This window comes from Brassica napus, chromosome C5 (genome assembly GCF_020379485.1).
Source record: "Brassica napus cultivar Da-Ae chromosome C5, Da-Ae, whole genome shotgun sequence".
Classification (NCBI taxonomy): Eukaryota; Viridiplantae; Streptophyta; class Magnoliopsida; order Brassicales; family Brassicaceae; genus Brassica; species Brassica napus.
In genome coordinates, this window is record NC_063448.1 from 19,150,576 (window position 1) to 19,211,523 (window position 60,948).

The window sequence follows — 60,948 nt, forward strand, 5'->3', positions numbered from 1 at the left end:
GATTGTAATGTTTTCTGCTTGACATATATATACGGACACATTTGATCAAAAAAAAAAAAATAGGACACCATGTCTTAAAGTACAGAAATGAATTGCGGGAAGGATTAATTTGTAATGCGCTGCAGGATTGTATCAGAACCGTCCAAGACTGATGCTTGGAGAGTTTAATGACATCAAGGATAACAAGGAAAAGGATGGGGGTGTCCAAAGGTCAGAGGTATCTTTTTCTCTTTTTAGAACAATGATCTCGGTAATAGGGGTTCATGACTTAAAATCCATAGGGGGCTTTTATACTTGGAATGGGAATAGGCCCAAATACAATATTAGAACAAGAATTGATAGGGCTATGGCAAATTGCGAGTGGTTAGACCTATATCCTACTGCACATGTTAAATTGCTCCCTTGGATAGGCTCAGATCATAAGCCACTGCTTATAGATACTGAAAGTATCAAGTGTAACAGAAAGAAGCAGTTTAGATATGATAATAGGTGGAGGTTTGAACCTGAGGTTAGGAGGATAATACAGGAAGTGTGGCAAAACGACTGTGCTAATTTACCTCCGCATCTTTTTTACAGAGTCTTAGAAAATTGTAGAAAAGCCCTTTCTAGATGGAGAAGTCAGAACCCAAGAAACACGGAAAAGAAAATCAATCAGTTGAAAGAACAAATTGAACAAGCTTACAAGTCTTTAGATATTGACTATGCTTATATTAATATGCTGAAGACTGAGTTGAGTTTGCAGTATCGACTTACAGAAGAATTTTGGAGAACAAAAAGTAGAATTCAGTGGCCTCAAGCAGGAGATCGAAATACCAGATTCTTTCACTCAAAGGCCAAGCAGAGAAGAAGTCATAACAGGATCATTCACATCTCGGATGAAGGAGGTAAAATACATACAGAGATTAAAGATATTCAATCTCAAATTTACCGATACTTTCAGGATCTATATAGAAGTGAAGGAACCGAGATTATTCAGCACATACTAAAAGGAATCCCAACCACTACTACAGCTGAGATCAACAATATGCTAACCCAAGAAGTTACAGAAAAGGAGATAGAGGATGCTGCTCACGCCATTAACCCTGACAAATCGCCAGGCTTGGATGGAATGAATGCAGGATTCTTCGGGCATCACTGGGCAACCATCAAACAAGGTGTGATCTCTCATGTCAAAAAAAAACAATACAATCTACAAAAAGGAGAAATAACGCATTTAAGAAAAGGAAAAGACACATGCTATGAGAGTTGACCTTATTTGGTGGACGTGGGTTGCAACCTTCGTTGCCGCTTCCCGCTTTGGAACCGGAATCGGAATCGGAACCTTGTGGAAGCTTACGGAATCTCGCTTCCAAAACGCGTCCAAAATGTTTTCTTGAATAACACGTTGGAAGCTTATGATTCCGTTTTGGAATCACGCTTCCGTTCTTTAAAAAAATACAATGTCGTATATTAATAAAAATATAATCATAGTTTTTAATTTATATAAAATCTAAATTTTAATAGTAATAAATAGAGAAAATATAAATATTAAAACCAATACTATAAATTATCTTTATGTATTGAGGTTTTATTAAAAATATATCATATATTCAAATATATTGTGTCAATTACTTATGAAATATTAAAAATAATTAATATAATAATTTTTAAACTTAATTTATGTGTATTCTCACAGTTTTAATATGAAATCATTTCAAAATTATTATAAATGAATAATTACTTTATTTTAAATTATATCATATAATTTTTATTCCTAATTTTTTTTTTTTAAAAATCTTATATTTTAATATATATAATATATATATTGATATACGCTTCCAACACGTACCTGCTTCCTAATATTTTAAAAAATTTCGTTTCCGCGCTTCAATACATTTCCGCTTCCACGTACCCGCTTCCGTTTCCATGTAACATAGGTGCAAGTTGCAACTACTACAATCAAAGATGTCGTTCCTTGAATAGAAAGTTAATGCCCTGAATCAGAGGAGACGAACAAACGATACACAAAGTCAGCAGGTCCACATTGATTATGTAAGGAATCATTTATGGTATAGTTGCCCACACCTCATTAATGTTATCTCTTCGGATACTCCCTCTCTACTGTATTGGATTTAAAATTTTTGCACACCGATTAAAAAATATTTAATCTTTCTAAGAACAACAATAACTATAAATAATTCAACCATTAAAAAATCATACTCAAGAATACAAACGGTCAAAAACATCATTTAAAAAAAGTAAATAGATTAAAATCAACCCGTTAAACGGAAATTTTGAAAATAGTTACAAGGCCGACTTGAAGAAAATCTCCCGAGTCAATGTATTACGAGAATAGTTTCGCCCATCCACTAAATCTGGCACGTTCCATTACTTGATTTTAAAATCCTAAGGAACCAATTCATGTTCTCAACCCTCGGCGATGACCATAAAAGGGTGAAGTTCTCCTCGTCGCCTCAGATGTCGGGACTATCAATGTCGCCTTAAGAGTAGCTAGGTTTCAGTGATTACCTCGAAAATCATAACTGCATCAATCAATTATGCACCAAGTACTAAGGGAGAAGGTTATAAAACAAAAACATCAAGTTATATTTACTTTTACATAGAAACTTGAAATATCATTTAAAATGAAACAAAATAATTCTTAAAACACCACTTATAGTGATACGAAGGGAGTAGTACTCTAAATCACAATAGAGGCCAATTGTTTTTTTTTCTCTCACTCATGTCACTTTTTCTATGATTTTGATTTCCGATATTTTCTCCGATAGGTGGTTATTTTCACTTTCTTCGTGAAAGAAGGCGCCATTCTTTCATATTTAATCACACATTCGCTTTGCTACTTGTCCATTTGTAGAGGTTCGATGGTTTGTCAATTTCATGTGAGGCAATAGATGCATGAGACTTCTGGTGGTTACCTCAGGGTTTGATGTTTGGATTCAAGCTCCTCTCTTAGGCTATGTATCTACCTCTTCTGCCCTTCCGCTTACCTTAGGACGGTGAGTGAGGGTTAGTTCTAGTATGTCTTGGTCTTCACAGTGGCGGCTTTCAGATCTTTTTTGTTCTACTTGTTTCAGCTCTGTAGCACCACAAATCTTTTTTTATTGCGGGTTACTATGGGTTTTGCTAAGGTTCTGAGCTCTCTGTTTAGCTTGATTGTTTTTTGTTGCGGCGGCTGCTCCTCCATTCTCCTTCCACATCGATGTCTTTGGTTAATGATATTTTCCTATGGTTTATGTCATGTGCTTAGTGTTGTTTCCTCCCGAACCTCTTCTCGCTTGTTCATAACAAAGTAAAGTCATACAAGATTACAACCACACAAAATTTTAGACAATATACAACGATAAGATCTAGTATCACCTAAGATCACTTAGTTAGATCCTATGCTACTTAGTCAAACCATATGTTTTCCACCATAATGAAAAGAATTCATCGGTCTCACGACCCAAGATGAACCATCTCTTGACCCATAAAATTAGACCACGAGATACAAAGATAGTAATTGACAATCGGTTTTATTTATGCTCAAACATCAATTTGTGTACATTGTCACCACCACTATCATGTTCCTAAGCCTGAAACCTAACACAAATCCCCGGAATAAAATAAGATCCTTGACGATTGCAGCAGGGACTTGTGCACCAAATCACGGTTTCATGAGGTGTGAAGTTTCTACCACCGGAACGAACACGGGATTGTCACTAGCGCTGGGAAGTATATCTCGGCTACACATCACCAGCATAGACCTTTTCTCCAGTTGACTACTCTGTTGTCGAGCTCCTTGCAGCGCTTCGTCTTCAAGAAGGCTGCCGCTCGTCGCATCACTCCTACAATTGTCTCACCACTGCAACGAATGTTGATTAGGGGTAGAGGAGACGTCTTACCAAGCCACATGCAGTCGCTGTGAAGATTTCACCGGAGATCACTAAAAGAGAAAACCAGATCTGACAAAATATTCAGCCCTAAAAGCTGACTCTCGGTTCCGCCAATCTGTGTTCAGTCTTTCTGTCTCTTCATAAAAAGTCGAGAACCAGCTCCATTAAACGCAAAGGGTCTCTGGGAGAGGTCTCGACAGCACAGAGAGGCACGCAAATCAATCTAGAAGATAAAATAGCGACCAAAGAATGAAGAGGAACAATGCATTCCTTAATATTTTTAAGAATTGTATCATTTATATTTAAAAAATAGTTTTTTCTTTCCATTCCTTTTTATTTTTTTTACCGTAGAGAAATATAGAAAAAAAAATTTCACTCACTAAATTTGATAAGAAATAATCATTCCTCGTCATTTCCATCCGTTATTTTCCTATTCATTCTTAGTGTACATGTGATGGTTACCATTTAGACCCATAGAAAAGAAGATCAAAGGAAAATAGAAACCATTTAGACCCATAGAGAAGAAAATCAAAGGAAAATAGAGATAAAGGAAGGTCGACGGGAGCTAGGAGCTAGGGTTTTCTTTGACGGTGTCTACTCCAAACTCAAAGAAAGAGAAAAAAATCATGGGCATGGGAATCACTCACCATTTGTCACTTTATTATCAGGTCTTTTTAATTTACAGTTTTAAAATAAATAAATAACAAAACTGTGAAAAATATATTATTATTGTATTTCTGAGAAACTATTAGAGTTTCTCAACCGATGCTGCTGCTCTAGAATATCCGCGGCCAAAACCGTATCCTTCTATAATACCTCGGGTACTCTGCCATATAATATAGGACCAAGACACAAAAGATGCCCACAACAACAGCAACACATGTCACGACCCTGACTATAAAAACCCTCACCATCCTTAAATGCATCTCATTCCTCATGGAATTTATCAATTCACCAACTTTCAATTTGTTTGATTCGGCACAAAACCGACAAATCAACAAACCAGGTATTCTCAAGTCCAGGTTCGGTCCAACCGGTTTTCACTCTCCATATACCTTTTCAGCTCCTTCTACATCGTCTAGCTTCAACAAAGAAGCAATAACAGTTTTATACCAATAATCCTCCAACTTCTCATTCATCATACACTCGTTCCAAAGACTTAACCAACCATCCTCCAACTTCTCCTTCTCCTTCTTCTTACACTCGTTCCAAAGACGGTACACTTCTCTTTTACTCCCTTCCACGCCACCATACATCTCTATAGCTTTTTCTATTGATCCTGCTTTAGAGTAAGCCTTTGCCACTGCAGCCATGGTCTCTCTTTCTAGTTTGATCCCTTCTTCTCCACTCCACTTTTTCATAAACGTTTCCATAGCTTCTACGTTAGAATCAGCCGCATATATTCTCAAGACTTTGTTCACCATGAGTCTATCGGGAGCCACGTTGTTCTCTTCCATCTCACGAAGAAACTCCTCAACCATATTTCTTTGACTGTGGAAAGAGAACATTGAGTTGAACGGTGAAGGTTTCATGAGGAGACCTAGCTCTCTCATCTTCTCAAACGTTGCCTTGGCCTTACCCAAATGTTTGTCAGATTTTGTGTAAGAGCTTAGGAGAGTTGCGTAGACAGTGTAATCCTTCATGTTCTCAGGGATGTTTTTAAAGAACTTCTCTGCTTCTTCCAGACCCAATACAACTTCAACCATATGAAGCCGAACTGCATAATCCTCAGCATAAATATTACAAGCCCCTTTTTCATCCATCCACTCTGAAACCTAACAATTGAAAGATATATTAGAACATTAAATCTCTAGATGAGTCTTTCGCCAACAAAAAATAATATAAAAAATGAAAAGAGAAAAGAGAAAGTGTGAAAGTTTTTTATATGAGATATTATACTATTTTAGAGTCTTTTGTCACATGTGTCTATGGTTAGTATTTTATTTGATTACTAAAAATCTGTATGAAGATAAAATTTCTCAAGGCCTATAGTCATTTTAACAAGTATTATGAAAGAAAGCACAGGTTCAAAAAAAAAGAGGTTACATGTAGAAGGGTGAATCTGTAATCAACAAACCTGAAGTGCTTTAGAAAACTGATTAGAATCATGAAGATTCTTGATGAGGCATTTGAGTTCAGAGATTCTCATTCTACTCCCCCATTGGTCCAAAAGCGGATTAATCGGTCTCTTCATTCTTATGTTCTTTATTAAACTTTTCATAAGTTTCTCAGCTTCATCAACCATTCCTCTCTCTCGATAACCAGAGGCCAACGCTGTTGGGATCCCGATATCAAACTCAAGAGGCAAAGATTCCCACACTTTGTAAATCTCTTCCGCCTCAGCGATAGCGTCTAGCTTTAAGAGTGAACGAACCACAGTTAGATAGTCATTGTTATCACAGTACGGTTCTGTGTTCTCATTGCAAAGGTTCCATATACGCAGCACCTCTTCTTTCTTTTCAGCTTCACCATACAGCTTCGTGAGAAGCTTGTTTAAACGACTTGGGGTCAACCAGTAATTTCTCGGTTAAAGTGAGCAATTTTATCGCTTCTTCTTGTGAGCCATCTTTGAGACAGGCCTTTGCCATGTCAAGAGTAATGAGCCACTCAAGAGTGCGCCAGTTCCCACAATTTTCTTCCCACGCAGTTAAGATCTTCTCCATCGGCGTCACGTCAGGCACAGCGGCGTATAGCTTTGACACGTGGTCCAGAGTGACGCTGTCGGGCGCCACGTTATTACCTTGCATCTCACGGAAAAGCTCATCGGCTTTATCTCGATTATTTAGAGCACCGTAAAGAGACATCATTGCATTGTAAGGAGAAGGACTCGTGAGAAGACCTAAGTCCCTCATTTTCTTGAACGTGGCTTCGGCTTTACACAGAGTCTTGTCCGATCGTGTGTACAAGGTTAGCAGACTAGTGTAGAAAGAACCGTCTCTCGCGCTATGTGGTATACTTTCGAAGCACTTCTCTGCTTCTTCTAACCCAACAACATTATCTAACATCCACTCTGATACCTAACGACATTATCACCATAATAAGACGTCATCAATGTTTCAACTTAAAGTTGAGCAGAGTATATATAAAGAATGAAACCTGGAGGGCTTGGAGAGATTGGTCGGAATCACGAAGCTTTTTGATGATGACTCTCACGTGAGAAGGGTCGCTTTGATTACCCTGTTGCCGCCACTGTTGTAGCACCGGAATGATTTGTGCATTCTGATCAAGAGCCTCTTTTAGACGATTCTGGAAAGTTTGATTCGCCCACGACGATAGGGTTCGGAAGGTGGGAATCCTGTGAAGCTTCGCATGTTGTACAAGAATTCTCATCATGGTTAAGCTGGAAGGCGATATTTCTTGGAGATCACTTGCCAGGGTTTATGTATGTGAGGGGGTTTTGTGCCCCTCTCGTTTTTATAGGACATTAATTTATTAATTAATTAATGGGTTAATTTGGTATATAGCCAAATTTTGAATGAAAATTAAGAATATATCAATGATGTTGACATAGTTAAATTGCTAACATTTAATATATGTTTTCAGTTAAAAAAGAAAACATTTAATATCTGTTTCAGCGGTTCTAGGGATAATTTGTTGGACGGTAGATGTAGAAATGTATCTGTAAGATTGAAGCTGTAGTTTCTATTGTTGTAGCTTTATGTTTTTTTTTTATGTAGATAAAATACTACACAATTCCTAAAACACTTTAATAATTGCTTTAGGAAAAAAAAAGTAAAACATGAACAAACAAACAAAACAAGGCTGTAGATGATGTAGCAAGGCTTTAACTTTTAAAAATAAAGGTACATCATGATTAGTTAGGATTAGTGTTTTAAAAATAAATAAAGTTAAAATCCTAAGTTAAAACTTAAAAGTAGTGGATGAAAGAGGAAGAGAATGGATAACATCATCTAGATATGGACAAAAATAAAACACAACTATTTGCTATCACCTCACATAATACTAGACACGTCATATACTTATTTACTGCATAAGAATGTCATGAATTCGTGCTCTTTGAGGTCATTTAAACTGATTGTGTCTCAAATAAACTGAAATGCAAAAGCGCATGGTTTGAAAGTTTTTGAGTGTTCAATTCCATACCATCGAAATAGTATGTGATTTAAACTCTATCCACAACCCCTAAATACTAAACAATACCTTAACTCCAATCTATAACTACTAAATCCTAAACCTTAAACTCTAACATATATGATATTTTGTAATGTTTGGTTTTTATGTATAAAACATACTACATACCTTTTATAAACAATATAGAAAATATAGTCTATTCAATTTACATTAGACTTTGAGCTCCAATGTAAAGACTTTGAGCTCCAATGTAAAATAGTATGAGAAAAAAAAAAGAATCTTTATTGATGAAAAAAATGTCCATGAACTAGACTCCTAACATTTGTCCATCATTCGAACAAAATAAATTTCATATCACAACCAATTATACAAAATAGCAGAGAAAAAAATTATCAAATTAGAAGACAAGGCACATTGTTCCATTTTTATAAAATAGAACACTATATCCGAAAGATTATAGTGACCTTACATAAATAGTTGCACTAAATAACACATACTAAACTATAATTTCATGTCACCGAATATTGTATCGTAGCGAGTTCACCTTCTTCACCTCCTTCTCTTTTTCAGACATGACGATACACACATTCTAGTTTTAAAATATATAAGAGACAGCAAAAACAAATGGAGGCGAAACCAACCATCAATGGTGATAATCAATCGGAAAATCTTATTGCTAGTATCAGTGACCATATAGCAAAGAAAATCAACGATGAGATAGGAGAGCGTAACATCAGCAATGGAGATTAAGAAGAAGTCGCATTTCAATTTCCGTTTTATTCGACCCTAGATGTGAAGAAATTTATCAAGAATCTTATTGATTAAGAGATTTTTATGAGATGAACAAAAAAAAAAATAGGTCCACTTTATTTTTAATTAGTTAATTGGTTGATTATTAATTGTTTGAACGTCGTAGAATACAATTTTCCTTAATTGTATGAGATATGATGCAATATCGTACAAGTCACTTTAACCTGCTGCAGTAGACAACTCCTGAACAAGCGCGGGGTCGTAGATGTGTCTAATATACTTGTGCTACTTAACAATCATGTGTATATTTCCATAATCCAATGAAAATAACACTTAAAATTAAGATTATTGGCGTATAAAGAAGAGATGATGAGCATTGTTCCAAATCCGAACACACTTACCCATTAGATTTAGGTTTCCACTGCTTATTCAGAGAAAATCCTGCGTAAATAAAAGTTTAGAAATCCATGAAAATCTATACTATAAATGGAGAGAATGGTCTATATCTTCTGGAACAACTTTTATATTGCAAACGTCACCAAAGATCCAGATGCATATGAATTTTTCTAAACGTTTTCATAAGGTTTCCACCAAAACTCACACGCATAACTTCAAGTCTGATAGCTCTAAAAGCCGATGATGTAGAGCCATGAGACGGTGCATGTAAGGGACCTGCAGAAGACGAATATACATATAAAAAAAAGCTTAATTGATGGCACAATACCATCATGAGCTGTCTGCCTTCCCTTACAGAGTTATTTTCTTGTAGGACGACGCAGAGGAACATTCCACCTCACCTTGGACCTCCTATGAGCTCCACCCTGATCACCATATGTCTGATGATCTACAAAAACACCTGATGAGCTGCCAAGCAATAGAACAACATTAATAATCAATAAAAAAAATAATGAGAAATCCATAAGAGAAAAAAAAAATATAGAGAGAGCACTGGAAATTAGATGCTTAGACACATTTTTTACTTAAAGAATGTGTCAAAATGAACTGTGATCAATGATATTCGCCAAATATCAATTGTGATTTTCCAATGCAAACCACTTTCAGGTAACCGCTACTCTTAACTTCTCTGAAACTTTATTTTCGACCACTTTTCTCTAAAAGCTATTATGATAAACTTGCAGAACTCATGAAATAATTAGAAAGCGATATACATTTTTACCTATTGAAAAACAGTGGATGTTCAGGAAAATCTTAAACTGGATGAGCTTTGATTGAAATAATATAAAAAAAATTAGTTCCCAAACTTGACGTTCGCCTTTTCAGAAACTTTGTTGGAGCATACAAACTGTAAAATAATTAATGTGTATTAATATGATTTGAAACTATTCAAACTGGAGCTGTATGATTTAGTAAAAGAGAGAAACCAACTTAGACAATTAAGCGTTTAGTGTGCAAATAACATACGGCCTTTCATCCATCCAAGTTATTAGATGTATAAGAAAATGATTATAAGAAAAAGATCATAAAGAAATTAACAAAGCACTAACTTACATAGTAGTTAACGTTTTACTTGGATACTACTATCTTTTGTGATGATCATCTCTTCCACATCAATACTCTTCTTTCCCACTTCTTTCTCCTGCTCCTCTTCGTGATCTTCTTTTTCATCCTCTTCATGATCTCCATTGTCAATCTGCTCATCTCCCATAATCTTCTGATAGACCCTGAACTCCTTAAATTTCCTCTGAGTTCTACCACTTTTCCTCCGTGGTCTCATCTCATGGTACATGTATGTCCTATGTTTTCTTATTAAATCTCTTAGAACTGTGAGCTGGCAATGAATTTCCCTACCTCAGCGGAACTGATCAAAACCAACGGGTTCGACGTGCAAGATTTATACAGAATCAGATTCCGCCTTCTTCGCTGTCATCGACACAATCAAACTCTTATCATTCATGTCACTGGAAATCAATATCTAGGCAGCATCAGAAGAGTAGGAGCAGGGTGTTAGAAATTGAAGAACATAGTGAAGAACAAGAGAGAGAGATGTTTAATCTAGAAAGTAAAGAGAGAGATTGAGTAAAGAAAGAGAATCTTATTTGCTTGATTGATTTGCTTATGGGAACATCCTATATATATAAGGGTTACAAGTATGGCAAATGGTAGATGAGATATGATAAACTAATAATCCATTGTCTTGAGACCTTAACCCACCATGCATGCTTGCCCCTTGTAGTCGCATCTCCATTGTCTTGAGACCTTAACCCACCATGCATGCTTGTCCCTTGTAGTGGCATCTCCATTGTCTTGAGACCTTAACCAACCATGCATGCTTGTCCCTTGTAGTGGTATCTCCATTGTCTTGAGACTTTAACCAACCATCTTGTTTCTTATTGCTTCATCTTCACACTCCCCCTCAAGCTTGACCATAGGGACTGGTCAAGCTTGGAAACCATGAAGCATTCCCTCATTAAAACCTTTAGCTTGGAAAAACCTCATGGGATAAAAACCAAGCCAAAGAAAAAGAGTAGAACACTTCATGGCTAAGAGAATTAGTGTGATGAAAAATCTACGAGTCCTAACTTGGAATGTATGAACTCGCAAACCTTGGTGCTTGCAGCCTTGGTAAAGATGTCAGCTAGTTGATCTTCACTTCTTGTGTAGCACGGTAAGATGATCCTTTGTTCCACTGCTTGCCTAACTTTATGACAATCCACCTCAATGTGTTTAGTCCTCTCATGGAACACGCTGTTGGAAGCTATGTGTATTGCTGCTTGATTATCACAATGCATGGTGATTGGAGTTGATGTCTCTATACCCAAGTCTCGAAGTAGGTTTCTGATCCAAATCAACTCACTAGTGAGCTTCCTCATTGCCCTATATTCAGCTTCAGCACTTGAGCATGACACTATCTTCTGTTTCTTGCTCTTCCAAGTGACAAGATTGCCTCCAATAAATGTACAATAGCCGGTAGTGGATCTCCTATCCACTCTGTCTCCTGCCCAATCAGCATCACAATACCCAACTATCTCTGTATTTTTGTTGCATCCCATCCACACTCCTTGTCCTGGCGCCTCTCTTAGGTATCTTAGGATCCTTTCAACCATGTTCCAATGGTGTATCTTGGGAGCTTGCATATTCTGGCTTACTTGGTTAACTGCAAAGCATACATCAGGCCTGGTGATGGTGAGGTATATCAGCTTTCCTACAATTCTTCTATAGTGTTTAACGTCAGTATAGGGCTTGTCTTCAATCTCCCCCTCACGCAGCACCTTATACCCATCTTCTAGTGGAGTCTTGGCTACTCTCGCTCCAAGCTTTCCTGCCTCATTCAAAAGATCAAGTGTGTACTTCCTTTGAGATAAGAAAAGCTCCTCTTTAGAGCGGCATATTTCTATCCCTAGAAAGTACTTTAGCTCACCCAAATCTTTAATATCAAAAGTAGACTTAAGAAAGACTTTGGTTGAGATAATACCTTCCTTGTCACTTCCTGTGATGATAATATCATCTACATAAATAAGAATCACCACAATTCCTTGCTTGCTTGTGAGTGTGAAGAGTGTATGATCAGCTTCTGACTTTACAAACCCTCTTCCATTGAGAGTTGTGCTCAGTTTGTGGTACCAAGCCCTTGGTGACTGTTTTAACCCATAGATTGCTTTCTTCAACCTTAGGACATTCCCTGGCTTGACCATGTCTTCCATACCCGGAGGTGGCCTCATGTAAACCTCATCCTCCAGCTCTCCTTGAAGAAAAGCATTCTTGACATCCATCTGCCATAAATCCCATTCCAAGTTCACTGCCAATGAGAGTAGAATCCTTATGGTGTGAATTTTAGCTACTGGTGCAAATGTATCCAGATAGTCTTCTCCATAGACTTGGGTGTATCCTCTTGCAACTAGCCTTGTTTTCTTTCTTTCTGGTTTCCCATTGGCAAGGTACTTAATGGTGAAGAGTAGACGGCTTGTAACAGCTTTCTTTCCTTTGGGGAGCTCAGTTTCATACCAAGTATCATTCTTGATCATGGCACCAACTTCATCCCCAACTGACGCTTTCCACTCTTCATGCTTCATGGCTTCTTCATAAGTCTTTGGTACATACTCTTGATCTAGGTTGCTGATGAAGACTACATGCTCTTCAGATAGTCTCGCAAAAGAACATGTTGCTTGAATAGGATGAGCTACTGCATTGTTGTTGAAGTATACTTTGGTGTCCATCCACTGAGATGGTTTCTTCACCCTTGTACTCCTCCTTAATGGTTAAACTTCTTGTTGCATTCCATCTTGATCATTACCAACTTCTTCTTGGATAGCTCCTTCTTGGATAGTTTCCTCGTGGATAGCTTCGTCATGGATATCTTCTTCAGGGATAGCTTCCTCATGGATAACTTGCAAATTAGGTTGATTTCCCCCCTCATGATCAGGATGGACTGCTTCTTCAATTGATGTAGCTTCATCCACAACTGGAGGTATATGTGAAGTGCTCGGTACGCCACTTGTTTGAGGCAGGCTGATGCCTAGGTTTTCCAGAATGATTCTCAAGTTGTTTGCCCTATCTGAAGATCCTTGTGAGAGATCCTGAAGGCTTTCCCAACTCTTCTCATCATAGTATCCCTTTGATTCCACAAACTTAACATCCCTTGAGACCATAACTCTTCTTGATTCAGGTATGTAGCACTTGTACCCCTTCTGCGCATGAGTATATCCTATGAACATGCCTTTGACACTCTTGGCTTCAAGCTTGTTTCTCTTCCCTGGTATCAAGACATAGCACACACACCCAAAAACACGCAAGTGATCAATTGGAGGTTTTATTTTGTTTAATACCTGAAAGGGAGAGATATCTTGGAGGACTTTGGTGGGGATCCTGTTGATCAAATAACATGCTGAGACCACAGCATCTCCCCAGAACCTCTTTGGAACATTGGTATGGAACATCATGCTCCTTGCAACCTCCATAAGATGGCGATTCTTCCTTTCAGCAACTCCATTTGTTGTGGTGTGTATGGGCAACTTGTTTGATGGATTATGCCATGTTTTGCTAAGTGATGTTTGAAAGCAGTGCTTGTGTATTCTCCGCCATTATCAGACCTAAAAATTTTGATCTTGGAATTGAAATGGTTAGATACATAGTTTTGGAAGTTAATAAAAGCTTCTAAAACTCTATCTTTAGTTTGAATCAAGGTGAGCCATGTATATTTTGATTTTTCATCTATGAATGTAACAAAATATTTATGGTTCTCCCTAGACATACAAGGTGCTGTCCAAACATCAGAGTGCACAAGATCAAAGCAATTTTCATAAATAGTCTTAGAATTAGGGAAAACAGATCTCTGATGTTTACCAAGAATACAAGCCTCACAACTTCCACTCTTTAAAGATAGATTAGGTAACATCAGTCCTAAGGCACGATAATGAGGATGACCTAATCTAGCATGCCATAAAACATCACTAGCTAACACAGAAGCAGAATTGAAAGCACAAGATAAATCTGAAAGCTTGGTGTTTTCAAGCAAGTAAAGCTCTCCCTTGCTCACACCCTTTCCCAGCATCTTCCTGGTCTTAATATCCTGAAAGCACACATCATTAGGACTGAAAATAACATTGCAATTTAGATCATTGGTTGCTCTCTTAACAGATAATAAGTTGGATGTGAAAGTAGGCATATAAAAGCTTGAGACTCCTTATCAAACAGTTTCAAGTTTCCTACTCCTTCAATTGGAATTCTATCACCATTAGCAATCACTACACTCCCTAGAGCAGGTTTAACATCACTAATCAGTCTAGCATCCCTAATCATATGATGAGAAGCTCCCGAATCAATGATCAAAGGTCTAGTAGTATGTGAAGCACTGTGAATAGAATTTAAAGCATTGACACTGATGTTACCAGAGTTTGCATTGATAGCCTTGATAAGGGCTTCAATGTCTGACTTGCGGATGAAGGCATCATCAGGGGATCGCTGAGACATGGCATGGGATGTGGATCCACCAGTGTGGGTGGTTGAGATCATAGCTCTTCCATCTTCTCCTATGCGCATGGAGCCTGGTATTGTGGTTTCATGAGCTTTTGCTTCATGTGCTTTGGCCTGGTTGTATCTGTTGGTTGAAGCAGGTCTGAGGTAAGGATGGAGGATCCAACAATTGGTTTTGGAGTGGCCTATATTCTTGCAGTGCTCACAAGTCACAGACTTGTCTCCTCCTCTTCTTGGTTTGAAGTGTGCTTTGTTGACTGAAGCACTCTCCATCTTCTCAGCTTTGTTTGCCATAGACAGTTCCCCTTTTCCACCAAAGAGACCATCTGAGCCTAGCTCCTTCCGAAGTTGAGCACACACATCATCATAGCTTGGAAGCTCTTTAGCTCTCAATATGTGTTTAAGTACATCATTGAAGCTTGGGTTGAGTGTGAGAAGCAATCCAAAGACCTTGTCTTGCTCACGCCTCTCTTCTAGTGTACTAGGATCAGTGGTACTTGGTCTCAGCATCTCAAGTTCAGACCACAGCTGGCTGTACTTCCCAAGGTGCTTGGTGAAGTCCATCTCCTCTTGCTGCAAGTTGTTGATTGCCCTCTTAACCTCAAAAATTCTGGTGAGGTTTGAAGTGTTTCCATATACCTTGTGTAAGGTATCCCATAGCTTCTTTGCAGTCTCACAGTGTGAGTAAGACTCCATGATAGGAGTATCAAGTGAGCCTTGCAAGATAGACAACACCATGAGATCCTCTTGACCCCATTTGCCTTCATCTACCACTACAACCTCCTTGCCATCTTCTCTTTGGGTGATTTGTCTTGGGGCCTCACCTGTGGTGATGTGCTCCCATAGACCTCTTCCTCCAAGAGCTGTCCTGGTCAATCTCAACCAGGTAATGTAGTTAGGACCTTTCAGGATGACTGGAATCCTCACTAGCTTGTGCCGCTCCATCTTTGCTTGCTATTGTCCAGCGGGTAAAAAAGTAAAAAAAAATCGCTAAGAAGAAATTTGAATTTCTGAGGCTAGACAAGAGAGAAAACAAGGGAAGCCAAGATATGTTCTCTAGAAATGAGGAAAGTAAACCAAACAAGTGAAAGAGTAAGGTGAATAGAGTAAATTTGCGGAAGCAGTTTGGTGTTCAAGAGCTTGGACGCTCTGACACCATGTTAGAAATTGAAGAACATAGTGAAGAACAAGAGAGAGAGAGAGATGTTTAATCTAGAAAGTAAAGAGAGAGATAGAGTAAAGAAAGAGAATCTTATTTGCTTGATTGATTTGCTTATGGGAACATCTCATATATATAAGGGTTACAAGTATGGCAAATGGTAGATGAGATATGATAAACTAATAATCCATTGTCTTGAGACCTTAACCCACCATGCATGCTTGTCCCTTGTAGTGGCATCTCCATTGTCTTGAGACCTTAACCCACCATGCATGCTTGTCCCTTGTAGTGGCATCTCCATTGTCTTGAGACCTTAACCAACCATGCATGCTTGTCCCTTGTAGTGGTATCTCCATTGTTTTGAGACCTTAACCAACCATCTTGTTTCTTATTGCTTCATCTTCACACAGGGTACCTCGTCGGCGTCACTGGAGGAGTCGGAGGAGTTGCGTATATCGATGTTACGATGATGAATGTATATGGAAGGATCATATATACTATACTAAAAGTTGCATATCCTGAGTCCTAAAGCTATCCACGTAGGCAAATTTAATCAACCAATGAGAAAGTTTAATTTTGCCATATCACCATTGCTGATATAGATTGAACTTTCGTGTGGGTTTATGAAAATTATCAGTCTGGCCCACCCCACCCAGCCCATGAAGAGGAAAAACAGAGAAACATGTATCGTTGTTTCAAGCTTCGAGTCTCTTGACTCTTCCACTTCGTCTTCTGCGATTTGATTTGTTTTTGCATAACCTTCTCAATCATTAATCAATAATGATCTTAAAACAATCCTTGAATGTTTCTTTTCACCTCCCTTGATCCTTCTCTTATATAAATATATATGTCTTAATCTAAATCAAAACCTATTCTGAAGAAGTTACATCTATGGCCATGCAATCCACCGGAATTCTAAGCTCAGCCGCCGTCGAAGCTACTTCACCATTGAATCATCATCATCCAGGTTCTTACCAGGTTACAGCTATCACCGTTTTCAACCCTCCGAGAATCTCCGGTAAAAAAATCAATTCCCGTGACGGAGAGATTGTGAAGAAGGTGGGTCAATCAGTTTGAATCATACTGATATAAATGATTATGCTAACCTGTTTCCGTTATGGATCTTTTGTTAGAACTACAAGAGTTTTTTCTTAAATCCAGTTATGGATCTTTTGTTAACAGATGATATACATATTTAAACTCAGATTTCAAGTGAAGATGTTGGTTTTCTGAAGAAGATATGCTTTTGTGTGAGGTATAATTCACTTATAAACTTCATCATATATGGATAAGATTTGAGATTTTGTATTTGTGCTTAGATGTGACATTTAATCTCATGTGTGATTTTATAGGCACAACGAGTGTTAGATGGACAGAGATACAAAGATGGGTTCAGGCAGGTAGATGATTATTTTCTTTGTTCTGTTTCTATTGACCATAGGAAATGAAAGGAAGAAGCCTTTTATTGGGTCCTTCTCATGCAAAAGGAATCGTCCATCAGAAAACGTAAGAGCTATATATGAATTGGCTTCTTTATCTGCTTAATTTTAGTGTGGACAGTGGTGTTGATGCGTGAGTCTTAGTGTTCGAATATGCAACCGAATCGAGGTTAAGCAGCCTAACTCTGTCATCCGTAAAGTGTGCTAGAGTACAACTTATCAAGAACGGTAAGAAGGTTATGCTGTGACCAATTTACTAAACGTGGATTAGTTTTGTGAAATGTTGAATCATCTTCTGTTAATGTCTGCAGGAGGAGTTCTTTATTTCTGGATTTGGTCGTAAGGATCATGCTGTGGGAGATATTCCTGTATGTTGCTCTCTCGCGAGTAACAACACCGGAGGGTCTAAAAATACTAGATGATACGGAGGGTGCAAGAAAGAGATTTTCGGTGATCTCAGGCCACGTAAGTCCAAGCTATCCTAATCTAATGACAAAGGTTCTAACCAATTACAAATATATAGCATCCATAAATCTACTCTGTTCGATACAGGAAGCATCTAAGGAGATCAGTCCAATTACGAACTTATCCTAAGACGGCTGCGATGTCCAGATATCAGTGGAGTCAAAATACATTTTAAAAATAATCGATGGACCAAGGAGAGGTATAAACTGCAGAAAGTAACTTCAGGACCACTGTGTCTTCTTTGCATTTGTTTTTGTCTAAGTATTTTGGTAAGATAAAAACAATTTAATACGTTTCCATGTGTTCTACCGCAGACAAAGAAGTTTCAATATTATGGCTGACGGCCTTGAGAACAATAATGTTACTTTTGAGGAGGTAGACTATAATTTAGTTTTGGTATTCATCAGTACTTCGTTGATCTTGAGTTCGAGTTTAGATCATAACAGGCTCAGAGCCTCAGACTGTCTGTGTTAGTGTGTTTGATAATGTTGCAAACTTAGATGAGAAGCTACACTCTTGGGCAACACGTCTTTCATATGTTCATGCCCTGCTACTCTGTCTGAAATCTCCTGCCTAAAGGTAGATATGAAATGAACAAATAAAAACATTAAGATGTTTAAAGTACCCTTATAAATTCCCTTGACAAGCACGGAAGCCAACACTGCTGCTCCTTCTCTGTCCCGCCAAACCTAATTAACATGTCAAAATATATTGTCTACTACTTGATATTCAGAATATACGAAAATATTTACGCACCCGAGCTTAAACCATATTCCCTTAATATATTCCATTCCCGACCTATACAGTTCATAGTTTATTGTTAGATTGCACCAAAAAAAAAGCAATATACATACCAATCAATAATTAGTAAACCAATCCATCTCCAAATCAAAACTCAAATTCACATACCAAAAAAATAAAATCAGCATTAACATACCAATACGTTTCCATGTGTTATACGTTATTTATATATTTAAACGTTTTTTATTTGTAATAGACTTTCTCCGATGATTGATCAAAGAAATAAAATTATACTTTCTCGGATGAATTTCTAGATATTAGAGACAGGCGAGAGTCTTTCAGAAAAATTCTAGAAACCAGAAAAAAAAAAGATTTTTCCATATAGCGTAGCGATCAAACATGAGTTATGAAAATAATCGAAGGAGACACCTGCTTAAACCCCATTTGCTTATATCGAGTGATATCCAACACAATACTAGATGGCTACTCACAGACGTGATTAGAGGCAAAAAAATGCATGCGCATATGAGAAGGTCATATTTGTTTTGTTGCGGTCCCATGCAAAACCACGTAACTCATATTTTAAGAAACATAACTTATAAAATAACAAAACGTTTTTCATATCTATCGTTCATCCTTCGTAAAAAAAAATAAATATGCCACTTCAGCCATGAATTCTATAAAATTAACTCAGTTAAAAGTCATGCGAAGCATAGCAATGACCCAATTCGTTAAGAAAAATATTTTTTACGAGCAATTAAAGATGATTAAAGGTTATTCTTATAATAGAGGTCTTTTCTCTTCTACCCTTATCAATAAGAAAAATCACATATTATTGATACACTAATCGAAGCCGATCAATTTAAAGACTACAACAAGAACGCGACACCAAGACTGAACGTCGATCTCATCATCACTGATCTAAATCGTACTAATAGGCCTCCAAAAACTGAAGAAGAAAACGATACATGCATAGTATGTTTCGGAGATTACAACAACGGAAACAATCTTTGCTCTCTTACTTATGGTCATGATTTCTAATTCACATGCATTATCAGTGGCATGCATAAACTAAATATGCCAATTCTACAATGTTCAAGTATTATCTACGTTGCAAACATCATCAGCTTTTCCTGCTGCAGAGAAACAACATGAACAAATACCCAAAATAGAAAACCCGTTAAAATGATATGTCCGAACCCGGCGCGTAGCGCCGGCATACCACTAGTATATATAATAGGATTCAAAACCTTTAATGATGGACTGAGTAAAGATGGAGAAATATAGAGTTAGAGGAAAATTCACTGTTCCATGGAAACCGAAAGGGTCATTTTCTATTTCTCATAGTCTCACAGGATAGGAGACTGAAGCAGTTGAAACCCTAAAACTCTAAGGACGATAGGAAACGGAAGAGACTTTTGTCGTAGATATTTTATTAGCCTTATTGGGCCACATACCCAAGAGCCTATTTTATAAATCACAAAACGCTACATGCGACATCTAAATCGCAAAAGGCAACACAATTTTTTCCTTGTGAGACCCATACTGATGACGTGGCACCTCAGACTCAACTGAACTATTATATCATAAATTATTATTATGATTATTAAATTATTATTTTTTCTATGGATTAATTATGTGGAGTCTACATTCTCTGATGTTAGCATGTCATGAAAAATGACTACCTTCAATTTTAGAAGTTCCATCGAATTAAATTTGGAGTCAACACAAGACTTATCCCTGTCATTCAGCATTTGATTGAGGATTCAGTACTCAAACACGAATTATTTCACAAAAATTGCCACAAATATCATATTTATAATACAAGGATAAAAGACACTTATACCAATTAACATATATAGACTTAGGGTTTAGAGTTAAGAGGTAGGGTAGTGTTTTTAGAATGTGAAATTTAGGATTCTAATAAATATATAAATAAATACTTAAAAATTAAAAAAAAATTGAAATAAAATTCAAAAAAAAAATATTTATAAAAATTTCGAATTTGAAAAAGTATAACTCGAAAACATAAAAATGACTTTTTTATTTTTTTAATTTTTAAAATTTTTAAATTTTTAAATTTTAAATTTTTTAAATTTTTTAAATTTATTTATTTAAATAATGATTTATTATATACATAAATAACATGTGTATAAGAGTTTTTGCCACTTAATGAAGAAGGTATTTTAAAAAATATTCTTTTAATAGTGGTAAAGATGAAAAGAAGTACCATGAAAGTGGTAAACATAAAATTTTCCCGCTTTTCCGCATGACAGATTGTCACAACCAAAAGCTTACAAGGCATATGATATAGCCCATGTGGGATATAGCACCTGAAATTGAAAATGGTGTGGATTGACAAGAAAACAATCGCCAAATCATTTGCTTTTACAATCCTAAGACACAATCTGTTTTTTAACTAGATACTAGATTTTGACATGTACGTCCGCGCGGATGTATTTTTAAAAAAATATGATGCTATTTGTTTTTTTATGTCGCTATTTAGGATTGGACAAAAAACTCGAATTCGAAGAACCGAACCGATCCCAATTCAAATAAGTAGTACCAAATCCGAACCGAAATTGATTAAATATCCAAATTATTCAAAATTTTGGTATTTGAAGAACTGAAACCTAATCTGATCCGAACCGAAGTATTTTGGGTATCCAAAATAGATTTATATACTTATATATATTAATTATTTTTAGATTTAATATATATAAAAACATCGAGAATATATATGATACTTTCAAGTTCGCTTAAATACTTGAAAATATATACAAATAATCAAACGTAAATATCTAAAATAGTTAAAATATACTCAAAACTCCAAAATACTTAAATAATTATTAATTCTCTATCCAAATATTTAAACCAAACCAATTTATATGTTAAGTTAGGTACGCTGACATATGTTATTCAAATTTATATGTAATATATTCTATTGTTTATAGTTTTTTAAAAAAATAAAGCATATAATAAATTTTAAAATTTTAAAAATAATTTAAATTGGTTATCCAAATCCGAACCGAATCCTCAAAGATCTGAACCGAACACGAAATCCCAAACAGACCTGAAAACGAACCCGAACGCCCACCCCAAATCACTATGATATATCATATATGTGTCATCATAGGTTACAAAAATATGTGTTATCATATAATTAATCGGTTTTTATACGTACCATCAAATAAGTAATCTTATAATTAATCATATTTTATACGTACAATCATATAAATAATCACATATATTATATTTTTAAATTTCAATGTGAAATATAAAAACCATAATTTAAGTTGGTGTTTGAAATTGGGCTTTGTATTGTATTTTTTTTTATATGTTAAAAACATTTTTATAATGGTTATTGGAAAATATATTAGTAAAAATCAAATTTTGAATATATGTATATTTTTGAATGAATTTTTGATATAAATCAATTTTAAATTATTATTTTGATTTGAATATGTATATCAAGTAACATAAACTCATTACTTTTTAATATAATGTAATGGACTTCCAATTTTTTTAATAGCATAAGCTCATTATTTTTTTTTTAACTTACTGCTATCCATGTTTCCAAACAGCACTATTTTTTTTTAACTGATATCTATGTTGCCAAATAAAAGCTTAAAATACTTCTACTTTAATAAGATAGATATTTTTTTTCTTAACTTACTGCTATCCATGTTTCCAAACAGCATTATTTTTTTTAACTGTTATCTATATTATGAAACAAAAGCTTAAAGTAAAGAAATTTCCAAGGTACATAAAAGGACGTAGCCATATTATATATAGCTCATGAGAAATCAAATCGAACAATCAACAAATCACTTGCTTTTACAAGTTCAAGACCACAATCTTTTTTCAACTAGATAAGTTTCCAAGCTATATAAAAGGGGCAGCCAAGAGGCCAACAAAAAGATAAGTGTGGCCACATAAAATGAGACCGATCTATATACACTTCCTATCTATATACACTTCCTGAGGCAGAGAAAAGAAGAAAAAAAGTTCCTAACTTTAACTTTGTAAGCTTATAAGAAACTTACTGTGAAAGAGATGTTTAATTTGACTATAAATAATTTGTTTTTTCTTTTGCGATTAGATATTTTTCACAATTGTTAGCCAATCAAAATTTACTAAACTCAGTTAATGTTTTCAAAATTTGTATCTTATTATTATTACATGCATTGAAAATGTATTTCTTAAAAACAATATTTTTTTCTAAAGCATGGATCATTTTGAAATAGAATAAATATAAGATAAATGATATATTCGTTTAAAAATCTCCATTGGAGCTGTTCTAAAAAAGAGAGGCTGCTCTTTTGTATATTTCTGATTTTTTTATCTTTACACTTGTACTTTCCATCACTCTTAAATATTGGGAGAATTTCATGTTTACTACTTTCATGGTACCATTATTCATTTTTACCATCACAAAAGGGACATTTTCAAAAAATACATTCTTCATTAATTGACAAAAGACTCTTATACCCTTGTTATCTATATATATAATAAATAATTATTTAAAGAAAAATAATAATAATTTTTTTATGTTTTTTGAATTATAATTTTTCAAATTCGGACTATTTTATAAATTTTCTTAATATTTTTCGAATTTTTTTTCGATTTTTTTAAAATTTTTTGAATTGTTTTTTCAATTTTGTTTTTTGAAAATCAAAAATTATGTTTGAAACTATTTTAAAATTGTTTTTTATATTTTAAAATTATTTATTTATATATTTATTAGAATCCTAAATTTCACATTCCAAAAACTCTACACTTCCCTCAACTCTAAACCCTAAGTATAGATTAGTTAATCCTATGTGTATAAATGTCTTTAGCCATTCATTAAAAGTGAGAGACAAAATAGTTAGTGTAAACATGAAAAATAGTACTATGAATTGTGGTAATTTCCCATAAATATTCCCTTGCTCAGTACAAACAGATCGAGTGCTTGTACACTATCTCAAAATCCATATCGGCAATCTCCTGGACATTATTTGAGAAGTGATTTTTCACATGTCTTCTCTACAATCACTTTCACAAAACAAATATGACATGGCTAATAAAATTGATGACAAGACTTATAGCTAAATATGATATGGACAATTACAATAAAACCTCTATAAATTAATACTCGATAATAATCTCTATAAATTAATAATTTTTGTCGGTCCCAACTCGGGGCAGTTCAAAATTTGACACAAATCGATAAAATAATAAGATAATAATTTTTTCGAAAATTCTATGAAAATATATTGTCCCAATAAAATTATAAATTAATAATTTATATGTATACATATTTTAGATAAATAAGAACCTATTCTAATATTATTTGTTTTATATTCACAACAGAAATATTTTTATATTTTCTTAACACTTCATATATTTTTGATGAGATTTAGTAATATTATATCTAAAACCACATTTAAGTTCTATGCAATACATATTATATACAACAAATAATATAATAAAATTAATATAAATGTAAAATTTCAAAAATAACAATTAATGTATATACACTAAAATCAAATATTTTTCTCATCTTAGAATAAATATATCTGAAAATAAGAAATTTAAATAAGGAAACTTTTGTAAACTAATATCTCTATAAATTAATAAAAGTTTAAAGTCCCAACATTATTAATTTATGGAGGTTCTATTGTACATTTTATGTGATTTATATATTTGGTAAACATTTTAGAATATGATAATAATTCATACATTGCATAATGTTAATTTATATTATTGGTGGAAAAATTAGAATATGGTAATAGCTCATAAAACATCATTAAAATAAATATATTAAATATAACATTATAAACTTCGAAATATTTTTTTAATAATTATACAATTTTATTACTAAAATTTCAAAACAAATTCTACAATTTTTTAAAAAAATTATAAAATTTTAATCATAAAATAATTAGTTCTTATATATATACAAATTTTATAAATATTGTTTAGTTTTAATTTTGATAATTATACAATTTAATATCTATTTTTTATTAATTTTATACAAGTTGATTTAATATATTTAACCAAAATAAATAGATAGAAAAATCTATCTAAGATTATAATCTTAAATATAAATTCTTAAATATAATTTAAAATATACAAAATTATTTTTATATCAATTTTTTGTTTAATTAAATAAAATTTATATTAAAATACTGATAAGAAAATAATTGAATCTATAATATTATAAATTTTTATTTTCAAAAATAATTTAAAACAGATGCTAGAGATTCAAAGATTAGTACTGACAAGAAATTTGGTTTATGTTTATACCATATTTACCATAAATAATTTTTGTATCCAACTATCGCCTTGATAATTTCAATTAATAATCTGCATAATACAACTTATAATAGGATAAGACTTGCGTCTTGCACAGGGTAAATTTATATGAAAAATATTTAAGAAATATTGTATCAAAAAAAATTTATATTATTGATCGAATTAATATATTTGGCTCTTAAATAATTTTTTAAAACTTTTTTTTTGTTAATTACATAATTTGTTTAATAATGAACTGATCTCATTTTTAAAAATATTTTAGGTCAAAAATTATTTATCGCATAAAAACCTAACGTTTAGGCCGAAAAATCTCATGTCTACTATTTGATTACTATGAAACTATATCAGCTCGGTTTTATATCATGATTTAGCAATTTAAAAGTTAATTAGTGTTATGAGAAGTTTACGTTCAAGTGTCAATCCTATATATCTTTGATATTTTTCTCTTTTTTGTGTCGTTTTGGTTATTGCTCGATATAAATATTTATTTTTGAGTTTATTCTCATTTCTTTCTTTTATTTTGGCTTTAGATTTAGAAAATGTTTAAGATTCAAAATTATTAAAGAGATACATACTTAGGTGAAGATCTGCGCCTTGTGCAGAATAAATACTTATTTTATATTTTTCTGCATATTATGAAATAATAAAATAATAATTATATATTAAATAACTAAGAAATCAGTTACTATTATGTAATAAATTGGCTTGCACATATAAATCAAATGACCGCTCTTGTTTATTCGTAATCATTTTAGAATAAATAAATCAAAACAATCAATCTTATCTATCGTATATGATATATAATTAAATTTAAACGATATGAAGTAAATATATATATTAAAACCTATTAAAATAAAATTGTTAGGAAGGACAGGGGATGAGAATCATGAATCCCTGTCTTAAGATAACCTACCACACTCTCCGAGTCCACCTCTACTTCCAACCTCCGAATACCATTGTCCCATGCTATGCAAAGACCATAGTATACACCCCACAGCTCTGCCAATAGAGCTGAACAGAAACCGATGTTTGCTGCAAAACCCCCTCTCCAGTTCCCATGTTCATCTCGTAGAGCTCCTCCTGCCACAGCTAGTCCAGGATTCCCTCTAGAAGCTCCCACGATCCAACTCGCTCCTGTAATAACAACTTCTCGAATACCCATTATCAAGCTTCTCCAAGTTGGCGACCACCTTCCATGCGGTACCATCCAAGAAACGTCATCCAACTCTCCCACCCGAAACTTCTTGCGCAGGATATTCACCCATAAGCCATCCTCTGTGTTCAACATCCTCCATCCGAGTTTAGCAAATAAAGCAACATTCATCTCCTTAGCTGAACGTATACCAAGCCCACCTTCTCTCTTAGGTTTACAAATCTTCTCCCAAGAAACCAAGTGTTGTTTACGCTTCCCATCGATGCTACCCCAAATGAAAGATCTTGCGATCTTGTCCAGCTGGTTTAACGTCAATACAGGCAAGGCTATCGAGCTCATAGTATGTACCGGAACTAATGAAAGAACAGATTTAGTTAAAGTTATTCTCCCTGCTAAGCTCAAAAATCTCCTCTTCCATCCAGCCAATTTAGATGAGACTTTCTCAACCACTTCACCAAAAGTTTCTTTGTTAATTCTCTTTTGTACAACAGGCATACCCAGGTGCCATATATATCATAATCACATTAGGTAATTCCGTAGGTTTATAGCCACCTTGCTTTAGTTAATATCATGTGATATCATATAGTTGGTATTAAATGTTTCTAGTGAGAAATAAGAATTGGACCAACATGTTTTTCAATTTCAATGTGAGGCTAACACGTATGACTAATTAACTACTTAATTGATTGACACATAAGCGAGAGATCTTTTTTAATTATTACAAAATTGAGAATACATCTTTTCAAATGTTCCTCAATTAATATATAGAGGATTTCTCAATTTCCTTGTAAATTTTGGATTTAAAAAAACCCTTGTTACATTGATCAAATTCAAATAAGCAACATGTATAAAATTTAATTTAATGGAGAATACTGAAAGGTCCGCAAAGATAACACACAACAAACAAAGCATATAATCATCTTGTGGGAAATTTAGTAAACCATGGGTCAAAACCAAAAAATCCACGGGACTTTTGCTATACATTGTAAGACCACCAGACATAAGATGGCCATACCATACACCTGTCACGACCCTGACTAAAAAAGCCCTCACCATCCTTAATTAAGTGCATCCCTGCTGTACCTCTTCCATGTTTTTTTTTCTCTTTTTGCCATGGAAGTTGCTTTTAACTTAGAAATCTACTTTGTAGCCACCTATTATTCATTCATGACTAGCCAAATAGTAACGCTCTTAGCAAAATAAGACGAAATTTAGCAAACAAGAAAAAAAAGTTAGGCCATTTTATGAATATGGCAAAGAAACCAAAGACGGCCGCACCAATAGCAACACCTTTCACGACCCTGGCTATAAAAGCCATCTCCATCCTTAAGTGCATCCCATTTCTCTTCTTTCCAATCGAACTTATCAACTCCCCAACTTTCAATTCGTTTCCTTCTGCACAAAACCGAGAAATCAGCAAACCAGGTATGCTCAAGTCCAGCTTCGGTCCAACCGGTTTCCACTCTCCATATACCTTCTCAGCTCCTTCTACGTCGTCCAGCTTCAGCAAAGAACCAATAACAGTTTTATACCCATCGTTCTCCAACTTCTCATTCTTCTTACACTCGTTCCAAAGACGGTACACTTCTCTTTTACTCCCTGAGACACCACCATACATCTCTATAGCTTTCTTTGTTGATCCGGCTTTAGCGTAAGCCTTTGCAACTGCAACCATGGTCTCTTTTTTTAGTTTGATCCCTTCTTCTCCACTCCACATTTTCATAAACGTTTCCATAGCTTCTACGTTTGACTCAGCCGCATATATCCTCAAGACTTTGTTCACCATGAGACTATCGGGAGCCACGTTGTTCTCTTCCATCTCACGAAGAAGCTCCTCGACCATGTTTTCTTGAGTGTGGAAAGAGAGCGTCGAGTTGAATGGTGAAGGTTTCATGAGAAAACCTAGCTCTCTCATCTTCTCAAACGTTTCCTTGGCCTTACCTAAATGCTTGTCAGATTTTGTGTAAGAGCTTAAGAGAGTTGAGTAGACTAACACAACTTCAACCATATGAAGCCGAGCTGCATAATCTTCTGGATAAAAACTACAAGCCCTTTTTTCATCCATCCACTCTGAAACCTAACATTTGAAAGAAACCTTAGAACATGAGTTTGTCAATGAGTTTCTCACCAAAAAAAAAAATAATAATATATATTTATATACACATATAAAATAAAGTGTGAAATTTTCTCATAAGAGATTATGCTATTTATTAAAAGTCATGTCAAATTGTCTATGCTTAATATTATTTAAATATTAAAAATTTATACAAAAGGATTGAAATATTATCCACTCGGTGATAACCAATCTAGTCAATTTCACAAGTTCAAAGAAAATTATATGTAGAAGGGTAAATCTGTAAATCAAACAAACCTGAAGTGCTTTAGAAAACTGATTAGAATCATGAAGATTCTCGATGAGGCATTGAGTTCAGACATTCTCATTCTACTCCCCCATTGGTCCAAAAGTGGATTGATCGGTTTATTCATTCTTCTGTACTTTATTATTCTACTGTTCATAAGCTTGTCAGCTTCATCTACCATTCCTCTCTTTCTGTAACCAGAGGCCAGCGTAGTTGGGATCCGGATATCAAACTCAAGAGGCAAAGATTCCCACACTTTGTATATCTCTTCAGCACCAAAAATGTCATCTAGCTTTAAGAGCAAACGGATCACTTTTAGATAGTCATTGTTATCACACTGTTCTGTGCTCCTCATGTAAAGATTCCATATACGTAGAACCTCTTCTATCTTTCCAGCTTCACCATATATGTTCATAAGCTCGTGAGCTTGTTTCAACGACTCGGGGTCAACCAGTTTCTCGGTTAAAGTCAGCATGTGTATCGCCTTTTGGGTTGAGCCGTCTTTGAGGCAAGCCTTTGCTATGTCAAGAGTCGTGAGCCACTCAAGAGCGCGCCAGTTCCCAAAATTGGCTTTCCATGCTGTTAATAACTTCTCCATGGCCGTCACGTCAGTCACAGCCGCATATAGTTTCAACACGTGATTCACAGTGACGGTGTCGGGAGCCATGACTTTACCTTGCATCTCACGCAAAAGCTCATCGACTTTATCTCGATTTTTTAGGGCACTGTAAAGAGAGATCATTGCATTGTAAGGGGAAGGACTTGTGAGAAGACCTAACTCTCTCATTGTCTTGAACGTGGCTTCGGCTTTAGACATCGTCTTGTCAGATCTTGTGTAGGAGGACAAGAGACTAGTGTATACAGACTCGTCTCTTGCGCTGTTCGGGATACTTTCGAAGAACGTCTCTGCTTCTTCTAACCCAACAACATTATCTATCAGACAAAACCGAGCTGCAAAGTCTTCTGGAGTTAGGCTGCAGATCTTCTCTTTACTCATCCACTCTGACACCTAAATAACATCACCATAACAAATCAATTAATGTAATATATAAGGTCAAGAGGATTGTTGGAGAAAAGATCACACAATGGAAAACTAAAATTGGACTAAGTAATATATAAGGGGACTTGGCTAAATCCACTTATTACGAATTGATTTAAGTTGGAAGCTTAGGAAACCTAACAAGGATAAAGAATGGAACCTGGAGGGCTTGGAGAGATTGGTCGGAATCACGAAGCTTTTTGATGATGACTCTCACGTGAGAAGGGTCGATTTGATTACCCTGTTACCGCCACTGTTGTAGCACCGGAATGATTTTTGCATTCTGATCAAGAGCCTCTGTTAGACGATGCTGCAATGTTTGATTCGCCCAAGACGATAGGGTTCGGAAAGTGCGAATCCTGTAATGCTTTGCGTGTTGCGCAAGAATTCTCATCATGGTTAAGCTAGAAGGCGATATTTCTTGGAGATATCACTTGCTAGGGTTTATGTTGTGGGGTCATATGTTCAGCCTCTTCTTTTTATAGGAGGATATTAATTTTATCAATTAATTGTACTATATGATGGAATTTTGTACAAGTCACTTTGCTTGCAGGCTACTGCACTGATTAGCAATAAGACAAACTATCATAAAGCTGCACTGGATTAGCAATAAGGCAAACATTCACTACATAATTAAAGACAACACCAACGTCCATCACAAGCATAAATTCCTACAAATACGGCATGAACTATATCTAGATCTATTAGTTTTCACCAAATATATATTTTTTTTTAATTAATCAAAATTATTAAGACTGATAATCATCCAACGTGTAACAGTGGAAGATATAACACAACGAAAATAAATATAACTTATTTTTACAGGTTTCAATAATACAAAAAAAAAACATTTCAATCAATAATAAATTAATTAAATTAACGGATTATTGTATATATATTTCCTAAATAATGGTTATATCATTTATTTAAGCAACATAATAATTCAAAAACAGCCATTACATAATATATATATATATATATATATATATATATATATATAGCATTATACATTGTACAATAAATATAATAACAAAAATAACTATGAAAAATGTTCAAAATATATGTTATCTAAAGAAAAATGTTTAACACTAATTATTAACAACAAATTTAAACCAATTATAATATAAAGCAAATTATTAACAAGATAAATTACACAAAACAATTATAATAAAATTAATTAAGCTATATAAAAAGAGTGATATGATCAAGATATATTTATAGTTCTTAATTATTTTATATCTATCATTTTCTCTATCAAAATTTTGTAGAAATATCATAATTTCATAAAATTGCAAAACAATGAACTTTAAAATTTGGATTAAAAGGTAACAAATTATGAAACTATAACAATTTAAATCAAATTGGATTATATATCGGTTATCCATCGGTTCAATCGGTTAGTGTCGGGTTTTAGTGATTTTCTAAATATGGATATTTTTAAAAATCTAATCAAATTATCGGATCACTGGATTAACCGGTTTGACCGCGAGTTCTAGTTCAATTTTTTTTTTTAAAAAAGACTGATTTTAAAATGCATAAATATTTTAAATACACAAAACTCTTACAAATTAATAAAATGTTTGTTAAATTATTAGTAAAAATTTTCATCATAAAATATTATGTATCTTCAAAGCGCGGATCAAAATCTAGTTTGGATTAATCTTTTAACAAGTACCGGACTAGAACGTAGACCAACTTTCAACGCCTAGATTTTTTTTCAAATTATTTTTATCTTCCCATCAATCAAAATTTAAAAAAAAAACATATGTTGAACATGTGGAGTCTACATTCCCTGGTGTTCTAGCATGTCATCCTAAGTGTCCAGACTCGAGATATTCCACAAGATACATTGTCACAACCAAAACTTACAAGGTATGATATATAGCTCGTGAGAAATCAAATCGAACAATCAACAAATCACTTTCTTTTACAGTTCAAGACACAATCCTTTTTCAACTAAATAAGTTTCCAAGGTACATAAATGGGGCAGTCAATAGATCAACTTCCGGTGCGCTACTTGGGTTTACCGCTCACTACTAAAAGTATGACTAGTGCTGATTACCCACCTCTCATCGAGACAATAAGAAAGAATAAGATCCTAGAAAAACCGGTACCTATCTTATGCCGGCAGACTTGAGCTCCTTGGATCAGTTCTATGGAGCATCTCCAGTTTCTGGTTATCAGCCTTTTGTCTACCGAAGGCGTGTATACGAGAAATTGACAAGATCTGTTCGGCTTTCTTAAGGTCAGGAAGCGAGCTCAATCTTCGGAAAGCAAAGTTGTGTTGGGAAGAGGTTTGTCGCCCTAGAGAAGAAGGCGGGCTTGGTCTCCGTTCACTAAAAGAGATGAACAATGTTACCATCCTAAAGCTTTTCTGGAGGTTAATCTCAAATAAAACATCACTCTGGGTCAGATGGATCCACTCCACAGTCCTACAGAATGAGTCTATTTGGTCTGTCAAAGAAAACGATCAAAAAGATTCTTGGATGTGGCGAAATTTTTTGAAAGTTCGAGGGCTGTCTCGGGAATTCTGTAAAGTTGAAGTTCATAACGGGAAAGGGACATCTTTCTGGTATGACCAGTGGTCTCCTTTAGGCTTCTTGATGGATACGGGGATAAGGCAACACGATACGGTTCATACCGATGGACAAAACGAAGAAGAAGAGTTCATCGGTCTAGGGGTCTTATTCAAGTTGAGAATCAGCTCCAGTCATTATCTCGCTCTGAAGAGGAGGACGTTGTTCTTTGGAAAGGGAAACAAGACATTTACAAAGATCACTTTATTACTTGAGAAACTTGGAATCACATTAGAACTAAAAGAGATACAGTCTCCACGCCAAAACACAGGTTCTGTACTTGGCTAGCTATTCGTAATCGGCTCACCACGGGAGATAGGATGGTAGCCTGGAATGCTGGGATTGATGGGAACTGTGTTTTGTGTATCAGCTAGGCCTGGGCATAATATCTGTAACCCGAAATCCGAACCCGAATCGAAAAACCCGATTCGTACCCGATCCGAAATGTAAAAAATATCCGAATGGGTTTCGTAAGGTGGTACAAAACATAACCGAACCCAAAGTGTTATTAACCGAACCCGAATGGGTAACCCGAAAAACCAAAAAAAAACGAAAAGATATCCGAAGAAACCGATCCGAATGTCCAAAATAATATACAATATAATTATATGAAACATGAATATATACTTCAAATATTCAATTTCATATTTATTTTGATATGTTATCTAACAATAAGTATTTAAAAATTAAATAACTACCTTAAATACTTAAAACTATATAAATAAATATATATTTCTTATGTTTTACTTATAAATTTTAGATTTTATTTCGGTTATATCTGAACCGATCCGATATAACCCAAATCCGAATGATATATGATTACTTTATGGGTTCTATGATGTGATACAAAACCGATTCGAACCATATATGATTATTTTATGGGTTCTATGATGTGATACAAAACCGATCTGAACCCGATGTGTTATATCTGAACCTGACCCGTACTTGCAAATTTACTAGAATGGAACCTAGGAGGTGTTATAAAAGGGAACCAAAATCCGAAAAACCCGATCCGAATGCCAACGAACGCCCAGGCCTATATGCAGCAGCTGGAAACGAGGAACCATCTATTTTTCGGCTGTGCTTATTCCTCGTCATTGTGGTACAAACTGGTGAATGTACTTATGGGTAATGGTTACTCAGATGAGCGGATGGATATCGTGTTCTTCATACAGCAACCAAACCTCGATCGCACCAGGAGTTTCCTTGTTTGTTATGTTTTCCAAGCCACAATCTACATGATTTGGCGTGAAAGAAACTGTCGGTGACATGGTGAGAGGCCCCGATCTCATGAAACTCTCTTCGCCATGATTGATAGACTGGTCAAGAACAGAATTATGTCCATTGATATATGATGTTTTAGACATCTTGTATATATGTTTTTCAATTGGTTTTCAAGTCTTTATCGAGTCTTCCTAGTGATTTCCGAGTCATTACAGGTTTAGAGTTGCACTGGATGGGAGATGGACCAGCTGGAACAAAATGGGCAGAAAAGAGTACCTTTTGGTGACTTTCACGCAGAACAGTCTTGATGGCTGTTCCCGATCGCGCGGAACACCCCGAGTGCATGTTCCAGCGGATAAGATTTTTAAGGAAACTACAACTTATTTCGGGATTTGCCTAATCTCCCTTTTTTCTCTCTCAGCCGCATGCGGCTTTGATATATCTTCTTTTTCTCTTTCTTTTTACATTCTACTCTACTTTTTACACAAGAAATCAGATTGGAGCTTTGGGAGATTTGTGATTTGATACTTTGTAAAAGGAGAAGGCCATCTTTCTCGATTTAGAGAAGAACCCCCTGAACTCTATTTCTATTTTATCTACACATGTTTTCTTCATATGTTATCTCTGTGATTTCTCTGTTCATGTCTGAGTAGTCGCTTGTTAGGTTTAGGGTGTTAGGTATCAGTGGATCAATGAGCTAGACACAAATAGGATTGTTATTCTTTGATATCTCTATCTATTGCTATACTTACTGCTTGTGTTAAACTGGCCATTTAGCATTTGATATTAGGTTTAATCTAATCATCAAAAGTGTTTTAGATTGCTAGAAAAAGCATAGATAGGTGATTTGTCTTTAGCCAACGAAAGCTGATGTTAAGGCGAATTGTGAACCAATTGAATCTGAGCTTAATGTTTGTCATTAGTCTCTAATCTAAACGACAGTTTAGGTATTAGGATTGCTTGATAAATTGGTAGACACCACGACAGTGGGTTTATCTAATCTTGTTGTTCAAGTTCTAGATTGGCTCGTATTGTTTTCCTGAATAGTTATGTAGCTCATGATCTTAAGTATCCTGATGAATCACCCTGAACCTAGCTCTTTTAATCATCTGAAAACCCTTAAACTAGTCTGTTATTTTCTGTTATGATACCCTTATCTCAAAACCCCCCATTATTGTTTTATCTTAATATTGATCTCATAAAGATAAAGTGTAAACTGGTCCCCTGGAATTGAATCACAAATATTACATCTACACTGTTAGCTGGCAGTAGTTAAGATACAATTTTAGTGTATCAAGTTTTGGCGCCGTTTCCGGGGACCAGTTTTTTACCTTTATTTTTCGGTTATATATTTAATCTAAGACCACTAACTTGCTCTATCCTTTTTGTTGCAGCTAATGTTCCAGGTGCATGACCAGTAAACATACTCGGAGAAACACACAAGAAGAATTAGTTACGCTTACCAACCAGGAGCTAGCAAGGTTAGAAAGACAGAACAGACAACAACCAAGGCCAACCGACACCACTATGGGTGATCACGGCCATCAGGATGATCTCGCTACCGCAATGCAACTGATTCAACAACAAATGCAACAAATACAGCAGACCATCCAAGCGCAGAAGCAACAGGAACAGCCGGCGCAGACTGTTCTGATTGGGGAGAGAAACCTTCCGCGCAACTTCTCTACTATGCGCTCTGTCATTCTTCCTCCATACTGCACCAGTCAGGACTTCGAGATCAAGCATGCTTTGATCGGCCGAGTGCAGAGAGAGGTGTTCTATGGTCTCTCTACAGAAATTCCAATGGAGCATATTGAGAGTTTCGAAAAAGTTTGCAGTTTCACTCGCGCGAATGGTGTTCCACCAGACTACATCAGGTGCATGTTATTCCCATTCTTTCTTTATGGAAAAGTTGCACGGTGGTTGAAATCTCTCCCTACCAGCTCTCTCATTTCAGGGGAGCAGGTCCGATCAGCGTTCCTCAGCCATTTCTACTCTAAGGCGTGAACAGCTGCATTGAGGAACAAGATCACCTCCTTCAGACAGCTCACTGATGAGCCTTTCTGCGATGCATGGGAGCGCTTCAATGACTATCGCAGAAAATGTCCTCACCATGGATTTGATGATGACTACCTCTTGGGAATTTTCTATGATGGAGTTGACTGGAATTTCAAAGTGCTATGAACTCTTCCAACAATGGAGACTTCATGACTCAGACCACTGATGGAGCGTTTGAGCTGATTGAGAACATGGATGCTACCTCAACCAATAAGAATGAGGAGAGCGATTGCTCGAAGACTACATCAGGTGTTCCACCAGACTACATCAGGTGCATGTTATTCCCATTCTTTCTTTATGGAAAAGTTGCACGGTGGTTGAAATCTCTCCCTACCAGCTCTCTCATTTCATGGGAGCAGGTCCGATCAGCGTTCCTCAGCCATTTCTACTCTAAGGCGAGAACAGCTGCATTGAGGAACAAGATCACCTCCTTCAGACAGCTCACTGATGAGCCTTTATGCGACGCATGGGAGCGCTTCAATGACTATCGCAGAGAATGTCCTCACCATGGATTTGATGATGACTACCTCTTGGGAATTTTCTATGATGGAGTTGACTGGAATTTCAAAGTGCTATGAACTCTTCCAACAATGGAGACTTCATGACTCAGACCACTGATGGAGCGTTTGAGCTGATTGAGAACATGGATGCTACCTCAACCAATAAGAATGAGGAGAGCGATTGCTCCAAGACAGGGAACAATTTTGACACCCAGAAGATAGATGAGCTGACAGTCAAGGTTGATCAGCTACTAAAAAACAACCAAGGGCGCGTCTTCAGCATGGAGCAAGCTATGGCTGGGCAGATTCAGAACCAGAACCAGCAACAATCGCAGAGTAATCAGCAAGCTGTTCCAGCTACCGAGAATAGTCAACCAGATGAGCTGAAGGGTCTGGGTATGATGATGCAACAACTGTTGCAGGGTATGCAGATTCAGGGCAAGGCATTGAATCAGGTTTCTACAGACATCAACACTAGGATGGAAAGACTGTGATGAATCCTAGGGTTGAGCACTGTAATGCAACAAAGCTGAGATATGAGAAAGCTGAGGGAAAAGAACCAGAGCAACTGTCTGCTGAGACTGCTCCAGGCGCAGAAGAGAGAACAGAACATCCTACTAGCTCTGAAGTGACTGCTCCCGACGAACTTGCTGAGACTCCACCAGTTCGAGTCTATGTTCATAAGGTTTCCTATCCGATTCCACCTAGACATTTGATAAATCCCATTAGTGCAGAGCAGCTGGATGGGTTTAGGAAGATGGTGAGGAGGCTTCCTCAAAAGATCTCATTTGAACATGCATGGGAGATTCGGTCATTGCACATGTTCTTCAAACATTACAGAGAAACTCGTGAGGAAATTAAGGCTCTCTTTATTGAATAATTGACACCATCACTGAAGGTATTACCTAAGGTTGATGACCCTGGAAAGTTTTCTTTTCCATGTTCCATTGCTGGAGTAGAATTTAAGGAAGCTCTTTGTAACTCTTGGTCTAGTGTGAACCTTGTCTCAAAAGCGATTGTAGACGAGCTGGGCGTTGTTGATGTTGAGCGTTCTCTGGTGAATCTGGCTTTTGCAAACTCTTTCATGACAGTCCTTTATGGCACAATTTGCAACCTTCCTGTCCAAATTGGGGACTGTATACTCCATACCGAATTTCAGGTTGTTGAAATGAGCAAGGATCATGAGATGTCTTTGATCTTTGGAAGGTCATTTATGGCTACAGTTGGAGCAATCATCGACTTGCCTAATAAGAGAGTCTCCTTCTCCAACATCAACAGGGAGGTTTTCTACAAGGCTGTCCCAATCAGATCACAAGTCCGATACGCCTCTTGCATCTCAGTGGTTAATAGAAAACAGCTGAAAATATTTCCTAAGAAGATTGGTGATAAGAGTGAGATCAAAGAAGTCTGGGATGGAGATCCTCACACTGATACCAAGAAACTCAGTGGGAATGCAAGGGTGAAAGAAAAAGTCCATAAGAAAAAGGTCAAGGGCGACCCTACAATGACTTCGATACCTCACTTGTGTGATGAGAAGTGTATTTAGTATGAGGTAAAGTGCAAGGGAACCTCTAAACCTTTCTCTAAAGTCAGAGTAATTTTCACACATGAGCTGAAAGAGAAAGAGTTGTTGAGCAGAGTTTTGAAGCTGAACATGTCTGATTATGGAGCTTGTTTTGGAACAAACCCTCATACTCACCCCGACTGATCCATATCACCAAGTCAAGCTAGTGACTTAAACCAAGCGTTTGGTGGGAGGCAACCTACTGGTAAGTGTAAATATAACTTGGTTTTGTTTTTGTTTGCTTGTTTTTCATTTTAGTTTATTGAGTATCAGGTCAAAAAGCAGAAAAATCCGAGATACTTAAAAATTTTGGGTTGCTGAAGGAGCGACTGCTCCAGGCGGAGATCTTGCGATGGAACATCCAGAATTTTCGTGGAGCGCCCGCTCCACTCAGGTAAGTATCTCACACAAAAAAAATGTTTATTCTTGTTTTCACCTTCTCTCTGATTTATTTTCACACCATGGATGTTGTGAAGTAAGTCTGGGGGAGGGTTTCGTCGTTTACTAATTTGTTTCTTTCTTTTATTTTTCTTTTGGGTCAGTTTGAGTCAGTTTTTAGGATTGAGTCAGTCAAAACTTTGTGGGAATTAGGATTTTATTCCGTGTTGATCACTAACCACCTCGTGCTTTAGTTATCTTATTCAGTGACCTTAACAGTGGCGAAAGACACACATGTGGACTTGGAACACCCTGACATATCTCACTTGATTCTCCAGAAGTTCTCAGCAGATCAGGTTACACTGGGTAGACTTAACTCCACCTAACTTGAACCTAATCTTGACTGAAATTCTTCTTGTTATGAGCATTAGATCAGGGAAACGAGAACACACTCAGGCCTTCTTATCCTTGTTATCCATCTTGTTGATCCTGATTGGCAAGCTCATCTTTAGCTAGTTCCCACCCTGCACTTTAGCCTCTATTCCACCTTCATGCATTTGTTTTTCAATGTCATATGTGCAGATATGTGCAAAAAGGTCGGAGAGGAAATGATCAACGCAGACTCTTACTCGTTACTGCTGCAGAAATTCAGTCAGAAAGGAGAACAAGCAGATTAAGGGAGCAACCGCTCCATAACCAATGAACTACGCAGGAGCAGGGGTGTAGAACCAGAATGGTTGCAGAATCAGAACAGTCTGCGTCGGCTGTTCCTGCTGCTGCTGCGCTTGGATGGTCTGCTGCATCTGTTGCATCAATTTCATTGCGGCAGCGAGATCATTCTGATGGCCGTGATCACCCATAGTGGTGTCGGTTGGCCTTGGCTGTTGTCTGTTCTGTCTTTCTAACCTTGCTAGCTCCTGGTTGGTAAGCGTAACTAATTCTTCTTGTGCGTTTCTCCAAGTATGTATACTGGTCATGCACCTGTAACATTAGTTGCAACAAAAAGGATAGAGCAAGTTAGTGGTCTTAAACTATATATATAACCGAAAAATAAAGGTAAAAAGGTGGTCTACATCGCAATGGCGCCAAAACTTAATACACTAAAATTGTGTCATCCATTAGAGCACAAGACAGGAGACTTGATCGTGCGTGCTTTCCAACTCTGGATTGAAGCCGTACAAATGTGATCATTTGGAATTTTTTTAATGTTTGCAAATTAATAAGCTAAAATGGCTTTTGCTGTAAAAAATTACATTTTTCTTTTGAATCCAATTTAATATTTTATTCAAAAAAAGAAAATGGGGCAGCCAATAGGCCAACAAAAAGATAAGTGTGGTCACATGAAACGAGACTGGTCTATATACACTTCCTGAGGGAGGGGACAAAGAAGAAAAAGTTATAAACTTTAACTTTGTTAGCTAATAAAAAACCTTAGGTGAAAGAGATTTTTAATTTTGATTATAAATACATTATTTTTGCGATTAGTTATTTTTTACAATTATTAGCCAATCAAAATTTAATAAACCCAGTTAATATTTTCGAAATTTGCAATCTATTATTACTATATGCATTTCAATGTAAAATATATATTTTTAGAAACAATAATTTTCTAAAATATGGATCATTTTTACACATGAATAAAATATAGATGATATACTCTTTTATGGATATCCCCATTAGAGCTGTTCTAAACAAGATAGACTGCTCTTTTGCATTTTTTATTTTGAAACACAGACTATTCTTTTGTATATTTCTCATTTTACCTTTGCACTTGTGCTTCCCATCACCTTTAAATATTTTCCTGCTTAATACAAACAAACAGCTCGAGTGATACACTATCTCAAAATCAATATCGACAATCAACATCACTTTATTCGAACCAGAAGCTAGAGATTCAAAGATTAGTTCTGATAAAATAATTCGTTTTAAAGTTCAAAAAAAAAATAATTCGTTTTATGTTTATAACATATTTACCATAAATAAATTTTATCCACGTATCGCCTTGGTTATTTCAACTTATAATCCGCATTATACAACTTATATTTCTAAAATTTTCCTTGTAAATTTTGGATTTAAGAACCACCTTGTTGTTGAACAGAAAAAAAGAAAAAGAATTTTGTTACATTGATCAAATTCTAATGAGCAACTCAGTTACGTATAAAATTTTATGTTAATATAATTTATAATGGAGAATACTGAAAGGTCAGCAAAGATAACACGACAAACAAAGCATATAATCATCTTGTGGGAAATTTAGTAACCCATGGACCAAAACAATAAAATCCACGGCCATAATTTTGCTAGATATCGTCCGAGCACGGCACATAAGATGAGCACACCAATAGCAACATATTCCACGACCCTGACTATAAAGCCCTCACCATCCTTAAGTGCATCCCATTTCTCTTCTTTCCAATCGAACTCATCAACTCCCCAACTTTCAATTCGTTTCTTTCTGCACAAAACCGAGAAATCAGCAAACCAGGTATGCTCAAGTCCAGCTTCGGTCCATCCGGTTTCCACTCTCCATATACCTTCTCGGCTCCTTCTACATCGTCCAGCTTAAACAAAGAACTAATAACATTTCGATATTCATCATCCTCCAACTTTTCTTTCTTCTTACACTCGTCTTCCCAAAGACGGTGCACTTCTCCTTGTAGAAGAATTATCATCATGGTTAAGTTGCACAAGGCGAAATTACTTTGACCTGCTAGGGTTTATGTAAGTGGTCAGTACGTGGTGGATTTTGTGCCGCCTCTTTTTTTCTTTCCTTTTTAGGATATCTTAATTTGAGACGTGATGTGCGTGGGAAAAAATTGCTTTTTCCTTTTTAGGATATGTTAATTTGATTTAATTGTATGAAACAAGTCACTTTGCGTGAACTGCACGAGATTAGCAATAAGGCAAACAATATTATTCCCTGATGTTCTTGTTCTAGCCTGTCATCAAGAGTGACCAGACTCAATTTTAGAAGTTCCCATCAAATTAAACATGGAGTCAACATAAGACTCATCCATGTCATTCAGTATTTGATTGAGAATTCAGTATTCAAACACGAATTATTCCACAACACAGATTGTCACAACCAAAACTTACAAGGCATATGATATATAGCACGTGAGAATTCAAATGGTGCGGATTGACAAGAAAACAATCAACAAATCATTTTCTTTTACAAGCCTAAGACGCAATCCTCTTTTAACAAGATGAGTTTCCAAGGTAAATAAAAGGGTGTGGCCACATGAAACGAGACCGAGCTATATACATATCCCGAGGCAGGGAAAGTAGAAGAGAACACTCCTAACTGTGTAAGCTAATAGGAAACCTATTGTGAAGAGAATTCTTTAAGGATAAGGAGCTTCAGTAGCTTTCACAAACCTGCCTTTGACACGCAACCTTGTATCAGCTCTTGCTTTCCTCGATTCATACCTTATAGTCTTGTCATATCTGTTAGCAACCAAGATCCAAGATATGGTAGATTCTTATAGTTTAGAAATTGGAAATTTTGTCAAAAGAGAAAAAGTTAAAAAGCAGAGCATGTACCTCCTATTTTTCCTCTTTTCCTTGTAACGCTGCATTGCGTTGCCTCTGTTCTGAGCCAGTTGCTCCAGATCAGCCTTTGTTGCCACTACTCTCGTGGCCTTATTACAACTAGTTCCACCAGTGTTTTCTGTGAAACATAACTCATTGGAGGTGTTGGAACCAAAGGTAATTGGAAGATTATTGTTGTTCTCAGATGTCGCTGGTACTTGGCCTGAAGCTAATCGCTTGTAGTCATCCTGCAAAAGAATCCTAATCAGCATTAGACATGTTTGTATGGTTAAGTTGCCTAACACATAGATATCTACAAAGCCAAAATGTTGACATTGGTATATAATCTGACCTAACACGTAATGAGGTGAGGTGAAGCTAAAATGTTACCTGGAAAATCTCTTTAACACGTTTCGCCTTAGTGGAACAAGCATCATTCAAGAGCTTAACAATACTGTTGACTTTGAATGATGCAGCATCTTTTGTTACACATGCAGCAGCTTCCGTGCGGATAGTGTCCTGTGGTTCTCTCGACTGTTCCAAGTTAAAATCCCATATCTGCAAGTTCACGGCCGCACAGGTTGAGAAGACAATAGAACAACCAGAGTGACTGTAATCTTGGGAAACCTAAACTAATCAAAAAGAGAAAAAAGATTACACAAACTTACCTGAGTACTCTGGCCACCACTAGGATTAGCAGCATTCCACATTAAAGATGAAAACGACGTCGTTGGAGGCTGGTGTATAACCTCTGATTCATATGCATCTCTTGCCCATCCCAATCTCTCAGGCATCACCGGAACCATAATCCCCTCCTTTGCTTCTCCTCCTCCTCCGTCACCATCATTGTCTTCACCCTTGAGCATTTCCTCAAGCTGTTTGCACAACACCTGCTTATACCTCCCACAGCTAGAGCTACGCTTCTTAAACGTCGTCGTATCACTGGTTACAGGTACTATCTGTAACACGTTAGATCCAGAAACCCATGAATCTAACTCCATCCCAAAACTCTCCATCGTCATCATCATTGTAGGCACTTCCTTCTCTTCTTTCCTCCCTTCCAGATCAACTCCCAATAAAGCGGCAAGCTCCAACGCCGACGGACAACCGGAGAATCCTTCAACGGCGGAGCGGACATGGGAACAGCTTCCGTGCACATCCCAACCGCATTCCAGACACAATACGAGGCCGTCGGTGAAGCACCGCACGGAGACCGGCTCGCTGCCGCACGTGCTTCCTAGAGAGGAGATTCGCCTTGAGAACGTGGTGGTCACATGGTAAACATAGCTTCGCAGCGTCGGCTCGACAGAACAGAACCGCCGTTCGCTCGCCGCAGAAATCGCACGGAGCTCTCTCGGAGCTATTCATGGATCCTCTTACTTTGGAATGGAAACCCTCTGCTTAAAATCTGGAATTTAAAAAAGAAAGTTGGAAACTTTATTGGCCGGTGGGAAGGGAACGCTGATCAGATGGAGAACGTGACAGCTCCATTTCTCACGTTTTTCATTTTCCAAGGGATTTTGTCAGACTTATCTGCAAAATGGACTGAAGAAGACAAGAAGAAAAGTAAACGCTGTAGGGATTGCCATTATTAGACAGTACTCCTCTGTGTTCCGGTGTATGGATTCAGATAGAGAGATGTTCATATGATCAGATCTAACGGTGTTCTGATGGGATTTGCCATTATTAGACAGTGAGGCTTTACGTCGAGGTACTACTGTTGGTGACATTGAATCCTATCTATGACTAAAAAAATATATCTAATCTTTCTTATTGTACTGTTTAAATATCTTCTTTTAACGGAAATTTAGATCAAATCACGTATTTTTGTTAGAATTAAAAATTTCCATAAATGTCACGTACTTTTTGAACGCGGGGAGGCGTGGAACAAATCATACTACAGATACTTTAATTTCATGTCATATACGCAGAATTACTAAGAAAATAATTTGTTACTCACTTAAAAAGTATGTCAAATTTTTTATTTTAAAAATTAAAAAAAAGTTACATCCAAAATTAAAAACAATAACTAAATTAATGTCTTTTTAGTTTCAAAATGTTACGTCCAAATCTATTAACCATTCAATCTTCGGATATCCATTCGAGTTCGGATATTATCCGTTTGGGTTCGGATATTACCCATTTGGGTCGGATTAGGGGTGGGCGTTCGGGTATCCGTTCGGGTTCGGATCGGATATTTCAGATATTTCGGTATAGAGGTATAGAATCCGTTCGGATATTTCTGTACTTCGGGTCGGGTTCGGTTATTTTGGATCGGGTTCGGATATTTATATTTTGAAAAAAAAATACATTTTTTATTTCTCAAATTTCTTGTATTTAAAAATATAACTTTCATTTAACTAATTTTTTATTTTTAATTGATTGAATGGTTAATAGATTTGGACGTAACATTTTGAAACTAAAAAGACATTAATTTGGTTATTGTTTTTAAATTTTGGATGTAACTTTTTATTAATTCTTGAAATAAAAATTTTGACATACATTTTAAGTGAGTAGCAAATCATTTTCTCCGTAATTCTATGTATATCATATGAACTTAAAGTATGTGTAGTATCAATATAAATATTTTATATAAAATGAGAGATGTAAACTAGAAATATATGGTTAATTATACATATGTTCGGTTATCTTCGGATATCTATTCGGGTTCGAATATTACCCGTTCGGGTCGGATAACCTATCTCTTCTAATTCAATACCCGTTCGGATATTTTGCTACTTCGATTCGGATTTCGGTTCGGGTTTTTCGGATCGGGTTCGGATGCGGCTTCGGATATCGGGTAAAGTACCCACCCCTAGTGGAGCTTGCATCTTATATATTAAAAAGGAAGTCACAACCTTGATTCATGTGTGATTTTTTAAAAAAATGGACTTAATAGACTTATTCGTAGAAAATCATGTTACATTTAATTTCTAATCTTATCATTTAAATTTTGGGCCTAACAGAAATTTTTATTGGGTTATCAATAATTGGATTTAAACAATAGATTCCATTGGATTTATAGATAGTATAAATTAAATAGATATAATTTAATGTTGTAATACTATATCTCCACATGTTAATTATTTAAATATTTGTTGATGTTAAATTTTAAAATTATAAAGATTTTTTTAAATAACTAATTAATCGTTACTACCTTAAACCAACGAAAACAAATTTAAAACTATATAGTTTATTTTAAAAACTAAACAAAAACTAAATGTTTAATTATTTACTCGATAATATAAGTCTATGAATAAAAAGTTTAATTTTTTAAAAACTTTCTAAATTTTTGAAATGTTACACTATCTTTGAATATGAAAATAAAACAATATTTTACTAATCTTTATATATATAGTTACGATATTAATAATGAAATAATAATCCGAAAATATATATATAGAAGAAGATACAAATACATGTGAAAGTTTGAAACAATCTATTCAATGAAAAAAATATATTGTAAACTTATTATGTTTTAAAAATTGATAGACACATATATATTATACACATATATATTATAATATATATCAATTTAGAATTGAAATAAAATGTTTATATAAAAATAAATGAAAACAAAAATCTGCGCGGTTGCGCTGATTGAGATCTAGTTTCATTAATTAAATCACACTTAACGAATAAGTCTCGGGTCTTAGGATCGGGTTTAAATCGACTCCTATAGAATCCAGATCATCTTTTGAGTAGTGAAGTTTTGGAATCACTAGGTGCATAGTCCCCGCGCAAGCGCGGGGTCGGCTACATTATAGGTGCATTGTATAGTTTTGTTTACGGGATTTTATTGTTTGTTTGTTTTTTTGTCTATAATGTGATTGATGGGACTTTGGATATTACATAGGTTGATGAGTTTGATATAAGAATGAACGACGGAGTCATATGTTGATATTTTTATATCTTATATGTTCAAAGTTGAGGGTGATGGAACTTGTTAGTGTTTACTTAGGTAGTTGTTTGTATATAAATCAAATAGTGCATGGAAAAAGATAATAAATTTGGATTTAAAATGTTACGGTTTCAAAATAACTGGGCCTTGAAACTGTGGTTTAGTCTAATACTGAGAAAACTGTTAGGACTTCAACTCATTTTTTTCTCTATGTCGGGAATGTGGGCACTAATTTTCCGATTCATCTAGGTAAAGTTGTTTCTTAGTTTGTGAGATTGAAAAACGTAGATTGATTTTAAGCATGATTGATGAGAGGTTTACTTGCATCAGCTTCGTCTGCCGTGGGTGTTGAGTTTCGTCAGCGCCAGATGTTAGACATGCAAGAGAGAAGATCTGAATATGTTAATTTTGTGTTTTGTTTTTTCTTCTCTCGTGTTTTGTGGGTTCCATTCTTTGCTCAGGCTGTACAAAAGATGAAGTCTGGCTAGGCCGTCTCACTTCTCTGAAGTATTCCCTTGATTAACCTCCCACCAACATCTATCTTCTGATTCTGTCTTGAAGTCGAGGAGCTTCCAGAAAAATTAGCTTTCATCTGATGTTCCGCTTGGAATGGAGAGTTCTGAAATGCCGCATAAAAACATATTTGCAAATGACTAATGATTGTCAACAACTATCACTATACTAAATAGAAAATAAATCAAGGTTTTTTGTTCTGCACAAACTAAAATCTTACAACAGGGTTGTCACGGTCTTTTTTCAGGAGCAAGATCTTTTTCTTCCCAGAAACCATAGTCAATGCAATTCTTGGGAGAGAGCTATCCATGACAGAGGCTAAAGTTGCGTAGATGAAAAAATAGATCAGAAACACAATAGATTTTTTCAGAATAAGGAAAATATGAGATAAGTTGTTGACTAATTACCAGTTTCAGTTGTTGGTATGTCATTCCACTTGAATTTGCCTGATTGTAATCTTGCTTGGAGCTGTCAAATATGCTATGTTTACCAATTTCTAGGTTTGTGTTCGCAATCACTTGGAGCACCTAGCAACCTCAAAACGATCGACTTTCACAAAGGAATCTGCTTTCAAAGATGGCATGTAATGATTAGCACGTCCGACGTGAGTAAACCCATGAATCACGGAATCTGCAAATAATATTATCCAACAAAGAATCAGGAAATAAATTAAAACAATTATGTTAAATAAGTGTGATAGATCGAAGATTAACTTTCATCGAGGAAGAGAACCGTGATTCCCACAAACTCCCTGTCTTTCTTGAAGTTCATGGAATCCCAGAAGCGGAGGAAGCCATAGGCTATGCTCTGACTACTAAGACCAAGACGGAGAGACTCGAAGGTTGAGTGACGGACGTCGGGACGCCGGTTTGACGAACTGGAGAGGCAGAGAGAAACATTTTCTAAAAGATGGTTAAAGCTAAGAGGAATCAATGAGTTTTGTGGAGATGCAGATTGGGTTCATCAAAGATGAGAATCATATATATATGGTTTACAGAGGGGCTACAAATCATGAACATTTATGATCAAGCGATTTAAGATGGGGATATGAAGAGTTTACCGGTGAAAAAATATATTACGAACATACAGACGGCGCAACTCTGTAACTCAGACTTGTTTGAGACAATGATGAAAAGAACCCATGTTAAACTACAACAGTTTACAATATAGGAAAACCATAATTGTTGCAAACTTAAGCTTTTTTCATATAACACACTTGTAGGCCCGACCCTCAGAGGAAGCCGAAGAAGCAACGGCTTCCGACCTTCATAAATATATATTAGGTTCGGCCATCAATGTACAAAGGTATCAGTTAGCTTAGTGGTATAAATATAGATGTTTATATCTCAGTAACCCGGGATCGAGCAATGAGTTTGATACTTTTTCACACTTTTTAAAAGCAGGGCCCACAAAACGCTGACGTAGCGCGCTGAGGAGTGGGAAAAAACTCAATCATTATAATATAGATTTCGAATCTGCATGTGTTTCAGTTCGAATTTGGGTTGGTTCCTACTTTTATTCCTAGTCCAATAAAAATAAAATGTTAAGGAAGGAGATAACTATCATCTTTCTTTGTAGGGTCCTTCGTGACAAAAGATTTACATGTGCTAAATAAAGGCACATGTCGTAATTCGTAGATATATTCAATATATCCAATCCATTAAGGACCTGATTGGTTCAAACGCAACGACTGCGACTGCAGTTGCGGTTGCGGGAGTTTGCAGATGCGGATGGTTGTGGTTTCGAACGGTTTTAAGAGATTTGTACGATTGGTTCTGCGGTTAGAAATTGGTGCGTTTACGGGATATTTATGACTGGTTAACTATCAAATTCAATATCACTTAAATAATAAATTAACAATATTTACATTTTATATAATTGTAAAATATCAAAAATCATAATATTATAACAAATATAAAAATTATATTTAGAAAGTTATAGTTTTAATTTTTTAAAAAAATTATAGAAAATATTTTTATTTTAAGATTTTATGATATTAATTAAAATATAATAGAAATTTTATAATATTAATTAAAATATAATAGATATATTTTAGTATTTTTATAATTCCAATTTAAAAATTTTATTGAATATTTTTAGTTTTGTATTTATATTGTTTAAAAAAAAAGAAAACTTTTTTATCTTCTCGCAACCGCCCATAACCGCAAACGATAGATAGAACCAGCTTTTGAATTTATGAAGTTTAGAGCAGTTTGAAGCGGTTTAGAGCGGTTTGAGTGATTGTTTCAAAACGCCAACAACCACTACTAACCGCAAAAGCTGCGTTTGCGGGTGGTAGCGGGGAAAGCAGTCATACTTTAAATGTGCAAACAAAAGTGACGTCGACAGAGAAAAATGTTATTACATGACTATATGTTTTTTTTACATCACAAAGGTACATGAGATTATTATCACAGATGCACCATGTCGTTCGTAAATAGCTTCATTTTCTAACAAAGAAAGAACGATTTCGAAGCCCAAATACAACGATGACTTCAAAGAGGAATTGGAAATGGGCTTGGTCCAATATTGCAAGCTTGACTAGTGGGTCAGCGACAGATTGATACTTTCTAATCGATTTCTGCTTTTACACGACTCGCTGGTTTATTCCGGTTGTGGGGGTTTCGGTTACAATAAAAGACTAGGGGGGGGGGGGGGGGGGGGGGGGGGGGGGAAGAAACCCTAAATCGCCATGGATAAGGAGAGATACAGGAGCAACAGGGACGATCGCGATCGTGATTCGAGTGCGGATCGTTCGCCGGAACGCGAAGCCGGGCGCCGCCATCGCGATGGAGATTCGAAGCGTCGCGATTCAGATCACCACCGGTCATCGAGGCGCGAGGATAGGGAGGATGAGAGAGATAGAGCTCGGGACAGAAGGAGATCTGTGGAGAGAAGCGAGAGGGAAGATAGGGAGAGGTCTCACGAAGGAAGTAAAGATAAGGAAACGAGGAGCAAGAGGAAAGATAGAGAGGAGGAGAAGGGGAATAAGGAAGGGAAGAAGAGATCTAGGTTCTCTGATGGGAGTGGTGGTGGTGAGAGGAGAAGCAGGTTTGAGGATGAGAGCAAAAATGATCAAGTGAGTGAGGGTTCTAGGGCTACGAACGCAGCTAGTGACGTCTCCACTGTGAGTTTCTTTTGCTTTTAGCGTTTGATCTTATTTGCTAGCTCTGCTTTCGATAGTTTTGTTGATGGTTTCATTTCGAATGGTGTTTGAAAAGCTCGTATCTATTTTTGTCTATGTGCAGGGCGTCACTTCACATAGTTCTTTAGCTTCGGAAACGTCTTTAGCCCCTAGTCAAACCCTGCTCACTAAGGTATCTTCAATATCCACAACGGATGAAAATAAGAGTATTGTCAGGTCTCATGAGGTTCATGGAAAATCTAGTACAGATGGAAGAACATCCGGGCAAAGTAGTTCAAACTTGTCTCTTGATGCCTTAGCTAAAGCTAAGAAAGCTATTCAGCTTGGAAAGGGATTAGCCGACAGGTTTAAGAAACTTTCTTCGGTAAGATCTTCAGATATCCGGATATGTGCTTTCATTTTTGTTTCTTGGAGGGAACTTTGTAGTTTGATAACTCTTCTTTACGCAGGCGAATCAAGGTATTAAGTTAGCTTCAGAAGGTAGCCCACATGCTAGAGTGCCACCATCGACTACCACTCCTACTGCCTCTGCGGGAACATCTTCTGCTTCAGCATTACCACATGCTGTCTTACCTGGCCTTGGGAATAAGGTCAACATTGAAGCTGTTAAGAGAGCTCAGGAGGTGGCAGCTAGGATGGGATACCGTCAGGATCCAGAGTTTCCTACCATTATCAATTATCTTCTAGGACAGACACCTACAGAGACGATGGCTGTTCAACAGAAACCTGCGAAGGCTCCTGTTCTGCGTGTGGATGCACTTGGAAGGGAGATAGATGAACATGGGAATGTGATTAGTGTGACTAAGCCAAGCAATCTTAGTACATTAAAGGTCAATAAAGTTAATTTAAATGTCTAAGCTGTCTATTTTTTTCTAATGAACGAGCTCCTAATATACTTGGATATCTACAGGTTAACATCAACAAACAGAAGAAAGATGCTTTTCAGATTCTTAAACCTCAACTGGAAGTAAATCCAGAAGAAAACCCCCATTTTGATCCGAGGATGGGGATTGATAAAAACAAGATTTTGAGGCCCAAGCGTATGAGTTTTCAGTTTGTTGAGGAAGGTAAATGGACAAGGGATGCTGAGAGTTTGAAGTTGAGGGTATGCGTTGTCTTTTTCTATGATGGATTGTTTTTAACCATTCTATTCTATTCTTGGTGGCCTTTACTGATTTTCAGTGTGTTATTTTGATGTTTGATTTGTAGAGTCAATTTGGTGAAGCAAAAGCAAGAGAGCTGAAGGTGAAGCAAGCGCATCTGGCTAAGGCCAGGGATGATATAAATCCAAATTTGATAGAGGTATCAGAACGTGCCCCGAGAAAAGAGAAACCCAAGGAGATAATCCCAGATGTTGAGTGGTGGTACGTAATGCTTCCCACTTTACCTTTCTGTTGATACTGAGTTGTTTTGTTTCGAATGTTCATCTGATGACGGTAAACATGGCATACACTTGAGGAGAACAAGTCATACTACAATTATCAAACTAAACTTGCAACTTCTGGGATATTGGATGAAAGTCATACTACAATCACCATAACTGTTGCTACGGTTCCTTTTGGTTTAGTGTTACGTTTCTGTTTAGAATTATTCTCCCATTTCTTTTCGTCTGGATATGTATACTCCCATACTGCAATTGATGATTTCTTTCACTGTTGGCGTTAATGAGCGCATATTGCTTCTGATATTTTGTATTATTTTGTTATCAGCACCAGGGTGATTACTATTAAAATATGGTAACAATGAATCGTCGTATTATTGTGAACCACTTAGTTACCTCTCTTCAATGCAGACCAAATAGTTAATCCGGTGGCTTTGTGTCGTGCTGGTTTGGTCTCGGTTTTCTGTGTACGTTCATAATGGGTTTTCTTAGCTCAGAGTTTTGTTTCTCTTTCAGGGATGCTGCTGTTCTCACAAATGGCGTGTATGGTGACATAGCTGATGGTGCCATTACCGATAGCGATCTGAAGACAGAAAAACTCACACATTACATAGAGCATCCCCGTCCCATAGAGCCACCTGCAGAAGCAGCGCCTCCACCACCCCAGCCTCTTAAACTGACAAAGAGGGAACAGAAGAAACTTCGAACCCAGAGGCGTCTGGCAAAAGAAAAGGAGAAACAGGAGATGATCAGACAAGGGTTGCTTGAACCACCAAAAGCAAAGGTGAAAATGAGCAATCTGATGAAGGTTCTTGGGTCTGAAGCAACGCAAGACCCAACCAAGCTCGAGAAGGAAATCCGCACAGCAGCTGCGGAACGTGAACAAGCTCACACAGACAGGAACGCAGCACGGAAGCTAACACCTGCAGAGAAACGTGAGAAGAAAGAGAGGAAGCTTTTCGATGATCCAACAACTATCGAGACGATAGTGTCTGTGTACAAGATCAACAAGCTCTCTCATCCTAAAACGAGATTCAAGGTGGAGATGAATGCTAGGGAGAACAGATTAACGGGTTGTAGCGTGATGACAGATGAAATGAGTGTGGTTGTAGTGGAGGGTAAGAGCAAAGCCATAAAGAGATACGGGAAGCTGATGCTGAGGCGGATAAACTGGGCAGAGGCAGTGAAGAAGGATGAGAAGGAAGGAGAGGAAGAAGATGATGACGAAGAAGAGAATGGCGGAAACAATAAGTGCTGGTTGGTTTGGCAAGGAAGCGTTGCGAAACCGAGTTTTCATAGGTTTCTCGTACAAGAGTGCTTAACGGAATCTGCTGCCAAGAAAGTTTTCACGGATGCTGGTGTCGCTCACTACTGGGACCTCGCTGTCAACTACACCGAAGACTAAATCTTTCCTTCCTCCACTTCCTATTCTGTCGGTTGCTATAGTGTCTCTCATACTTATCAATCATCTCCTTTGAAATGCTTCAACTGTTGAACAATGTTATGGGTCTTTCCAGGAGTCATTTGCGGTTCTCTGAACAGTTGTTGTGTTCTGCTTCTTGTCGTCTTGGTGTTTTCACTTTTGAACAAGAATTTGATCTGTATTTGTGCTTAGGTAAATCATGGTAAAATGTTCTGAAATGCATGATCAGATTCAACTCTTACGTATCATTGATTTAGTCGTAGTCTCTTATGTTCTCTGTTTTGTGCGTGCCAAATTATGATCTTCGAATACTATCAAAATGATTTGGTTCATTTGTTCAATATATCTGGCTTTTGAGTTCTTATTAGGAACATCTGAAAGAGTATAAAATAAGGAAAATGAAAGGATTTGAATCTATGTATTATTCAATAGAGGTTCATTTATATACAAAAATAGACGGTCATAGATAAATGGAAATCCATAGTAATATGGAAATTCTAAACATATTAGGAAAAGGTAAAGATACATATTCCTAATCTAATTAGGAAAAGGAAAATCTAAGTACATAAGTAAAAGGAAAATCGGTCAAGTATAATGGAAAGCTTCCAGCCGCCTTTGGACATGTGGTACAAACCGGATGGGCCTGTTTCTGGTCGGACTGGATCAGGCCGGTTATGGCTCGTCCACATAAGGATTTATAACACTCCCCCTTGGACGCCATAACCATTCAGAGTTCGTAATGTGCTTCATGTTGCCTCATTAAAACCTTTCCAGGAAAAACCCAGTGGGACAAAACTATGGATAAGAAAAAAGAGTACAACAAACACTACTCCCCCTAATTTGAACCTTCCTGAATGTTGCTGTTGAAATAGCTCTTGCTGAATTGTAACTTGAACGTAATGCTTGAAATTCTCATGTTTTCTGGAAACTCTTGTGTGCATGAACAATACGTGAATCTTTGCTGTCGACCACTCTATACTTTTGGTCGGACAGATCTTGACTAAACATACTCATAGACAATATAGACTGAGCATGGTACCATGAACTTGTAATTTCAGGTCGTAAACCTATGTTCTGGTGCATCTTCTCCACACGGATGTATATCAACCATATGCACCAAAGTCTTGTCCATTACAGTTGATCTTTCTTTATTATCATCAGACATACTCTAATCTGATCGATCCATGTTGATTCATAGACCTCGTCTATACATGTCCATAACTTGTCTCATGAGTGTCTAAGATCATGATCAATGATCATTGCTGCAATGAGTTTCACAATCTCATCAAACTATGGCTCTGCGGCCAAATACACTCATGGACCTCATACATGGTTATCGATCTCTCTTGCTTTCGGTAATTTCATATACATTAGACCTTGACCAGACATACCCCTGGTCAATCCCTTTGGCCATTATGGTTTTACCTTGTCTATTGATATGCATAATGGTCTATACTTACATTTGCAGTCCTATATTTATATCTTGATGGCGTCCTATGACCTTTCTTGTCGTGGATCATACCACTCACTGGAATATATATTAGGTCATGGACCTCGACCACACGTGCTTATGGACTGCCACATGATAGCTGATCTTTCTTTTCCACTAGCCATACTACAATTTGGTCGGTCCATGTTGAAATATCAACTTCAACTATAAATTCTCTTGGCTAGTGTTGCAGCGATGGTTTATAGTTTTTCTTTTTCTTTCTGAGATTTAATAGATAATTTGTATCATCCAATTAACCTCTCTTTAGGTTGGTTTAATATAAAGTAAACACAAGGAATTCAAATTTTTTTTATAAGTATATATGGACTGAATTGGATTGTTCTTAGGCCTGGGCGTTCGGGTACCCGTTGGCGTTCGGGTCGGGTTTTTCGGGTTTTCGGGTTTTCGGGTTTACGGATTTACGCTCCTAGGTCCCATACTAAAATTTTATTAATACGGGTCGGGTTCGGATAATAACATTTCGGGTTCGGTTCAAAATTGTATTGCGTCTTAAAACCCATAAAGTAATCATATATCGTATGGATTCGGGTTATATCGGTTCGGTTCGGATATAACCGAAGTAAAAAAACAAAAAACTTGAGGAAAAATATAAAGAAAAACATCTAAATTAAATAAAAATTAATCTATCACACATAAGATTGATAAAATAACGATAAAATGTTAAATCAAGCATGAAAACAAACATTATTTGTAAACAATATGTATTGCCTTATAGAGAGTAGACTTTTTTATTTCAATGAGCAAATTATAAAATACTTATTTATAATTAATTGTGTACTTAAATTATTTATTAAAATTTTAATATTTATTATTATATATCATATTACCAGAAATTTTGAATTTAATAATTGAAATACTTATATATATTTCAAAATATTTATATTAACTATTAATTTTGGATTTTTGGGTTACCCGTTCGGGTTCGGTTAATAACACTTCGGGTTCGGATATTTTTTGTACCACCCTACAAGACCCGTTCGGGTATTTTTACATTTCGGGTCGGATAACAGGTCGGGTTTTTCGGTTCGGGTTCGGTTCGGATTTCGGGTTCCGGATTTTATGCCCAGGCCTAATTGTTCTTATATAACTCCTTTACTAAGTATTACATACTATATGCAGCTGCTTTGTTTCAGTCCATAAACAGCTTAGGAACAATGTTGTTCTTTATCCAGTGATCCATATGCTGCTTACTACATCATTATATGTCAATCTAATTTCTTTCTTATGACCAGATCTTTATAAATTCGAAAATATGTAGTAGCATCCACCACAATTGAGTATATCTGCTTATAAACTGTTCTTGGTCTCTGTGGGTATCCTTGTGTAACAAGCTATGTTTTAATGCTGTAAGTAGGAACATGAACACCTTAGACCACGTGATCATGTTCTTCATCTCACGATTTTCTTTTCCTCACAGGACCCATTTATCCACTGGCTAAATCATCATATGGCGTCTCTATATCTATATGGCCAATACTCCTATCTCTTTATATACTTTAATCCCACGTTCCTTTTCAATCTAATCTTAATCTTTACGAGTACTCTTACGTGGGTTCATGATCCTCGCCTATATCTTTATGTTCAAGTGCTACTTTCTTGTGCATCCTTATACAAATATATCATCTATGTGTCGACACTCTTATATAGTTCCATTGTGTTCCAGACATGATCTAATCGATTTGAGATCTCATTATCCAGGACCTTTATTACCTAGCAGCTTGGCGTCCCAAGCTACATGGTTTGGTACCTTAGATGTTCAGCTGGCCAGCCTTATCTCTATGTCTGGTCTGGTTTCCCTAATGACCTTGGATTTGTCTTATCTTTCTATGCACCTTTATCCTTTCTTTCCGAGGATTCTTATCTTATGGAACTCATTGGTCTATCTTGTATAGACTCTGTAGCAACTTGACTATGTCTCTTTCTAGGACATCAAATTCGTTTGGTGCTAAGCTGGTATGACTTAGTCATTCTTTTCTTTTCGGGTCAATGTGTCTGGCATCTGATTAGCTAGCTTTGTATAATTTTTCTTTTCTTTGGACGTCTTAAATCATATTCTTTAGTCCGAGGATCTTGCCATGACAATGATGGTTAATACCATTCTATTTCTCTTATCATTCTTTTACTCTTTACCAGCTTATAACTTTCTCCTTCTAATGTTGGATAGTCAGATTCATTAGTCATGCAATCCGTGTACCTGGCCTTAATCTGATCACCCATATTTGGCTCAAGGTTTCTTAAAACTCATGGGAGAAAAACATACTCATATCCAACATATATTCCCAATCCTTTTCTGAGGTTCCATCTTAGACGGCACATATGTATGTGGTGGTTTATTCAAAGTCTCTTAAGATGGTATATGTCTGGCTCATGACCCGTATTCAATCTGAGATGGGAATATCTATGCTCACTTGTATGGCCTGATGCATATTAACCTTATATACATGTAAAACTCGTGATGTCCCAAAGCTTTAGGCTGGATGTGGATTATGTGTTTTATAAAAGGGTCCAGCCAAGCCGTTTATAGCATGGTCATAGGCCATGGTACACGAATTTGTAGTATAGTCATGGACCACGGGTTTATCCTCACTCCCCCTCATGAACATACTATAATTTCGTGATGCTTGGGACAATAAAGCCTAATGAGTTTCCCTTGTGTACATGTTACACAACGTGAGATCCTATGGGATAACTCTGTGTGCCTTTTGCAATATCAATCTTTGCATCAAGTTTATACTAGGATGGCTAATCCAGTTGTGCCATAAAGTGTATAATTTCGTGGGGTATACCAATCTGGTTACCATGGCTCTTGCCTCTTATCATACTGATCTTTGACATAGTCTAGATCAGTAGAGTACGCAGGTATAGTCTTGACCACTTTCTTATAAGGCCTTAGGCGATTTTTCTTCTTAGATCTGAAGGAACTTTTTGTTTCCTTTTTGCCCATTGTTTCTATTTGGAAACCATTTTATTATAACTCAATGGGTCACGAATTCTTGGGTGTATATAATGCCCTTTAGGCAATGCCTTGGCCATAGATTCCTCACTAGGCTACTATACCCGCAAATTTGTACTCTTTATCAATAAAAATCATTCACATTATCAAGCAAAATCAGGCAAGGTATAATAGCAATGAACTCAAAACAATTCTATCATTATAAGAAAATTCGTGAATGACAAGAAGGTCAAAGCAAAGCATAAATCAAAACCTTAACACAAAATCAGTATGTCGAAATCTTTTTTTTTTAAGTCAATAGACAAGCCGGCCACACCATCCGTTACTTTGGACACGGCTACCTTGGATTCTTTCTTATCTTCTTCAGCCTTATTGGCTTCAGGATGTCTCATCTCACTGCTTTTCTTTAGCAACTTATTCTGCTCAATTATCAATAGGCATGAAAGCAGATCATTGTAGGTGGTGAAACCTCTTTCTATATAGATATGTGCTGACAACAGATCTCCTAGGAATGTGGAGTATGTTTTGAACAGTACATCCTCGTCTGTTACCACTTCACCACATAGTCTCAGTTTGTAAACGATTTTGGACAAAGAAAAGTGATATTCATCCACAGACTCAAAGTCCTGGAATCTGAGACTCATACATTCATGCATGACCTTTGGTAATAACACCATTTTGTATCTGGATTTTAATTATGTCCAAAGGTCACGGGGATTCTCAATATTTAGGTACTGATTTCTCAGATCCTTAGTGAGATGATGGCGCATAATTGTTATGACCCTATACATTTCACTTTCAGTTGCATAATTACCCTGAATGATACTCCTACCGAGTCCTCTTGATTTCAGGACAACTGAAGTGTTCATTGTCCATTCCAGATAATTATCTCCAGAGAGATTTAGGACAGCATAATAATCCAAGTTACATATTTTCGACATCTGAAATCATCAAGTCTTAGGGTTTCACAATTTCATAGAATACATGCTGCTAAATCAAACAATCAATTCACACAAGTATTTAAAACAAATTTCTATGTGACCATGGTGCGTAATCTTAGTAAACGGTTTCTATATGAATATGTAACCAATGCATCAATCAGAACAAACAATCTTGAGAATAAGCCGCACGGCCAAGATCAATATAATGCAACAATCTTAGGTTAGATGATCTATAAGAAATAAGGCCACACAACCATGAATGAATATGCACTAAGCCACATGTTTTTCGAATTCTATATGAGTATGCGGTCAATACTTTTAATCAAATAAATAATTATCAAGCAAGGCCACACGGCCACGAGTATGATGCATAACAAAAACCACACGGCCATAACAGAATGTAATGCAAATAGGATGATTAGGTAAGATGCATTCAATCTTATCATTCATTTATATGCATATCAATTAGGGTTTACCAATTTCAAGGTTGGTAATATGCGGCTAGGATTTAGGGTTTCAGAATCAAATAATCTAGCAACTTAACTCTCATGCAATATGTAAACAATCTTAAACCTCAAATCAATCATTCAAATTTTAAGCAATATGGGATTTAAGATTTCAAGGCCTTAAAATTTTAATTCGAGATTCAATCAATCTATTAATCTTAAAACTCAGATTATCAATCATTCAAACAAGAATAATTTAAAACCTCAATGATCAAACGATTAGACAAGAACATCAAACAAACCGATTTACAATTAGGGTTTTAGGGTTCTTCATACAACCGAATTTTACATCCTATCATCTGGTTCTATATGATCAAATAATCACAAAATCTAACCGATATCCTATCATAAATTTCTTGATTCCAAACTTAGAGTATTGATTTCTATTATTAGGGTTTTGCAAGATTTTAATTTGTCTTAAACCTTTATCAATCAAGCCAAATTCGATGTGGGTTCTTTATTAGGGTTTCAGATTTACCTTTTTTTGTAGGGTTGAACCAGACCACCAAAAGCAGAGAGAGTTCGCGAGCTGGTGCGTGCGGACTAGTCGGGTCTCGAATCGGGAACGAGCTGAAGCTGGTCGGATTGCTATCGGGTCGCTATCGTCTCGCTAGATCGTGCAGGCTGGATGGATTGCTACCAGGTTGCTATCAGCTCGTCGGATTCGGCTGATCCTTCGGGAACGCGAGCTGGTTGAGGACGTCGGACGTGAACGGGGAACGCCTAGGGGATGAGCTGATCGTCGGAGTTGAGACGAGACGGAGAAAGCCTTAGATCGTCGCCGGCTTAGGTTTTTAGGGTTTAGTAGTTGGCTCATGGTTTTAGGACTATCGTGCTGATAACGTGTTATAAAATAAGGAAGATGAAAGGATTTGAATCTATGTATTATTCATTCATAGAAGTTTATTTATATACAAGAATAGACCGTCATAGATAAATGAAAATCCATAGTAATATGGAAATCCTAAACATACTAGTTAAAAGTAAAGATACATATTCCTAATCTAATTAGGAAAAAGAAAACCTAAGTACATAAGTAAAAGGAAAATCGGTCAAGTATAATGGAAAGCTTCCCGCCGCCTTTGGACATGTGGTACGAACCGGATGGACCTGTTTCTGGTCGGACTGGATCAGGCCGGTTATGGCTCGTCCACGTAAGGATTTATAATACCAATTGATTTGAAGTAAGATATTTTAGTTAAAACTGGCCACTAACCTAAACCATGATAAACTATCTAAATGTCACGCGTGTGTAGAAGTAGTCGTATGTTCGTTTTACATAGGACGTGCGACCAAATGCGAGGCTCAGTTGTCGTTATTGTGCGCCTGACAGGGACAGCTACGGCCTCCAGCTTTCCTCTTGGCCCAACAATCCACACGCGACGCGTGGACCAATTCCCACATGGAAATCCCGAATTTACCCTTAAATGTCTTTGTTTTGTGCCCTTCCTTAATTTAATAGTGTTTCTACGTTTTAATTTTTTTTTTCGGGTTAATTATGCTATTACAAATTATAAAAAACATTAGGTAGAAATATTACAGCCGATAATTCTATCTGTCTTATGAGGTTTCACGCCTGACTGCATCACTCTGAGTAGCCCTATGAGATTCATTCCTTACGGTACTCTTTGCGCCATGCCGAAGATCTTTTGTAAGTATTTTCTCTAATTTTTTGCATAATTCGCCTTCTCCGGGAATTGAAACCCAAACCTCTGGGGTTCGAACCCCAGATCTGGTATAGAAGCCTTTAAACCTTGACCACTAGGCCACGGTGCTTCCATATTTTAAATCCTTTTAAAACTCTCTTTTTGGTTGATTATTCTTCCTTTCTCCTCCTCTTCCTTTCTGCATCTAAATATCCAGAGGGAATGATGCAGAAATGTTCATTGAGTAACCGGAGAAGGAGTTTCGAAGATGATGTACCAATCTCAGATAGAACGTTTGAGATAAATTCTCACATCTCTGTTCCTTGTCATTTGGAACAGTGTCTTAATCTCAAGGTAAACAAAATCAGATTACTTTTCTTCTGTTCTTTTCCTGATTGGGAGAAACTTTGAGTTTGAGGACAATCATTTGTCAGTTTTGTGGTATGACAAATGTAACTTCTTTGGTTTCCTTTATAATTGATTTTTTCTGTTTACTTGTGTTGCATTTATTGCTTCAAGCTTTGTCTCTATTGTCTTGTCTATAAATGCTCACAGGGTTTGCTTCCAATCTTGATTTCATTACCAAAACATAAACCCTAACTGAAATTTTCTTTGTAGAAGAACTTCACTTGGAAAGTTTCATGGCTCACTTTACGTTCTTTTTTTTTCTTCTATTTGAATCTGCCGGATGTTTGTTTTAGAACAAAGCAATGTTCTCTTGTATATCAATCAAAAAGAAAACATATGCATATAGAGATTTACATATAAAACATCTCGTCCATATTTGTTTTCTTTCAGGACTTGGGGTGCATTTTTTCTGCATTGCAAAGAAAGAAAGAAAGCAGAATCATTATGTTTCCTCTTTATTCTTTCTGGCACTAGTTTAAAAAAATATTACTTCTGGGGATTAAGCTATTAGCCTTAGCGGTTGCACAAAAAAAAAGCTATTAGCCTTAGCATCAAAGTAGTTTTCAAGATTTAAAATTACAGTTACTTTTTAAGTGAAATCTGGACGTTTGTTTTATGTTTAATTAATTAGACAGGAGAGGTTTACTACATAAACCGGAAGACCGGAATAAACAACAACAACAATGCATATGATGATTTCAGTGGAGAATCGGATGTAGCTGTTGTTTAAGAAGACGATAGTTCTTATTATGAAAGCGAAGAATCTTCATCAGAGTCATCGATAGAGAATCACGAAGAAGAGAATGAAGTTCTTGTGGTAGCTGGCTGCAAAGCTTGTTTTATTTATTACATGGTACCTAAACTCTTGAAAGATTGCCCCAAATGTGCAGCTCAGCTTCTTCACTTTGATCGAAATCACTCTGCTTCTCCTTAAACCTCTTTTTTTTTTAATCTTTTTTCTCTTTTCATTCTTCACATAGCTTTGTAAGTTTCCTTTTATTTATTCCACTATTTTTCCATCTCTTAAATCGTATATGTATGAACTATTGGTCGTGTTGTCTCGATTGCATTAACACGAGGTTTGATGGCACTATTTCAAACAATGGATAATAACAACAAACAATACGAATCATGCTTAGAATGGTGATATTTATAATGGATGAACAAAATGCATTTGGTTATTAGTGCGAACAAGCGGATTTAAACGTAACAAATGCATGTTTTTATGAGATTGATAAAAAGAGAGTTGCTGAAAGTGTTTGGAGGGGATGTTTGGGACAGTTGTTATTCCATTACAGATTTAAAGTTTGGTCAATGGAGGGGAGATAGGAGCCCTTAAGACTTGCGCGCCTTGTAGAAAATTAGAAATAGAGAAAATAAAGAACATAAAGAACATAATGATTGCAGCATGTGAATACCGAATTTTATGTTCCATTTGTTTCTCATTTGTCTTTAGTTTTGACCAAAATAAGAGTGACCATTGCATAAC

The 60,948-nt window shown here is 36.2% G+C and overlaps 2 protein-coding genes, 1 long non-coding RNA gene, 2 other non-coding genes and 3 pseudogenes across 6 annotated transcripts; 3 read left to right on the forward strand and 5 right to left on the reverse strand.

Moving 5' to 3' along the window:
* Window positions 1–1,759: 1,759 nt before the first annotated feature.
* Window positions 1,760–8,743, reverse strand: LOC106417316 (annotated as a pseudogene).
* An 18,295-nt stretch (window positions 8,744–27,038) lies between these two features.
* LOC106417315 lies at window positions 27,039–31,283 on the reverse strand (annotated as a pseudogene).
* A 3,831-nt stretch (window positions 31,284–35,114) lies between these two features.
* LOC125588114 lies at window positions 35,115–35,221 on the reverse strand. The gene has a single exon (XR_007324508.1). It is a non-coding gene; the product is annotated as a small nucleolar RNA R71 (small nucleolar RNA).
* Window positions 35,222–35,566: 345 nt separating this feature from the next.
* Window positions 35,567–35,673, reverse strand: LOC125588111. Its single transcript, XR_007324505.1, has one exon. It is a non-coding gene; the product is annotated as a small nucleolar RNA R71 (small nucleolar RNA).
* Window positions 35,674–36,152: 479 nt separating this feature from the next.
* LOC106417314 lies at window positions 36,153–37,205 on the forward strand. The gene is made up of 2 exons (XM_013858138.1): window positions 36,153–36,419; window positions 36,558–37,205. Exons 1-2 carry the CDS (start codon window positions 36,153–36,155, stop codon window positions 37,203–37,205), a joined length of 915 nt encoding a protein of 304 aa, XP_013713592.1.
* A 3,472-nt stretch (window positions 37,206–40,677) lies between these two features.
* On the reverse strand, window positions 40,678–42,817 carry LOC106416779 (annotated as a pseudogene).
* Window positions 42,818–48,155: 5,338 nt separating this feature from the next.
* Window positions 48,156–51,736, forward strand: LOC106418303 (protein RDM16). Of its 2 annotated transcripts, XM_048756853.1 has the most exons (7): window positions 48,502–48,673; window positions 48,795–48,863; window positions 48,940–49,055; window positions 49,141–49,521; window positions 49,602–49,796; window positions 49,901–50,055; window positions 50,589–51,736. In XM_048756853.1, exons 4-7 carry the CDS (start codon window positions 49,327–49,329, stop codon window positions 51,475–51,477), a joined length of 1,434 nt encoding a protein of 477 aa, XP_048612810.1. In that variant the 5' UTR covers window positions 48,502–48,673; window positions 48,795–48,863; window positions 48,940–49,055; window positions 49,141–49,326; the 3' UTR covers window positions 51,478–51,736. The 2 variants fall into 2 exon arrangements, with proteins under 2 accessions (XP_013714431.1, XP_048612810.1); XM_013858977.3 differs by having other exon boundaries at window positions 48,156–48,673; window positions 48,795–49,055.
* A 3,313-nt stretch (window positions 51,737–55,049) lies between these two features.
* Window positions 55,050–60,552, forward strand: LOC125587884. Its single transcript, XR_007324283.1, has 2 exons — window positions 55,050–59,405; window positions 60,091–60,552. It is a non-coding gene; the product is annotated as an uncharacterized LOC125587884 (long non-coding RNA).
* The last annotated feature ends 396 nt before the right edge of the window (window positions 60,553–60,948 follow it).

Coding starts and splice junctions, on each gene's coding strand:
- LOC106417314 (XM_013858138.1), top strand. CDS start 36,153: ATGAATCCTAGGGTTGAGCACTGTAATGCAACAAAGCTGAGATATGAG. Junction 36,420..36,557: donor TGGATGGGTTTAGGAAGATG/GTGAGGAGGCTT, acceptor CCATCACTGAAG/GTATTACCTAAGGTTGATGA.
- LOC106418303 (XM_013858977.3), top strand. CDS start 48,239: ATGGATAAGGAGAGATACAGGAGCAACAGGGACGATCGCGATCGTGAT. Junction 48,674..48,794: donor CAGCTAGTGACGTCTCCACT/GTGAGTTTCTTT, acceptor GTCTATGTGCAG/GGCGTCACTTCACATAGTTC. Junction 50,056..50,588: donor ATCCCAGATGTTGAGTGGTG/GTACGTAATGCT, acceptor TTTCTCTTTCAG/GGATGCTGCTGTTCTCACAA.